Here is a 72,089-nt window from a genome sequence, read left to right on the forward strand (position 1 = left end):
TGGTACTAAGTTCAGGCAGGAGGTGGCTTTGCTGGTGAAACCGTGGCACAACAAAATCGTTAGCGCTCTAAAATATTGTAGAGATAAAGAGCAAGGAGGGTGAGTTGCTAATGACAACAGCGCCGTGTGCCTGCTGGAAGCCGCTCTGATCGTGGCTGCCTCCTCCATCACACAGGGAGAGACCAGTTTCGCACTCTGAGAAACTCATCCCGGCCCCTTCCCGGTTTGTCCCTGCGTTCCCACAGAATGTGCAGAACTTCCAAAATGCATTACCATGCAAACGTCTCGGGTGCTTTTTACCACACATTTATATTGCAAGGTAATCAATAAATTATTATTTCAATATTTATTGGAATCTCAGAATAAGAAAGGAGATGGATTACACAAATTCGTCTTCTGTGATTAATGGACGTTCCAGCAGAAGGCAGCGCTGATGGAGGAGGTCAGTATGCAGACTATATTACTGAATATTTCAGCCCAGGCTGTAAATACAGTGTCTGTTTCTCTTAGGGACTGTCACACTGAGTGCAGTATAAAATGTAATAAATTTCAACAGATTAATTAACTCTTTGGTTACTGGGGCTGTGTATCACCTACCCTGGCACCTAATAAAAATTCCTTAATGCCAGGACATAAAGAAGGGCCTCTTTGGAAATGAGTTATTAACAGCGTTTCGTGAATAGATGGAGAAATTGTAGCCGAGCCATTTAAGTGTCATAAAGAGCGGCAAAGGCTGCTGGAGGCCTCTGAGGGACGCCAGGCAATACCATAACAATCAAATCTGAGATGGAAGAGGGATTGAGCTGTCCACCCAGAATTTTTATATTGTCAAAGAGCGGCGAGGAAATAACGTGATCAAGAAGTGAATTAACCTTGTGTGTGAAAGGAAGGGGATGATCTGGAAGTGCAGTAAAGGAAAAATCACCCCATAATGCGACCCTGCTGGAGCACCGAGGGGCGCCCCTGATGTCTGCGCGCTGTCAGGGAATGGTCTCCACCCTCGAACATCACAATACCATTACCTGCTTGCACCTGTGACTGGAAAGCACGCGTGGATGCGATTTGACTTCTTCGGCTTCGTGTTGTATGCCTGCAGTGCGCTAACTCCTGTAGGCACCGTGTCTTTCCAGGGTCCTGCAGAGAGGGTCTTTCGGGAGGGACAAACACCCAGAAGATGTGTGCCAGACCCCTCTGCCCGCCACCATTACATTGTTCTTTTTAGCAGCTGGGCTGCGCTGCCCGCACATTCCTGATGGTTGTTTGGCTACCAAATTTTCATACTTTTTTTTTTTTAATTTCAGATCGAGAGTTTCTAGCAAGCAAAAAACAATAAATATCAAATACTGACCATGCTTAACTACTAATGCTTAGGTCCTTTTCATTTTCTCTCTTGAGGTTAGACTTCGATATGACACTTGGGAAGTCAAACACATAACAACCCATAACGAATATAAAAATCAGAATAAACTTTAAGCCAATAGTGTTTTTCTGAAAGCAGCACCTTTAGCCTAAGTTATTTAAGAAAATCAAAGCAAGCAACTACTAACAAATAGGTTCTTGGTACACAAAGCATCTACCATACACCAGCCACCACTGTGACCAAGTCACACAGATGAAGCCAGTCGCCTTAGATGACGATCCTATAAAGTAGCTGCTACTTATTAATTAGGGAGCTGCAGCACAGAGAGGTTAGACAAATTCATCAAGCCACACAGCTAATCTAAAACTCCCCAAAATATGTCTATGAGAGTGTGGGTCCTTAGCCATTTGGCAAAGTTTCCTCATCAAGCAATAGTTAATTAACAGGACTTGGGAAACACTCATTGGATAAAAGGCTTGCTGTAGGAGCTTGAGGAGCCCAGTAAAGCTGGAATGGATCTCTATGTGTCCCCATCTGCTGCAGGAGGAAGCTTCTCTGATGATAGCTGAGCAAGGCATTGGTCTATGAGGATAGCAGAATGTTACTAGGAATTATTTTTTCGATACACTTTCTTTCTTGCTCTCTTCTTTTTCTAAGAGCATTCTTATTTGGTTTTATCCTAGGTCCCATGGGTTACCTATCTAGTCCCTGGTTCTTAGTCACTCAAGCCGTGTCAGGTATGGGTTCCATCTCAAGGAGCGGGCCTGAAATCAAGTCAGTTATTGGTTACTCCCACAAGCTTTGTGCCACCATTGCCTTAGTGCATCTAGCAGGACTGAAGAGAAAGGGCCTGTGGCTGGCTTGGTGCTTACGTTTCTCTTTGGATAGTGTGCAGTGTGCCTTCCTATACCAAAGTCCCTGGAAGGTAGTGTTGAAGGCTCTCTGTAAACACTGGCTCGACATCTCAGTCTTCTATGAGTTTTACCGGCGTTGTCTTCAGCATCAGGGCCTTGCTGTCAGTTTGTAAAGAACAACAGATAGTCATGTCAACAGCCTGGGTTGTTTAGGGGTTTCCATGTTTAGGGAACCCATCTGGCCAACAACCCAACTAGATGCAACTAAACTCCAGCACTGGAAGCTTTGTTTGGTGACAAGTTCCGTTGGGACTCTGTCTCCCCCATTATTTGGTGATTTCATTTAGATTGCCTTCATGTATTTATATATTTTAGAAAGTTTTACTGCATTAAGCTTCCATACCACCCCTCAAATGTCCCTCATTTTAGCTGTCTCTCACCATATTCCCTCCCACAACACTCTCTCCCCCCTCTCTCTCTCGATATGGCCCTCTATTCCAGCCCCCATCCATCTATAAGTATTCTATTTCCTTTTCCTAATGAGATCAGTCTGTTCCCTGTAGCCCCCTTACTCTATATCCACCTACAGCCAGATGTTACACAGAGAGTGAGAGACCTTGGAACCCTCAGCCTTGAGGGAGGGGATCCATCAAATCCCTCCCCTCAGAGCTCAGGGAACTCCATGGATGAGGATGCAGAAAGAGTTTAAGAGTCAGAGAGGTTGGAGGAAACAAAGGAAATAAGACCCTCTAAATCAACAGGAGCAAATCTCATTTGAACTCCCAGAGACTGGAGCACTAAGCACAGGGCGTGCCTAGGTCTGAATCAGGTCTGCTGTGGATGTACTATGGCTTCCAGTTTAGTGTTGTTAATGGACTCCTGAGTGAGTGAACTTGGTTCTCTGATTCTTGTAACTCCTCAAGCTCTTTTCCTTCTGTTTGTTTGTCTTGTCCAACTTTGATGTGGTAGTTTTTGTTTTATTATTTTTTGGTATATTTTTAAAATGAATGAATGAAAACCTAGCCACCAAAATACAAAGTTAACAACTGAACTGTCACTTATACCTGCTGAGAGAGGGAAAATCAATTTTCTTCAATAGAGTGACACTGGATACCTAAATTACTCTAGAACAGCCTCATGTTAAAGAGTAGTTGACCAATATATAATGGGCCCCACAGATTTGGGGTTTTTATTTTGTTTTCTTCGTTGGGGGGATTTGATGTTGGGTTGGTCTTTTGTTTGTTTTTTTGAGAAAGAACTTAAAGTTGGGCAGGTAAGGATGGGGACATCTGGGAGAATTTGGAGGAGAGGAAGAATACCATCAAAATATATTTAAATTTAAAAATTCTCTTAAAAACAAAAAGGAAAAATAAGCTGGAGGTGGATGTGGTATTGCAGGTCAGCCTTCTTAGAGCACAGGAAGATGTGAGGTCAAGGCAGGAGAATTCCTGGACGTTCCCAGGCTAGTGAGCCTGTTGTATGCCCGCGGTGAACTAGACACCCTGTCTCAAAGGAGGATAGGGAGAAGGACTGGCACCTGAGGTTGCCCTAGGACTGCCACAGGAGTGAGGTGACGTGCACACACCTACGCTCACACACATGAACATGCACACGCGTTCAAGGACAGGCTCGCCAACTTAAACGACTCCCAGTGACTTTATCTCTACACTAAAACTCAGCTCAAAATTGTACTTGAAATGATACTTAGGCATTTTCTTAGGGAATTTTAACTCTCCCAGCTGTCCCCTACTCCTCTGCATGGTCAGGCATTCTTTTCTGTGTGGGAGCGTTGCCATTAGCATACCTTACCACCCTCTCCTTGAGCCCCCCTCCCTCCAGTCCTGCTCTCCCCTTCAGGGAGACTGTTGTGAGTTGTTCTCACTAGCTGGCTCCATTTCTCCTCTCCTCCCACCCCCCCTGTGAGGAACCTGCTCTTTCATGCCACCGCCCAGGAACTGTTGTGCTAAGTCCAAAGGTCACCTTTATCTCTTCATTTGGTTCAACTTTTGGCAAACAAGACACAATTACCCACCCCTGCTTCCTGGACAACCCCTCCCTGGCTACCTGCTTCCTGCTACCCTCCATGTCCCCTGGTTTTCCTTCCCTTTCTTTCTTCTCCTCTCCCCAGCTGTCAGTCACTGAAGCTCTACATCCTGCGTGGGCTTCGCTCTGTTACTGTCATCCACTCTCATAGTTACGTCATCAATTCAATAGATTCAAAAAACATATTTTTGAATATGTTGATCAATGCATACTAAAACAACTACAAACAAAAGAGGGTTTCATGTACACCCAGCTGGTCTTGAGCTCTTCATATAGCTGAAGATCTTCTGTGAGTTCTGGAATACAGGCATGCACCAATGTACCATGCATACAGAACCAAACCCTGGGCTTTAACCGTGTGAGGGAATTACTCTACAAACTGAGCTGCATCCCAGCCAGGGCCCACATTTTTATCTCTTGTCAGTCCATAGATGAATGTCTGCCTGCTCCCTATGATATGTCAATTTGGAAGTCTTGCAGGCCTCTCAGATTGAATGATACAAATGAAACTCTTGACTTCCCCACATGACTCCTGATCTTCCCCTCTCTATACATGCAGATATGTTCACACACACACACACACACACACACACACACACACACACACACACACCAAAAACCAAACAACAAACCATCTCCATCCATGACCTTCCATTCAACTGCTTCATCCCAAACTCCATCCTCCTCAATTCTGTTCCTCTCTCTCACATCATCTCCAGCCCATCGGCCTATGTCCCCAGTCCCTGCTCTGTCCATCTCACCTACCAGTGACTGGTAAGAGGAAAGACATTTCATCTAGCTCTGTTATTGTGACTGAGGAGATTTTTCTTTATCCATGAAAAGACATACAGGAGAAAATTCTTCTTCCATGCTAGGGAGGATTGAAACTTATGGTAGTTCTGTGGGGCTGTAAGGAAAACTTGGTAAGAATGCTGTGATGTTTCCATTTCCTTTTGCTAAAATAAAATGTTGTGCCCAGATCGTGACCCCCAGAGAGACCACCAAAGATGAGCATGCCGGAATGCAAAAGCAAGGTTTAATTCTGGATATCCAAAAGAAATACAAGCCTAGGCAGGGACTTCGTCCAATACACCCAACACAGTGGAGGCTGGAGGAAGCGCCCACCTGTCTGCAAGCTCAGTTTTTTTTTTTTTTTTTGTTTTTTGTTTTTTTTTTTTTTTGAGACAGGGTTTCTCTGTGTAGCTTTGCGCCTTTCCTGGAACTCGCTTTGGAGACCAGGCTGGCCTCGAACTCACAGAGATCCGCCTGCCTCTGCCTCCCGAGTGCTGGGATTAAAGGCGTGCGCCACCACCACCCGGCCTGCAAGCTCAGTTTTTAAAGGGAAAAGTCACAAGGTTACATCATTTAGGGGTGCTAGTATGGGTACAATTCTGATTGGCTCGCTTCTAGGGACTTCTAGAAATTACTTCTAAGGGAGTGGTTGCCCACCACCATTTCTCATTGGCTGCCCTCAGGTAGGGGCATTTCTGTGGTCAGTTACCCTGGAAACCAGGGAGAGGACATTCCATAGTCTGGCAGGCATTACCTCGTGACTGTCTTGTGACTCTGTACTTTTACACTTCCTGGTTTCTGGAATCTGAACTGACTGGTTTCAGTAACTAATGGCCTATTCCTAAAAGGAGAAATCTTAGGCCTTAGTTTTTGGGTGAAAGCATTTTGGTCTTATTTCTAAGATGGCTCATTTTGGTCTCACAAAAATACCATGACAAAAGCAACTTCTATTACTGAAGATTTCTTTAGCTTACCACTCCAGGTGACAGTTCATTGTAGCACGGAAGTCACAGAGGCAGGAGCTTGAGCAATCTGGTCACATTACATCCACATCAGGAACAATTAGAGCAATGAATGCATGCCAGTGTTCAGTTCACTTTCTACTGTTTATTCTTTCTAAGACTCCAAGCCCAGGGAACGGTGCTGCCCACAGTGGGCATGTTTTCCCAAACCAATTAACATACAGTCCCTCATAATACATATAGTCCCTCACAGACATTCCTACAGGTCAACCTAATCAAGACAATTCTTCATGGAGTCTCCCTTCCCAGATGACTCTAAACTAGGTCAAATTTCACAACTAACCATCAAATACCAAGCACAGCAATGGCTCACTGGATACATGTCCTGAGTGAGTGACTGGAACATAGGCTTGACCTCCAAAGTTTTTCCACCTATGGACTGTGTGTGTGTGTGTGTGTGTGTGTGTGTGTGTGTGTGTGTGTGTCCTTCCTCCTTAGGTGTCATCTGCCATGCTTTTTGAGACACAGTCTTTCACTAATCTGAGGCTTGCCAGATTTGGTGAGGCTGCCTGGCTGAGGATCCTCAGAGATTCACCTGCCTCTGATCTAGCACTGGTATTATTTTAAGTGTATACCATGCCAGTATTTTGTTTGTTTATTGTTTGGTTTGATTTTGGTTACTTGAGACAGGTTTCTCTCTTTAACAGACTTGGCTGTGCTGGAATTCTCTTTGTAGGCCAAGCTGGCCTCAAACTCATAGAGATCTGCCTGCCTCTGCCTCCCCAGTGCCGAGATTAAAGGCGTGTGCCACCACCAAACAGCAGCCACGCCTGTATTTTTATGTGAGTTCTGGTGTCAGACTTAGGTGTTTGTGCTTGCATAGAAAGCACTTAACAGACTGGGCCAGTTATCACATGGTGTGACAAGAGCCACACTGGCTTCAGATATTTGTAAATTGTTTGAGTCAGGCTTTCTTTGGACCACCAGCTCCTATATAATGACATGGAGACTTGTTATTAAGTATGAAAGCTTGGCCTTAGCTCAAGCTTGTGCCCAACTAGCTCTTGAAACTTAAATTAAGCCATTTATATTAATCTACATTATTCCTCGTGGCTTGTTACCCCTGCTCAGTACCATGCTTCCCACTTCCTCTGTGTCTGTCTGGCAAATCTCTCATGCCAGATTCTTTTTCCCCTGAGTTCCTCTCTCTCCCTGGAAGTCCCGTCTATCCTCTTCTGCCTAGTTAATGGCCACTCAGCTCTTTATTAAACCAATCAGAAGGTGCCTTTGCAAAGACACAGCTTCACAGTGTACAAAAAGATTATCCAACAACATTTCCCTCTAAATAAAAGGAAATGTTTTGACTCTACCATTGTAAAACTATATACAACAAGAACAATTATCAGATAATAATTACATTTGCAATGTCCAGTCCATCTGTATTTGACAACTTTGTAGAAATTACTCTATTACCTACTTTATCTTGGTGAGTCCAATTTTAGTGCCTAAATCACTTTCTATCATAATAAAATAAAAATATCCTTTTAAACCTTAGAACATCTCCTTAGATAAACAACTTAAGATTTTATGTTTTTCAGCCTTTATAAACTTTACATCTCTTTTATGTGTTTCTTTTTTGAATTTGGCAACAAGGAAAACTATAACTATCTAGTCTTCAACCATAGTAGAGACCTAAGAAAAATGAAATATTACCTGAGTAAAAAGAAAGTGCAGAACAAGCAACTTCCAAAACTATAAAAATGACAGAGACAGCTGGTGGCCTGGACAGTCACCAAAGGTTCCTCTACAACACTGGGGCATCCATCTTTGGCCTACATGCCCAGAATATCTGAAAGACTTTTCTGTGAAGCAAAAATTTTGAAGGACTGGCCTACCTTGTCTTGGCAAAGTTCAGCAGTCACCTTCTTTTGTGCCCTGTTTGTCCAATTTGGACAGCATGATGTAGTATGAATCTTAAAAGTTCTTATTAATAAAAATAAACCCAGAGCCAGATATTGGGGTGACAGCTGGAAGATCAGAAAAGCAGAACAAGCCACAGCCTCCTCACCTTGCCAATCCCTCAGCTGATCCTGGTTCCTCAGACTAGAAGCCTCTGAGTCCTCATCCAGAGTAAATCTCAGCTGAACTGTTGCTCAAAAGCCTAAAATCTTAATCAGGCTCTAGTTCCTGGTCCTCATGCCTTATATACCTTTCTGCTTCCTGCCATCACTTCCTAAGATTAAAGACATGAGTCACCATGCCTGGCTGTTTCCACTGTGGCTTTAAACTCACAGAGATCTAAGAGGATCTCTTTTTTCCCCCTTTCTATTTTAATAAAAAGAAAAAAGGAAAAAGTTATCACTAATATAAGAAAAACTATATACAAAATGTACAATAATTATATACAATATATACAAGCAATAAATACCTAAACAATGTCTAGTCCATTTGCATTTGACATATTCAGAGAAAATAATTCCATTATTTATCCTATTTTGATAAGTCCAAAATGTACCTGATTCACTTTCTATCCTAACTAGTCTTCAACTATAACTAAATACCAACACAATTCTTCACAGACCTGGAAAGAGTAATACTCAACTTCATATGGAAAAACAAAAAACCCAGGATAGCCAAAAGAATCCTGTACAATAAGACAACCTCTGGAGGCATCACGGTCCTTGACTTCAAGCTCTTCTATAGAGCTACAGTAATAAAAACAGCTTGGTACTGGCATAAAAACCAACATGTGGACCAATGGAATCGAATTGAAGACCCTGACATTAATCCGCACACCTAAGAACATAAATTTTTGACAAAGAAGCCAAAAGTGTACAATGGAAAAAAGAAAGCATCTTCAACAAATGGTGCTGGCATAACTGGATATCAACATGCAGAAGGCTGCAAATAGATCCATATCTATCACCGTGCACAAAACTTAAGTCCAAGTGGATCAAGGACCTCAACATAAATCCAGCTACTCTGAACCTGCTAGAAGAGAAAGTAGGAAGTAGTCTTGAACACATTGGCATAGGAGATCACTTCCTAAATATAACACCAGTAGCACTTCTTTTCTTTTCTTTCTTCACTGAGAGAAACAATCAATCAATGGGACCTCCTGAAACTGAGAAGCTTTTGTAGAGCAAAGGATACGGTCAACAAGGCAAAGCGACAGCCTATAGAATGGGAAAAGGTCTTCACCAACCCCACATCTGACAGAGGACTGATATCCAGAATATATAAGGAACTCAAGAAATTAGACATCAAAATGTCCAACAGTCCAATTAAGAAATGGGCTATAGAACTAAACAGAGAATTCTCAACAGAGGAAACTCAAATGGCTGAAAGACATTTAAGGAATTGCTCAACATCCCTAATTATCAGGGAAATGCAAATCAAAACAACTCTGAGATACCATCTCAAATCTGTCAGAATGGCTAAGGTCAAAAACACTGAAGACACTTTATGCTGGAGAGGATGTGGAGCTAGGGCAACTCTCCTCCACTGCTGGTGGGAATGCAAGCTTGTACAACCACTTTGGAAATCAATATGGCACTTTCTTAGAAAATTGGGAATCAATCTCCCGCAAGATCCAGCTATACCACTCTTGGGCATATATCCAAGGAATGCTCAATCATACCACAAGAGCACTTGCTCAGCTATGTTCATATCAGCATTGTTTATAATAGCCAGAACCTGGAAACAACCTAGATGCCCTTCAACTGAAGAATGGATAAATAAAATGTGGTACATATACACAATGGAATACTACTCAGCAGAGAAAAACAATGACATCATGAGTTTTGCAGGCAAATGGATGGATCTAGAAAAAATCATCCTGAGTGAGGTAACCCAGACTCAGAAAGACAAACATGGTATGTACTCACTCATAGAAGGATACTAGATGTAGAACAAGGATGACTGGACTGCTACTCACATCACCAGGGAGGCTACCTGGAAAATAGGACCCCAAGAAAGACACGGGGATCACCCAATGATGGAGAAATGGATGAGATCTACATGAACAGCCTGGTCATGAGTGGGAGTAATGAAGGGCATCCTTAAAATATATAGGCTGACTGAATTTAGTAATTTTTTCAATAATCCAACATTTCTCAGTAGCTGTTGTTTTTTTGGTTATTAGCATTTAAAAAATTTAAAATTAATAAAGTTAATATAGGTCCAGACTCTGTTTTATGGTATTTCCCATCCTTATGTGACTTATTCTTTTTATATTTCTTTACTATCTCTTTAAAGACTTTATTATTTTCAAACTATTTTTTTCTGTGACTGTCTATACTTCTTTTCTTTTCTTTCTTCAGCATCTAAGCACATTTTCAAGCATACTGCACCTGTTCAGAGGTTTTCTCAGTCTGGCTTTTTGCATGCCTGCAGCTTTTTTCTGACCCAGGGAGGCAAGCCTTAAAGGGCCAGGCTACTCACTACATGGCTCCACTTAACACATGTCACTAGTGGTTGGCTCTGCCCCTCCCTTGAGTCCGTGTGTGTGTGTGTGTGTGTGTGTGTGTGTGTGTGTGTGTGTGTGTGTCATATATAATCAGACTTTCTTTGGACTGCTAGCTCCCAAATAATGACATGGAAACTTTTATTAAGTATGAAAGCTTGACCTTAGCTTAGGCTTGTTCCCACTAGCTCTTAAAACTTAAATTAACATGTTTATTAATCTACATTCTGCACATAACTCATTAACTCGGTTCAGTACCATGCATCCCACTTCCTCCATGTCTGGCTGGCAAATCTCTCGTGCCAGATTCTTTTTCCCCAGTTCCTCTCTCTCCCAGAAGTCCCACCTATGCTCTCCCACCACTTTATTAAAACAATCAGAAGGTGCCTCGTCAGAGACACCTTCACAGTGTACAAAAAGATTATCCCACATTTGTTCTCATGTTCTTGGAGTTAAATGTCTTCTGACTGACACATCACCTCTGAAGGAGACCCCCACAGACAACAGAGCAGGGCCTCCCTCTCAGATCCCTGATTAGGCACAGACCAACACCAAACACCTGTTTTCACAGAGAAACTTTTATTAAGTGGGGAAGAAAAGTTAAAGTGGCTGCTTTCTGATTCAGGCAAAACAAACAAACAAACAAAACAGCAGCAAGTAACCTTGCAGGCATAATTTTTAAGAAAAGAAAAAAGGAACTCTGGGTTGGATTGGGCTAGAATGTGGTGGTAAAGGAGATATAGAAAATGAGGGAGAAGGGGAAGGGAACAGAGGAAAGGGGGCAGGAGGATTTGTCTCAGAAGGACTGCCTTTGGATAGAGAGGAGACAGATGTGGCCCATAGGCAAATGGCAGTTTATAAAGGTAAAATGGGAAACCCTGTGTTAGGATGAGGTGTTTACTTTTAACTGGGCATGTTAATTAGGTGAGCCAAAGGGGGCTTCTGATTGCTGGACTTCAATACTTTGATAGCTGGAACTTGGTAATCAGTCTCAATGGAGAAGTGGCCAAATAAGGGAACAGATCTTGGTGGCTAGCTTTAGGAATGCAATCTAATGGATTTTAGCAAGGCAGAGGGAATGGAAGAGAAGGGCAAGGCCTGCTGGAGCCACATGTGTCTCTTCAACCTTCCCTTCATTTATTTGCACAAAAAAAAAAAATTACCTCAAACTTAGGGACTTCAACAAGAAATTTAGTATGTCTCATAATTTACAGTTTGGTGTCTGCTGTTGGCAAAGGCCTCAGTTCCTGACTTTAGTTGCTGACAGGCCTCACACTACAGCAGGAGACTGCTCTGAATGGCCTTTCAAGGGTGAGAGAACTGAGGCTGAGCTGTTTCCTTCAAGAGCTAACCTCACCGGTCACGGAGCCTCACTTCTACCACATCCTGTTCACTTAGGGAGTCACTAACTCTCAGCCAGGCTTAAGCATTACTCCACCATTTAGATGGGAGTTTGTGGACATTTTAAACCACATGTGCCCTTACTTCTTTTTAGTCACTGGGACCTTCTTTTACTTCCTAAAGGTCACTAACCATTCTATCTCCAAGTACCTCCACACATGCACATGCCTGTCTGGAGGACATTCCCTGGCTGACTGTCCCTGAACACCTTTCCAACGTGACTTCCCTCACCGTACTGATCTTCTTCATTTCCCTTGTATATTTTATGTGGAGGACCCACTGTGGCTGGTTTATGATCACATCCTCATTCCTAAGTGTCTTGTAGAGAGACAAAAAAAATGTTGTGAATGAGTGGTATAAGGTGTGGGGTATACATTCACAAAATGTTTTTAAAGAGCTACAAAGCAAAACCACTCAGAGGAAGATGTCTAAGATGATGAGGTAGTTAATAAGTTTAATGTGCAAAGTGACATTACGGCTCTCTTTAAAATATTTAAGGGACTACTGTGAGGGAAAAGATTAAGTTTATACTTTATAATTCATGGGACTGAATTAGAATGGATGAGTAAAAATTATGGGAAAACAGAGCTTAGTTGAATAAAAGACAGAGCTTTGTAATGACTAGAGTTATCTGAAAAAGAAACCAGTTCACTTCCCAGAGCAATTTCCCTGTCATTCAAAATATTTAAACCTAAGTAAGCTATAACCAGCCTGCCTGCAATATAAGAGACAAATTTTCCGGTCCAGAGACTGGCTGACTAGATATAGTTTTACACTCTAAAACCAGTGGTTCTCAACCTATGGGTTGCGACACCTTTGGGGGTTAAATGACCCTTTCATGGGAGTCACATACCAGATATGTGCATATCAGATATTTACTTTAATTCATAACACTAGTAAAATTACAATTATGAGATAGCAATGAAAATAAGTTTATGGTTGGTGGTTACAACATGAAGAACTGCATTAAAAGATCATAGCATTAGGAAGGTTGAGAACCACTTTTCTAAGGCTCTGTGTGACTTTTCCTGGGGAGACACAACAAAATACACACACACACACACACACACACACACACACACACACACACACACCGAGTCTACTCACCCCAGATAAGGAGCCCATAATAGACAAAAGTACAGATACCATTAAAGTCCAATTTGATAAGCCAATGAGTTTTATTAGAGTTACTTTATAGGAATATAGATGAGGGGTTACTCAAGAGAAGCAAAAATGACTCAAAGACAATTGCATCACCAAAGCCCACCCCAGGCATGGGTAACAGCTCACAAAAGCTGGAAACCTGGAGCACACTGCACAGCCTGTGCACAGTTCAACAAGTTGAAAAGTAGCTAGCTCAACTAAACGGAGGCATTGTTTTTCTGTCCCAACCTCCAGGTCCCAAATAAACACAGAGAAGTTTATATTAATTATAAAAATGCTCAGCTGATAGCTCAGGCTTATTATTAACTAGATTTTATTTTTAAATTAACCCATTTCTATTAATCTATGTATTGCTGTGTGGCCCGTGGCTTTACTGGTCCTCTGGCATCTTGCTTCTTTTGCCGCTCTATCATGTCTCTCCTGACTCCACCCTCCTTCATCGGAGTCCTCAATTTGATTTTCCCACCTAACTTTATCCTGCCTTGCTATAGGCCAAACAGCTTTATTATACATTCACAGCATACAGAAGGATCATCCCGCAGCACTCAACAGGTTGGAGGGCATCCTTTCCAGTTGATTCAGTAAGTCTGGCCTCTTCCAGGCAGCTCAGCTGGTCTTTGTTTCTCCTGGGCAGTTCACCTGGTCTCTGCTTCTTCCAGGCTGCTTGGTTCATCTCAGAGCAATTAGTAGCAGTCTTGATTGATTATATACTCTTGATGAGGAAGGGTCCTAGTGAGACTGCTTAGTTTCAGGGACTTTCTGAAGCTATCTTGAGTTGTTTATTTCCTGTCTTAAAAACCTACCTCATAGGATGGAGTGTTTCACCTCCTCCTGGAACACTCTTGTTTCACCTCCTTGTGAACAACCTATCTTAAAATACCCTGTTGTTTCATGTTCCTGTTAGAGCTTATGTCTTAAAAGGTTTCCATCCAAGATGGAAGATTGGATCTGGGAGGAAACTGCTACAAAAGAGAAGTCTTAACAAAATGTGTGTTTAAAATATCTAATATTTGAGAGAGATGTAATATAGAGAAAATTAAAATCCATAGGAAAATATTTATTTCTACTTATGCTTAAAGAGAACTTGGTTATACAGGAAATTTTAGAAAAAAAATATGATTATAAAAACTATTTTTATTTTAGTGTCTAAACCCCCTCAAAGTTGATATAAAAGTACCAGACTTGGAAGCTCAAGAGTCTTTGACTGAATGCCTCTATGAAGCACATTTGAAAAATCTTTCTGGAAGTAAACAGACCACTTAACTTTTAATTTCTAACCAGGCATTTAATCAACCTTTTAAAATTAAGTAAGGGAGAATTAGTCCTTAAATAATAGTAGAAGTGCTCTTCGGTGGGTGAATAGACAAACCAGGGTACATCTATGCACTAGAATATTGTACAAGTGCAGAAACAAATAAGACACAGGCCTGGCAGCATGGACTTGTAACCTCAGCTGCTCAGGGTGTTGAGGCAGGAGTATTAATCACAAGTCCAGCCTTATATAGAGTAGTTAAAGGCCAGCCTGGGTAACTTAGTGAAGCCTCATCTCAAAGCAAAAATAAGAGTGACGGCTGAGAGATGGTCCAGTGGTAGAGTTTGTAAGCAAGTGTGAGGCCTTATGTTTAATCTGCAGAACAAGTCACAAAGTGCCGGAAAGTTTAAATGAGTATTTCCAAGAAAAAAAATAGAAACAAGATACAGAGTGCATGATTCTAATGGCATGGTCATCTAGGAAATGTAAAACTGTAGAGATAGCTAAAAATTCAGTTACTGCCCAGAGCTCAAGGCAGAGGCTAAGGGAGAGGAGGACAGAGGGCACGTAGGGGGAGAGGCTTATTCAGCACAACGCTCTCCTGTGGACACACACCATTGTACATTTCTCCAGACCCATAATGCACAACAGCAAGTAACACTTGTAAACTGTGGATCTGAGCAGGCATCAATGAACCACACTGGCGCAACAACCGTAACATCAGCAGCACACTAATGGAAGCTGCAAGGGAAACTGTCGAGGGTGGTTCATGTCTAAGCTTTAGTGTCTGCTCAGCTTTTGGTGAGCCGCACAGATGTAATGCAGTATATATAATCAAAGATTGTGGTACATATGTGTAAGCTGTTTGAAGCAAGTATTTATGTATTTGAATCAAAAAGAGAAATAAGTAATAATGAAGTATAAGAAACTAGATTCCAAATTTGCAGGATTGCAGAACTTAGAGAAAAATTGAAGATCATAACTGAAGCAAAATGAATGAAAACTCAAGAGAATAAATGCTACTGTTGACTTCCTTCCTACTACCAATGATGAATATTGTGTAGGACAATATATTAGCCTGCTTTCTGTTATTGTAACAGAACACCTGTGTATAAACACTCATACTGGTTAGAATCACAGGCTGCTGTGGGCCTCTAAAAGTATTCTTTTCCATAGGGATGGAATATCAAGTGGACTTGTACCTATCAGGTGCCCCCAAGACTTGGCATGGCCTTATAAAGAGTACTTGCTGGACAAGAGTATCTTAGGGTCAGAAATCCTGAGGGGATCTCCAATTGGTATCCACAGTCCAGGGTCCCATGTCCAGTGGCATCCTAGAGAATGCTCACTTGACACTTGGCTGTGAACCTCACGAGACAGCCCATTTGGCTTTGGAAAACTACTGTATACCCAGAAGAACAATTTCATATCTCAGTTTAGTTTTAGCTCTGCCTTAGGAGCCATATAAATCTATTTTGTGTGTGATGCCTACCTAATTATTTGAGGATAATAGCTGCACACTCCTTTCTTTCCATGATTGTTCTTTATGTATCCCTGGTCTTAGCATAACGTGATACCTTTCTTTACTACATTCATACAGTGGCTGAACACATTTGTCCTTTGGTTCTTTCTCCACCACCAGCTTCAAACAGTTGATAAAACTGAATGTCACAACTAAATGCATAATGACCAATTACACCAAAACTACACCTAATGTAAATATACGTGAAAATATAAAAGTAAGAACAAGTCTAAAGTATGTAAATGTATATAAATAGACCAAAATTTTAAGTTATTTCATGTTCCAGTGTCTAAACAGTTGTCTTACCTTTAACCTAAAAACAATCCAAAACATGTAATATCAGATAAGAGTAGATGCAGGTTTATGTATTATACTACCATCTTGAGCTTTAAAAAAGCTTTGAAAAAGGAAAAACATTGGGGGGGGGGTGCATTTCTTATGCATTGCTGGAAGAATACCAAGCTTCAAGTGCCATCAGATGCCATAGGACAGAAGAACTAAAAGAATTAAGTGTGTGATTAAATATTTACTACTTATGCTTTGGTGACTTAATTTTTAATTACGATAATGGTTTTTGTAATTATAAATAGCATGATAAACTAAGAAGATAATAAAACATAAACTCAATTACAAATCTCACAAGTGGCTAGAGCATGGCTGTGGCATCCTCTTTGGCCTTTAGTGTAATTCACAGCTTTTTCACTGACCACAAGGAAGATGAAATAATCTGTGTTTAATTCAGTCTTTAAATTGTTCTCTTCCATGACAGCCAGACCAAGACATATTTCTACATATGTACAGACACAGAAGTAAAATAAACCTCCTGTTCATCTATATTTAATATCATTGTCTTTAAATTTTCATCCCTTTGCATATTTCATCCATAATAACACTGTATGTTATGTCCTGAGTGGAGATTTCAAGAAAATGTAAAACTATGATATCATTGGTCATTTTAGCAATGACAGTAGTGAGCTTGTCTGATCGTCTGGTGAGATTAATAATCATAAATGGGTTAATGGTATAACAAATTAGACTTGCATCATTAATGTCTGTTTCATGAGTATTTACATTTTACACTTTCTTCCATTGTTTAGAATCAGAATATGACAACATGGAAAGGCTATCAAATAATTCAATAAGCCACAAAACAATGGAGTTACCTAGGCAAACCAAGGCATGCCAAGAATTTGTAATCTGGAAAAAGGCAATGATAGATTTAAAAATCATTCTTCTTCTGATGCACACCAATTGAATCAAGATACAGTCAAACATCATTAAGAACTGTCTGATGAAAAACTAATCACACAGCATGTGTGGTAAGTACTGTATTACACGGTCTACTAACAGATTTCCATTGCTGTCACAAAATACCTGAGAAAACCAACTTCTGAAAATGAAAGGTTTTTTTCTGGCACATGTTGTCAAAGGTTGCTTGACCCTGTTACTCTGGGCCTATACTAACACAGTACATCACTATCAGAGTACATGACAGAGGAGGCTGCTAGCCTCATGGCAGCCAGGAAACATACAAAGAGAATGAAGGGATCTTCATTCCTATGTCCTTGTCAATTCTGTCCCCTTAATGGCATAACTGCCTCCAATTAAGCCCCCGCCTCTTAGCAGTCTCTAATAATTTCCTCATTAACTGTAATACACACTACCAAAACTTGAAAACCAGTGATAAGGAATAATACCATCTTCTATGTCACAGCATTCTGAAGTGGAACAAACACAATGTTGCCATTCCTGTTTACTCCAAGCTATGTTGACCCTAACAGCCTTTATTTTTCTAGAGGAATTCAATAGGTTGATATTATAAGAAGATATGTGAAGTGACATTTTCATTTGATATTACCATATCACAGAACCTAAATACCTAATGAATACAAGTCAGCCATGGCATTTCTAACAGAAACAGTGCTTTGTATTGTCACTAAGGTCTAATGCATATCAAAATAATCAGAATGTGAAGAGAAAAAAGTACATACACATATACATACATATATATATATAAATGCATACACATATACAATCATACACATAAACACAAACACACATATATATACACACACACACATATACACACATGCATAATGGTTATTTTGTGAAAGGTTATTGTAGTGAAGTTCAACTCTAGACAAAGAATCTTGCAAATCATTACATTCTCTTTGAAGTCCTTCATGCATTTATTCATATCTTCTTTGAGATCATTAACCATAGTTTTTAAAACCATTCTCCATAGTTCTTTGGAATTTCATCTGTATCACTGTCACTGGAGGCCATTACTATGAGGTTAGTGATTTTGAAGGAGACAACCTTAGCTTTTCATGTTGGTGGCAGTATTTATGTTGGGATTTTGTTTATCCAGAGTTTATTGGTTAGGACTTTCTGGAAAACTCAGTTTCCGTGAGCAGTTGTTGGAGTGCTTGGTATTTCTTTGCTCTGGGGGGGTCTTAGCTTGACTAAGTATCACTGAAGAGACCTGGGGTTGATCCATGGATGGAGCAACTCTGGGTGATCTTGTCTTACTTAGGGAGACATGGCCTGTGATCACTAAGCCATGATCACTGCAGTGAGCATATGAGGTGTTGTGGGATACTTGATTGCACTGTGAAGCTCTGAGACTGTGTTAATAAAATTAACTTAGGATTATGGAGTGGAGCCTGCGACTAGTTGACAAGCATTAGCTATACAGAGTTCAGGAAGGTGGGTGGAGAGATGCACAGGAAGGAGTAGAAAGGGATTTAGAGATTCACGGGCTCTTTTGGTTTGGGACAGAGATGATCTCTTCCTGAGTCTCCAGCCATAAAAGAAGTTCAGCTGGTTGCTTCTTGGCTTCTCTGATCTAGCAGGTTTTCACCCCAACATCTGACTCCTGACTCTTTACTGGTAAATAGAACAACCTAGATAAAAACAACGGGGGGTGGGGGGTGGGGATGGGATGCATCCTCTGACCTCAAGGTGTGCAGTTCATAAGGTGTTGTAGGAATGTGTGTAGGGACTGGGGATCATACTTCCTCTAACTTTATGAGCAGGAAGAGTGTAGTGCATGTGAGCCAGTAGTGGATGGGTTTTGTGTCTCATTTGCTCAGTTGGGGCACACGCACAGTGGCAGTGGTGTGCTCTGGAAAGAGAGGAATTGTCTTTCTTCTGGCTTCCCCAGCCAGGATAGGCATGGGGTGAAGGAAACTGTGGTTGGGGCTGAAGACCCTGAAATCTCTAACATGCATGACCAGGATGAGGATGCTGAGAGGCGGAAATGCACAGAAGACAAGAGGGTTGGGAAAGTTTAACTCATCTAGTCAGGGCAAGCACAGAGTAGCAGAAGTGTGGATGGGAAGTGGGAGGTCCATGGTCTTTTAACCTGTTTGCCTGGGGCAAGTGGAGGGCAGTGGAATTGTGCAGAGGAAGGATAAAGAACTCTAGCCTGGCCACCTGCTGTGAACAGAGGTCAGCAGAATGTAGAGCAGAGATGTCTCACTTGTCCAGGTGGGATGCTCACAGGGAGAAAAGAGGGCTTGGGGTGAGTCTGGAGACCTCTAACCTATCCAGGTCAGGTGCTTGTGGGGCAGTATGATTCATTTCTAGCTCCATGGAGACCAGAACTTCTAATCTAGCAGAGAAATAGGAAACAAATTCTCTCACTGAGTCATTGGAACTCACAATGAGAAGGACCAATGTCTTTTCTGAGTTTTGGATCTCAGGGTCCAACTACTCTAGGTATTAGAGAGTACAAGCTATTGGTTCTGTAAGTATCTTTGGCAATAGCATCTGTAAGACCAATTGCTAAATGATCTTATTAACAAAAACCTGGAGCAGATATTTGGATAAAAGCTGAAAGATCAGAAAAGATCAGAGAGAAGACAGCCATGTTCTTACCACTTGGAAATCCTCAGCCAAAGAGACCTACTTCCTGTATACCCACATCTATATGCCTTTCTGTTCTGCATCTCACCTCCTCTCTCCACCTAGCTACATCACTTCCTGTCTATCTGTACAGACCTCTAGACTTCTGTTGTTAGTGGTGGGATTAAAGGCATGTGCCACCATGCCTGGCTGGTTCCCCACTTGTGGCCTTGAACTCACAGGATCCAGATGGATCTCTGCCTCCCAAATGCTAGAATTAAAGGAGTGTGCCTGATTTCTATGTTTAATAAAGCAGCTAGCTTTTCCTCTGATCCTCAGATAAGCTTTATTAGGGTGCACAATATTTGGGGAGACATAATATATCACCACATGCATCTCCATCCTGTTGAGGTCTTTCGTCCTGGTGAAGGAATGCTGCTGGTGCTCATAACGCTCTACGAGACCAATGACCAGGTGGTAATATATTGCAGAATCAGAGCATCCCTCAGTCATATGCCCCACCATGCCATCTTGCCGTGAGTATTTCCTGCAGTCAAAACAATCTGTCAGAAAACTGCATTTGCAAGACTGGAGTGCAGGCAGATGAACTGTGAACAGAGGAAATTCATCTCAAAAGTGTTATCAGTTCCTTTAAGGTAAACTACTGATCTTTACAGGAAGTCCATTCTTTGAAATTTCAGTCCTGGTGAAATTATACCCACTTCCAAGGACAAAAAAATTCCCTAATGAACTCTGGAATTGCATTCTTCTTTGTGTTGGTCTCTTTGTTATCTATCTTCTGCTACCCACACAGTTCTGTCTCAAATCATTGGTTGTGAAGAAACCAAAGTAAGACTATGTCACAAACGCTCTCCAAATCAGATTTCCACAATATTGGCAGATTCCAAACAGGTTTTCTCTCCCACCCTACTTCACATATACATCTTCCTCAGACACATAGCTCTTACCTTCTCTCTAGATCTGATTAGCATGTCAAGACTAGAGCAAAACAAGAAGGTAGCCTGCAACCCTTTACATCAATCACAATTCCCGCAAGACTGAATCATAACTGGAAGCAGGATAGTTTCTACAAGCCTGGAGAAAGTCGATGCATGGCACTCCAATTATTTTCATGAAGGAGCCAACTGATCTTGTTCCACTTTACTGATGGGGCATCTGCCATCTCAATAACTACATAAAAATTAGCATTCTAGTAAAACCTCACATATTTCACAGCAGCTGCTATTGGAGCTACTGCTTGGATAAGTTAACTAGAGTCCACCAAATGCACATCATGGCTTTACCTACTATGGCAGAGTACAAACACACACACACACACACACACACACACACACACACACACACACATCAACATCCCTATATTTTTAAAGTCTTTGTTGGCAATGCTATCTCTGAAATTCCTAAGTATAATTGGCATCTGATTCAGAGCCTCACCATGAAGAAGACTTTCTGTACATTTTTCAAGTCTGGCTAGTAATGAAATCTCTCAAATTCCCTGTAGGTGCAATAGTATCTAATTTCCTACCTTGGGCCCTAAGAAGTAGATAATTTCAAGAGCTTCCACCTGCCCCTCCCTATCATAATCAGTCAGCAAAGATCAGAGATTCTGTTGTTAAACAGATGAATATCACTCATTCCCTGGATGATTTCACAGAACTCAAGGACATCCTGTGAGACAGACTATGTATGGCCAGCATGCCTTTCACCACTTGGCCTCCACTTTGAGTCTTCAACATCAGTGTCAACTCAGGATCTGTGTCCGATGGTCCTTCATGACTTAGTAATTTGCTTTCCACAGCGTAAGACCGTGTGCAAATAGCTTCAAGTGCCTTGGGAGTTGAATGTTTACTGAAAGTACTTGCAGTGGTAACACAGTGTTCTTCATCAAGAGTCAAGGGACCTGCTTCTTCCTCAAGGGAAGAGTTGGCGCATGAGGTTATTTGGAGGGGGGAGTCATTCCTTGGTTCTTCTGTTTGTTTTGTGGTTAATCAAAGTAATCAACATGCTGAGACTGCACATCTGTCTTCACATTAAGAACATGCATTTTTCATGAGTCCACAGGCAACAGTAACTGGGTTTCTGCTCCAGCTTTGTGGCTGGTCATAACTGCATTCACCTTGCTCCTATTGGTGAACAGGGGTGCTCTTACCTGCAATCCTATCAGTAATATCATCCCTAACTCCACGGTAACATCTGGCACTGCTTCATTTCCATCCCCAGTGGACACATCTGAGGGCAGTGTACCATGCAAAAGGAACAGTAAATGCAAAGCACGAGGCATGTTGTGCTTGACAGGGGCTAGATGAACTCTGAAATGGTGTTTGGATATGACCCATCGAGACAAGTTGCAAGCCATGGAACAGCGTTGGATTTCAATGAGGTGGTAATGAGTGTTGGATTTCAATGAGATGATTAAAGTGGTGTGAGCACAACACATCAGATCCTAAAAGGCTAATTCCCACTGCTGAGCAGAAGTAGGCAGTAAAGAAATATGGAGGAAGTGGAGAACCAACCCTGTTAGGCTACTATGATTGCCCAGGCCAAGTGGATGGACCTTGACACCTCTTGTATTCTGGGTTTATATTACCATTTACCTTTTCACCTGTTCCCTGTAACTCCTTGAGGGTGGGGAACTCTACTTAGAAATTACACATATCACCTACCCATACGCCCATTCAACAGATGCTTGATAAATACGGTGCTTCAGTGGCTAACAGTACTAGGGCTTTCCTGCTTCTGTTTGCTATTGTTGAGTGACAGAATGGTATCACTAGATGGGCTTTGTTATTCTCTTTAGGAAAAAAAATTTTAAGTTTGAACATTCATAATCACTGGCCTAAGAAGGCTGGCATTTTCAAAATGACTTAACTGGATCTCCCCCACCACCACCACCACAACCAAGGCACAAATGCTTCTCTTTCTGCATAATTCTGGTGAAATTTTAAAACTGATTCGTAACTGAATGGATTCTAACGTTTCTGTTGACATTATTCACCCCTTTCCCTACTAAAGCAGGCTCTCAAATACTGCATCGGTTATGGTAGTCACAATAACCCCTGTCACCAAATCCGTCTTGGTATTTTCTTCATTGTATCTCAGTAATTATAGGTGTAGTTCTCAATGGGGGGATAGGGGGTAATTTCTGATATTTAGAAACCATAAATGTTTTTATATTTGTCAGACCCCAAAGTAGGAATTTACGTTCCAAGCAGTGAATGGCCTCTTCAATACAATCCTGGTAACGTTTACAATTACAAACCATCGTCACTGAAAGGGCATGTGACTTGGGCCCCCTGGGCATTTCTTCAGTCCATCTTGGCCAGAAGAGCAGAAATGGGTCCAGAGACTGGGACAAGGAAGGAGTTGAGAAGCGACCTCATTTCTTTGGATCAAAAGACGCGGGCTGAGGAGAGAGAGCCTCAGGCTGTTTCCGGTTCGAACATTCTGAATCTGGCCGCCTTCACACGTACCGGCTCACGGCCACGGATGTGAAGTCACCTGGGTCGTGGACCCCAAAAGACGTACAGAACCCAGGTCCTGGCTCAGCCTCCGAGCAATGGAGCATGCGCGAGAGGTAGCGGCCCAGAAGGCGGGCGAAGGGGCGGGGCCGCGTGCCTGTGCATGCGCACAAAGACCCATAGGCGGAAGTGGTGCCAGGGGTCTGGCGGTGTGAAGACCTTCCGGGGAGGTGGCGGCCGCGGTGGCCGGCGCAGGAGCAGGACAGGAGGCAGAGGAGGTGACAGCGGCGGAGCTGGGAGGGGTCTCGCCGCGCGGCCAGGTGCCGCCAGGCAGGACTGGGGTGGGCGCCCACACAGTGTCGCCAAAGAAGGTGATGGACGCCGCTGTCTGGGTGGCCGGGGCGCGCGCGGACCGGTTAGGGGTAACCGGGGCGAGCGCTTCCGGGAAGAGCATCCTCCCCTCCCGGCGTGAGACCACCGCCCGTCTCCCCTAGCCCGCTGTCAGGGTTTGGATGGTCTCCCGGATTCCCTAGACTGTTTTTGCAGTTCAGAGCTACTTCCGGGTCTGTGTCCGGTCCTCCGGTACCCCGCTCCTGTTTGCCTTGCCACGAAGTGACTGTCCTTAAAGAGCTATTAAGTTTATGTCCCTGAAACCTGTGTGTTCTTTCCGGCTTTGCAACTGAATTCTCTTCCTCGTATTTTTTTTTTTTCCTTCAATAAGAAAAAAAAAAAAAAAACAAACACTGAAAGATTTTGTTAGTATACTAACAAGAGTTTTTGTTTTTTTCTGTATTTAAAAAAAATACATCTTTATTTCTTCTACAGTAGATTATCAGAATCCTGAATTTTAGTTAATGTTTTCCTTATAAGTGAATTAAAATAGTTTGAGACTTGGGGAAAACACTCCTAGCATTTGAAAATATTTTAGATAGCAGCATTACTTCTGCTTAATGTATAGATTAAATCCTAATTTTAGCCCTTGAGGGGGAAAGAGTTTCAGAAATCACCAGTCTCTCACACTTTGTGAGATGAAGTATGGATGACATCAAAATCTTGTTTTCTGTTTTATGATCTTATTCCACACACTGTAATTTATCCAAAGTGTTACCGAGACATGAAGACAAGAGTGTCACCTGAGTGTGGCAAGTTATGGGCGGAGTTAGGTCTTTCCCACGCTATGCACCGGAGAGGCTTTCTTCACAGTCCACCTTTTGATAATAGAAAGCTTTTATCTTTCATGTTAGAAACAGAACTAGATTAAGAGCTAAGCTGGGACCAGTGAGATGAGTCAGCACACAAGAGCACTTGTCCGCAAGCCTGGTCCCCAGAACCCACAGAGCGAAAGGAGAGAACCAGTTTCCCACACGTGTCTTCTGACCGCCTCCTGCGAGCTGAGGCATATTCACACAGATTGGTTTTTGTTTTGTGTTGTGTTGTGTTGTGTTTTTTAAGAAGTAAGCTCAGATAATTTTTATTTCAGTATGTCATTGAAAGTCAACATCACCTGTTTCTGATTTTTTTTTTTAGAACTGGGAGGACTTCCTTTAATTCCATTTTAGCTGTTATTTCTACCTTCACTGTGCTGAAGTTAAATGTTTGTTGTGTTTAAGAAAAGACTTAAGGCAGAGATCCACTTTAATGATTTCTTTCTGTTTTAGTTTCAGAGGTTGTTTAGAATTTCTAAAGCAAAGCAAGTTATTAATTATTTGATTACTTTTAATTCTGTTCTTGAGCTTTTTGTTTGGAGTTTCGCCAGGGGGTGGGTGGAGGGGTGGGGGGGGTGAGGGGGGGTGGGGTGTTGATTTTGAGGCAAGATCTCTGTAGCCTAGGCTGATGTTAAATTCCATGTGTAGTTTAGGCGTTTCCCTGTAACATAAGGACTTTGTCCCAGGTTCTTTTTTTTTTTTAGATTTATGTGTGTGTGTGTGTGTGTGTGTGTGTGTGTGTGTGTGTGTGTGTGCATCTATGCATAAGTAGGTATGTGCATGAGAGGGGTCTGATTCCTGGAGGTCAAGCTGAAGGCAATTGCAAGCCTCCAAACATGGGTTCTGGGAACCCTCTGCAAGAACAATAAACATTCTTAACTACTGAGCCATCTCTCCAGCCATGGCTCTGATTCTTTAGATAACAATATCAATTATTAATGTTACAAACAAGTGAGGGGCAGATATCAGGGGTCACAGTTTGAGAGTAACCGAGGCCTTCATCAGTCATGCTTTCTGACTAGCACAGTGCCGATCAGGCATGCCAAGCTGCACACTAAGTGCCAGGCCTTTAAAGGGCAGGTTTTGTGGTGGTGAGGCATCGTTTACGCAGTGACAGTGAATCCATTTCCTTGTTCATCACAAGTGCTTCATGGGAAACTCTGGAGAGATGAGTAGTGTGTTGCACACATTTAAGAAAAGGTATTGCTGAGGGTATTTACCTGCACATGCAGCCTAGATCTGCAGCTCATGGGGCTGCTGGGAGTGTGTGGGAGTGATAAAGTGGTGGAAGAGATTAGAGTAGAATAATGTTGATCACATGTTTACAAGAGAAAAGAGTCCGTCCGTTCAGTGTCTTGGGGTTTTGTAGTGTGCTGTGGCATCTTATAGCGGGCAATGGAAGAGACATTTGTAGGGCAGGCTAGGTGGGACAGCCAGATCCCTGTTTCCTACTTCATGTCAGGAAGGTGAATCAGCTTCAGGCCACTTCAGCAATGTTTTTGAAAAGTTGAATAATGAAAGCTAATGTACATGGTTGTCATACTGTGTGCCGTGCACTTCACATTTATCTCATAGATTCCACAGAAAGTCTTTAATCAGCACATTTTACTTTTCCCTGTAGAGATAAAGAACCTGAAAACGCAGAGAGATTACTTTGCCCAAGACTTCTCAGGTTGTATCATAGCTCAGACCTCAAAGTTCCAAACCATGGGGTCTGGGGACTGCTTATTTGTACTGTTCACTGTAGTTGAATTGGTATTGTGTGCTTGACTTTTAACTATAAGCATTTCAGAAGAGAGCAATGTTGGGAAAGAGTTGCTTTCTGGAGAAATATCCCAACATCAGTAAAAGTAGGAAATGGATTTTATAAGACTCATTCTCTATGTGCGCATGTGTGCCTAAGTATATCTGCACTCTCCTCCCAGTTCTTACCTAGTGTAGATTTTCAGTTTTGCTGATCAAGTTTGCCAGCCCCATGCTCCTTTCAAAACTGTATCCAAGTGAGACAGACGTGAGCTGGAGTTGGAGGCATGTTTAGTAGGTATGGCAATTTGTTTGTTTTCTGGTGTGCATAAAAAGTCCATGCCAGATACCAAGATGCAGAGACTGGTAAGATTCTGAGAGGTGTCCCAAAGAAGTGGCCATCAACTCTGAACTTAAATATGACCCAAAGAAAGAAACCACCAAGCAGAAAGGACACCATGAACAGAACACGAGGCACTTGGAAGTCTTCTGTTCTCGGGAATGGCTGAGTGGTTAGGCCTTTTATTGAAATAAATCAGGGAAGAGAAGCTCAGAACCTATGTTTATTTAAATAGTGCCCTGGGCGCTGTTGCTGTGCCTAACATAGGAAATAGACCAGAGCATTTTTCCCCTCAGTGTTAAAACACAGGACAATGGGAGGAGGGCAGTTTAAACATGCTTATCATGAAAACTGTATGTCAAGGGTGTCCTACAACATGGCATAAAAAAATCTTAAGGACATAAGAGTGATTGAAACACAGCCAGGGAAGCCAGAATAAAGAAGAAAAGCATGAAGAAGGAACACAAACAAGAAAAGTACTTTTAAAGGTTTAGACATAAGGCGGGTGTCCCGTGGAATAGATGTTTTGGTGCCTACATATCTATTGCTGTGTACCCAGCACCTTGCCCCCATTGCTGTGACTAATGAGCTCTCTTGAATGTCTGCAGCTCAGCTAACTAGGAACAGTCACCCAAAGGTGACTCTAGTTCTTGTCATTTCAAATGCTCACAAGACAGTTTCTTCTCTGATTTTTTTTTTTTTTTAAGTGAATCCCCTGTCAGAATTGTTCTCTCCTGCCCTCTGAGTCAGGATTTATGTCGCTGGAGTGCCAACAGGGAGACAGTCTGGGAAGATAGTCCTTCCTTCTTGCGTGCTGTCAGGATTTCTGCACTTCCCTTAGTGTTTACAGGGAATTCATCATTTTCAGCTTATGGAAATGCAAGGAGAAACTTGACAGTTATCAGTGGTGCTTTCACAACTTTAAAAAAAAAAAAACACACACACACACACACATACACACATTTTTCTGTCTTTTACATTCCAAAGACTTTACATTTGAATCATTTTCTCCATGAGGAAAGAAAGGCTTTTCCGTCATGGTTGGTAGTTCATGCTCTGTAACTGTAGTACTCAAGACATTAAGGCAGGAGGCTTGTCCCTTCCTAGCCAGCCTGGGCTTCATACAGCTTTTTCTTTCAACCTAAGGAATTCTATTGCTAAATCTCATACCTGTTTGGCTTTAGTTTTAAAGCTTGACAAGCAATTAGATTGTATGGTTGTCAACCCTTAAGCATCTTGAAAATATTTTACATTTTGTTTTATTAGAGTTAGATATGTACTAGATGATAAAAGCATACTACCGTGTATAGTCCTAGTTTTGATTACTATGGAGATGAATATGATGCTATTCAATGGTGGATGGGGGAGTGAGGGGTCTTGTATTTGGTGTTTGGTGTGTGGGAGGTAATGCTGATATCCAGAGAGACTCAGCTGCGCCTATATTTTTTATGGTGTAATTTGGATTGTTATTTGAATATGATACTTCATAGACTGTATGATTTGCCATAACTGCTTATTCCCTTTTTTAGGCTGAGCCAGCAAAGGAAAGGCAGGACCTGACAGTGGAAACCAGCAAAGACAAGGTTGCAGGCCTTGAATGTGGCAAAGCAAAAACAATGGACCTCAAGTTCAACAACTCCAGGAAGTATGTCTCCATCACTGTGCCCTCCAAAACCCAGACAATGTCACCACACATCAAGTCAGTTGATGACATTGTGGTGCTGGGCATGAACCTCAGCAAGTTTAACAAGCTCACACAGTTTTTCATATGTGTTGCTGGAGTTTTTGTGTTTTACCTAATTTATGGATACTTACAGGTAAACAGTAGTCCTTTGTTTATAATAGTGTTAGTTACATGATGTCCATGTTGTTTGTTTATAATAGTGTTAGCACATGATGTCCATGTTGGTTTCAGCTACTTGTTTTCACCATGGTGTTTTTATTTACAGGCTAATAGTTGACTCAGAGCTTGAAATTTTTGTAGACCAATAGCCTCTTAAAAGGACTACTAAAAGTAAAGATCAGATTCTCCAAGTTCAATATTTTAAGTTGGAAAGAAAGGTGATCTTGAAAGTTAAAGTTATAAAAGTAAACTTGTAAATATTTAACAAAACATAGGTGATTGCAGCTGTGTGTCCATATCTTTAAAGACTTACTCATTTATTTTTATGTGTATAAGTGTTTTGCTTGAATATAGGTAAGCATACCACATGTGTGCCGGTTGCCTAAGGAAACTAGCATTGGATCCCCTGGAATTGGAGCTAATGGAGGTTGTGAGCTGCTGTGTAGATGCTAAGAAATGGACCTGGGCCATCTACAAGAGCAGCAGCCAGTGCTTTTAACCTCTGAGCCATCTAGTCACATACACACACATCCATGCTAATTTTTATGAGTCAAGCATTGGTTGATGTCTAGGAAGATCATTTTATAATAAAGTTGAAAATAGCACAGTTTATTCCCGATTCTTGGATTTCATTGATAAAAGGTTATTTTTATTTTCTTGCGTTTTGAACAAGTCTTTCTTTGTAGCCCAGACCAACCTCATGTTCAAAATCCTGCCTCATCCCTCCAATTCTTAGGATTATTACGCTCACCACATAGTGTAAAAGGCCATTTTTACAAAATAAGTCTGACCAAATATACACACACACACACACTCACACACACACACACACACATATATATGTGTATATATATATATATATACATATATATTTTTTTCTGCCTTTCCCCTCTCCACTACAAAGCAGTTTTATTTCCTTTAAACACAGCTTTCTAATCCTGAGATGGCTGAGTCATTCTTTATTTTCCCCTCCTTTCCTGGTGCCCGTGATGTTCTCATTCTTGTTTTGTTTCTCTTATCTATTTTTGCAGTAATCTTCCGTTTCTGTGAGTTTTGTTTCACTGTATCTAACATTGCAATAGTCTGTCCAGTGTTTGCTCTGTAGCTTGAGGTAGTTGTATGCCTTTGGCCACCAGCAAATTCCTACCCTTCAAAACCATTACTGGATGGGCGAAGGTTCAGTCCATTGTGAGCATTCGTGTTTGAATGGCACCCAGTGTTATTAGTGTGCATTGACTTGATACGTATTTTTAACTATTAGCAACTTAGTTTTTAATTCAACTACATCATATCTGAGAACCTTGGTAATTTAAGAGGGGACATAAACTATTGATGTTCATTAGCACCACATTTGGGTGACCTTACTTATGCGTAAAAATCTCATAAAACATCTTATTGTCCATTTATCTTATAGAGATGCATTACATCTTTTTATATATAAGTAAAATTTTGACTTTCTTTTTTTAGTTATCCTAAAGAATGTCCTGAAGAACATTATGTAAAAATACTGTAGAATATGATTTGTAATTTGAGTCCCAGCTGGAGGGTGATTAAAAAAGAAAAAGCAAGGTATCACATCACACAGCAGTTAGAAATAGGAGTAGAATCTTTCTTGTTATGAAGCATTATTTTCTTCCCTTCAAAATGCCTCTGTTACAAATCACTTGGGGCAGACGGGCGGTGGTGGCACACACCTTTAATCCCAGCACTCAGGAGGCAGAGCCTTCAAGGCCAGCCTGGTCTACAGAGTGAGATTCAGGACAGGCACTAAAACTACACAGAGAAACCCTGTCTCGAAAAATCAAAAAAACAAAAACAAAAACAAAACATACAAACAAAAAAAACCAAATAACTTGGGAGGCAGGTAGCCACTGCAAAGGAAAGTAATGCAGCCACCTTGCAATGCTTTGCAAGGCTCCAGGGACTTACCAACTGAGATAGTAAGGGAATGAAGAATGACAAACACATGGACACAGAAAAGCTGGGGTTAGGTGGACTGGGCTCTCAGATGAAGAAGCCGCAACCCCAGAAGTTCAGCGTGTTTATTATACACAGTTGAACAGGGAGGTGGGGTTATTACAGCCTGGACAAGGAGGCTGGGTTTACAATACACTGCCAGACAGGAAGGCAGGTTTAGCTAGTCTTGGTAGAAACATTCTCTGTAGGGAGGGGAGCAGGCTTCAGGCCATGATCATGTCGAGGGTGGGGAGAGAGCTATGGTGACATTGTCTGTATATACTGTCACCATTCGTACTTGGAGTTAAAGAAGGCTTTACCACTCCCCTGAGCCATCACCTGGGGAAGGCTTTGGCACTTCTATGCGGCTGAGGCATAGGGTATTTGACATGGCCATGTCTGTCTCAGCAATACACATTCATTTAGGACTTCATGCTCTTGCTACATAGTCTATAAATGTTATTCGCTGTGTTTTTTTATTTGAATAATTACCAGATTTCCAAACAAATCTGGTAATTAGTTGCATAAAACCTTCAGATTGTAGCTTTGACTTTGTGAATACTTACATGGCTTCTGATGAAGAAGCATAAGAAGATGTTGCATTTTGGTTACTTCTCACAATTTGACTTCAACAATTTAGTCTATTTTCATGCCTAAATTGTCTTAGGAAGTCTAGTGATTTGGCAGGAGTAGGGTGGAGTTGGATGGAGTATGGCTTTCTTGCTTTTAAGATGTGCTTAGAACAGTTGACTGAAAGTCAGTCTCCGCCTTGAATTTAACAGCATTCCTTGTCTTTTTACAGGAGTTGATATTTTCAATGGAAGGCTTTAAGCCCTATGGCTGGTACCTTACTTTAATGCAATTTGCATTTTACTCCATATTTGGCCTAATAGAACTTCAGCTCATTCAGGACAAAAGGAGAAGGTATGTGGTGTGGTTACTGCATCAGTTGGATATGAAAAAATAAAGTCAGCATGCTGACTGTGCATGCATGGTTTTACATTTCCTGCTAACATCTGATCATGAGTTTTTATCGGTGTGAACCTCTTGCTTAAAATAATAAATCTATTTATTTCCTTTTTGAGCTGGAAAAGTAGATTCCCCCTTTTAAATACAGTGTCACAAAAATGAAATAGATCATGGGTCAGTTCATGGTTAAGCACACTCCCTCAGAGAGCTCAGATACACATTTCCATGAGTTGACCAAGACATGCCTAGTGAGAGATTTAAAACGCGCCAACATCACAGTGGGTAAGCGAAGGGCTAGTGGCAAGTTTTCTAATAGTTTCTGAAGTGTCAAGTTAGTGTTTGCTGGGCTGTATCCCCTGACGTTGTTACAGAGTGTCTGGTAGTTGAGATCTGGATTCTTTTATTTCGTTAATGAGTTGATAGTAAGGGTTTTATTTTGACATTCTCATGTACGTGTCATCGTAGGATGTTCTAGTTCATCCCCTCCCACACTGCACCCCACATTTACCTGCCCCCACTCTTGCTGCTCCCTTCCCGTAGGTAGTCCCCTTCCCTGCTTTCATGTCACAGGAGTTTGATACCCTGTCCATTTCCTCCCTCTCTTCCTTCTTCCCTCTTGTCCCCTTTCTAATTTCAAGTACTTCCCTGTAAGTTTTATATATATATATAAGTTTAGGTACCTTATATAGAGGGAACATATGGCTGTGTCTCTGTTTCTCCCTTAGTGCATTTAACATAATGAATTCCAGCTCCATCCATTTCCTTGCAGGTGTCCTGATTGCATTTCTCTTCATGGCTAAATAAAGCTCCACACCTTGTTTTCTTCGTCTGTCGCAGGTTGTTAGATGTCTAGGCTAGCTCTCTTCCCTGGCTCTTGAGAACAGTAAAGCGGTAGACGCGGATGTGCAGACACTTCTGGGCATTTCATCCTTTCTAGATGAGGAGTGGCATAGCTGGGCCCTGTGCTGTGACATGTTCTTTAGTTTTTAGAAAGTCCCGGACTGGTTTCCATTGGGTGGCACCAGTTTATATTCCCACCAGCAGGGTTCATACATTCCTCTCTCCCCGCATCCTCTCCAGAAACAAGGTATTGCTGTAATTTGCATTTCCTTGATGGCTAAGGATGTTGCCCAGGTTTCCAAATATCTTCTGGCCATTTACATTTACTCTTGAGAATTGTGTATTTAGTTTCTTAGCCCATTTCTTGACTGCATGGTTTGTGATAGGGTGTTTAATTTGGGGGAGAGTAATATATTCTCAATATTAATCCCCATCTGGTGTATTGTTAGCACAGACTCTTTTGCCCCATTGTGTAGGCTGCCTCTTCATTCTGTTTTCTTTGCTGAACAAAAGGTTTTTGATTTTATGTGATACAGTTTGTCTGTTCTTGGGATTCTCCTGCACTTCTGGAGCACCTTTCATAACATCACTGCCTATGCTTGTATCTTGAAGTGCTTTCCCTCTAATAGTTTGAGAGCATTAAGTCTTATATTTTTACTCAGGGTGAGATACGGATCTGGTTCTAAATGAGTATTCAGTTTGCCAGCACTGTTTGTTGAGAGGGACTGTCTGTCTTTTCCCATTGTATGTTTTGACATCCTTGTCCAAAATGAGTTGTACGTAGCTGTGGGAGTTTCTCTCTAGATCTTCTATTCTGTTGGTCTCTATCTGTTGGGGCTCCACCGTCATATTTTTTTATCAATATGGCTCTATAGTAGAATTCACTGTGATACCTTCCAGCACTGTACTTTCTATTAGGAGTTCTTTGGGGTCCTTTGTGCTTATGATTTTTAGGATTGTCTCATCTAGTGTAAAAAACTGCATTAGAGTCATGATGGGATTGTGTTGAATCTGCAGATGACTTAATACAGCTATTTCACAGTGTTAATTCTGCCAACCCAGTGTCTCCAGTTTCTTTGTTGTCTGCAAGTGTTGTTAGAGCAGTCTTCCACTATCTCTTGGTTAAGTTTATTCCTTCGTTAGACGTGTTTTATTTTGGTTTTGTTTTAAACAGTTATAAGTGGGATTTTCCTCATTTCTTCCTTAGCAAACTTGGTTTTGGTATATAAAATTAATCACATGAATCTTCTGGTAGAGTTTTTAAGTTCTTTAATAGGATTGTTCTGTATACAAATAAGGATGATTTGACTTTTTTCTTTCCTATTTGTGTACCTTTTATTTCTTCCTCTTCTCTTTATGCTCTAACATAGAGAATGGGCTCTTTTAGTTTTTCAGATTGCATGTGTAAGTGAAACGGTGGGAGGGAGGAAGAGAAAGCTCGAGTTGTGTGTGTGGGCATGTGTGAGGGGTCTAAGAACACCTTTTAGGAGTCAGTTCTGTACCTACACTGTGAGCCCTGGCAGTCACTCTTTACTGCAGGCCGTCTTGCTGGCCCTCTAGCTAAGATTTTGAGCACTTTGAGTATAACATTTGCTATCTAGAGCCTTGAGTTTCTTGGTGTGGATGTCTTCTGCTCCTAGTTCCTTAAGAGTTTTAACCATGAAGGGGTATAGAAATTTGTCTGTGATCTTTTCTACACCTATTGAGACGACGTTGTGATTTCTGTCCTTAAGAGTACTGATGTGGTGCGTTGCATTGATTTTTGTATACGGAGTCACCTGAAGCTAGTATATCTGTTAAATCTGTTGACCAATGTTATAAAGTTTCCTTGTCGATTTTTAGTTTGAATGACCTGTCTAAAGGTGAGAATTGGCTATAAAGTCTTCCACTCTATTGGACTCAAACTGAAGTGACTTTTTATGTCTGTTAATATTCAGTGAAATCAGGAGCCACAGTGTCTGGTGCATATTTATTTACAGTAGTTACAGCTGCTGCTCAGGTGTTCCCTTCATTACTATATGCCGACCTTCTTTATTACCTAGGTCGTAATTTGATTTCAAGTTATCAGCTACCAAAAAGCTACACCAGTCTGTATTCGGTTTCCATTTGCTTGGTAGGTTCACTTCCATCCTGTGGCTCTCAGTCTGTGGGTATCTTCCAGAGAAATGTTTCTTGCAGACATCAACTAGATTTAGATTTTAATATGTCAGCCAATCTGCATCTCTTTATTGTTGGGTTGAAGTCATCTACATTTGAGGTCATTTATCTTTGGAAATTGTTTACTAATTACCATAATTCCCTTGCTTAGATTATTGTTTGTTCTTTCTCACTCCTGTTAAGGGTTTGCTGGCTTACTGCATTGGACCTGATGAATTCTTTCTGAGCTCTCCTTTGTTGTCTGTTCCTCTCATGAAAGTCGTGCTTTATTATTATCTTGTGATTGAGACAGTTTTTCTGTCTTTCTCTGTGTATAGTATTCCTTTAAGTGTCTCCTGGAATGCTAAATTGGTGATCATGAACTGCCTTAATTTGTGCTTATCTTCAAATATTTGCATTTTTAAATCATTTTTCAAAGATAATGCTACTGAATATAGCAACTTGGTCAGCAGGCTTGAACTGTATCATTCCATGATTTCCTGGATTAAAATTGCTGATGAGAGAGAGATCGGATGTTACTCTGAGGTGTGTATCTCTATAGGCGAGCTCGTGTTTTCCTCTTTCAGCTTTTCATCTTGTTTCTTTGTATTTCTGTATGCCATGGAGACATTCTTCTCTGGTCATGTCTGTTTGGGACTCTGCCCTTTTGTGTCTGGATGCCCATTTCTTTCTCTAGGTTTGTGAAATATGCTGCTGTGATTTTCCAGGCCGTGTGTCTGCCATTCTTAACTCAGCTTCTACCCTTGCTTGGCTCCCAGAGTTCTTGGGCTTTATGCCCCTTCATTGTTTTCTTTATCAGTTTTATGTCGCATTTGTCTCCTGTGCCCTCCATCCCTGAAACACTTTTCCTGCTGGGTCAAGTCTCTTGGCGATGCTTTCCATTGTGTTTTTATTTGATTCATTGAGTTTTTTGTTTCCAACTTTGTTTCCCCCAAATCTCAATTTCTTTGATGATTTCCCCCTCTTGCCAAACTTCTCATCCATATTGCAGAGTTCCTCTTTCCCCTTCCCCTATTTTTTTTTAATTTTAACTTTTTCTATGTTGCTGACTTTAAGTCCTGGATTTTGTCCTTCTGCTTGTATGGGTGCTCTCTAAGGTCATTTATCATTCTTACTAATACACACTGGATGTCTCTTTTCGGTTTTTTACCATTTCAGTAGTATCATTGAGTTCAGTAATTGAGTTAGGATCTTTTGAAGTCACGTTGCGCTCTCTCTCGCTCTCTCTCTCTCTCTCTCTCTCTCTCTCTCTCTCTCTCTCTCTCTGTGTGTGTGTGGGGGGGGTGTGTTTTCCTTGTAGCTATTTACACATCTCTTGGTTTGGGTATCCCTTCCAATTCCATCTGGAATTCAACTTATTGGGCAGCCTTTTCTTGAATGCTCAATCCCCAGTACAATTTAAAAAGGTTAAAACAAACAAACAAACAAAAACAACAAAAAACTATGACAGCAGCAATATCAAAGAGGATATAAAATACACTTAAAGGTAAATGCAGCTCACACATCACCAATGATATAACAAAAAATGGCAAAAGCTAATGTAGGATGACTGTGCTAGATTTGGAAATAGCGAATGAAATGTGATGGAAGTGGCGTGGGAAGGAGGAATGATAGAGAAGAGAAGAACAGATGAGAGTGTTACAAAGGGAAAGAAAAAAACCAAAAAAAAAAAATTAAGAGAAGAAATACCAATAAACAAAATTTTCCAGTAATGAGGAAGTTCAAAAACAAATTTAGACATATGTTAGGAGAGGGAATAAAAAAATAAAAGGGTGGGTTTGTTTGTTTTCTAAAATAAGGTCAAGCCATGCATGGTGGCACAGGCCTTTAATCCCAGCAGTCGAGATGCAGAGGCAGGTGGGTCTTTGTAAGTTCAAGGCCAGCCTCGGTCACAAAGCAAGTCCCAGAGCAGCCAGAACTGTTACACAGAGATACTCCGTCTCAAAACACCAAAAAAATAAAATAAGTTAGAGTGTTGCTAAAAGGAATGGGGGAAAGACACAAGAGGCATAAAGAGGAAAAAAAAAGAAAAGAAAAGAGAAATGCTTGCCTAGGAATGAAAAAACATGGGTAAGCAGCATTAGATGAATGTATGAAGGAGAAAAGTACAAACAGTGATAAGTTTTTAAAAAGTACAATAAAGTAAAAATACTACTAAATGTGCTCAAGAAAGAGAAGTTTGGGGGACGAAGGATGCAGCCCTGGCCATCTCCCTGTGAGCCCTGCCAGTTTCTTGCTAGCAGAGCCAAGTGGCCTTGTGGCCTCCTGTCTTTGCTGTGGTTTGTGTGGTAGTGAGCAAGTCTCTGTGTTTCAGTTTAGAAGCTTGTCTATGTAGCAGAATCTCTGCAATTGTGGGCTGGGCAGACCCTCCCCCTCCTGTTACTCCTTACATAGTGTCCCCTGCTGTCACTGAAATTCTGCTTGGAAGGGGCTAACACGTGTGCTGGGAGTGTGCACACACGGCACTGGGTCCTCTGCAGACAAAGCACCTGTCTGTCCTTTGTAGCCCCCCTGAGTGCTCCTCACCCTCTTGGAGGGATGCGGCTGTGCCTGTGAGGCGGCCTCCTGGGCCTTCAGAGTTCTCAGGTCCTACGGCAGACTCTCGGGTTCGTCATTGTTCCCTGTCTTCAGGCCACCCCAGGTAGATAAGTTTTAAACAGTCGGTTCCATCAGGTTGGTACCCAGCCACTGCCCTCAGAGTGGGATTCCTCTCCAGAACTAACCCATCTACCTGAGACATCAGTCTCACCGAAACCCACTGCTGAAGTGGAGGCTCTTTCTGGCCTTGTCCTGAGGGTAGAGCTGCCTGTGTCTACACTAGGACTGACTTCCCTTTTGGATGAGGCTTTTCCACCCCCACCAGACAGCACCCAGAGCTGTTTCACTTAGCTCCTTTCTTGCTGGTGTGTCCACTGTCTTAAAGCAAAGTCCTTTCATCCTTTCATACAGCTGTTTCTTCACCAAGGCATGTAGAGGCAGCTGCTTTACCTGGGAGTCCAAGGTTTCTCTCTTGTAATTGATACAGTTTGTTGTTTGGCAGTTACACACGTGTGTGTATACACATACACACACACACACACACACACACACACACACACACACACACACACACGTCTCACCCCACCCTTCCTCATCTCTCTTCCAGCCTGTGAGCTTCCCTTCTCGCTTACAAGTCCATCTCCCACATTCTAGTCTTGGTTTGGAAATCTGTGTTCCTAAATATTGGAGGTACAAATTTCTTTTTGTTAAATCCAGAACACTTATTTCAAAGTTTTTTAAATTAGTAACCATATAGATTTGAAAAAATACTTCGGTTTATCTTTAGTGGCATATAAAACAAAATACAGTAATGCTGTGACCATAAACAGAAGATAGGAACATGGGCATGCAGTGAGGGTAAATGAAACATGTTCATCCTTTCATCCCATCTAGGATGGCTATATTCATGTATCTGTGGGACAGTTAAAAGATAATAAAGACAATACTGACATTCTGTCTTTTGTATAAGTGTTTAATGCCTGAAAAATCACAGCTTGTTATTTTTCTACATAATTGTTTTGAAGTGTATAAATAGGTAACTATTCAATTTTAAACATTCAAATCCATTTACACAGATTTTTACTGGAAGAATCTAACAAATGTCTTTATAGATTTAATTTTATTTCCCAAATTCTATTGCTGATAATTTTTTTTTACAACAGTTATAGTTAAGTACTCAAGTGTGAGACTATCATCTCTATTGTTTTTTCATGCTCTGAAAATCCAAGATAAAACGTGGGTGATAGACTAGAAAGTAAGTAAATATCATTGCCAAGACTGATAGTGAGGGACTGACAATCCATTATCTCTTGGAAACCGCTGTTTCAGGGTAGAAGTCGGGGTTCTGCTCCTGAAGTTGAGTTTGAGGAGGAAGCATCTCCCTGTATCAGCCAGCCAGATGAGATGTGGTACCGGCTAGATTATCTCAGCTTTCTGACCATGTGACCATAAAATATTTGAAAATAAAATAACTTACATTTGATTTAAACATTTAATTTTGAAAGATAGATTTCTAGACTTAAAATGAGTAGCTGTGAACGGAAGCCTTTTCTTTACAAGGCACGTTGTCTTGAAGTGTTGAGAACTTCATCCAGCCCCAGGACTCCTTGTCTTGAGTGGACTTGACCTCTGAATCTCCTTGACTGCTACTCCTTTTAGCCTCTGCCTAGGTTTTTTTCTCTGCTTGGGTCTGTGTAAGTGATGCTGTGTTAGCACAAGCACCAGATTTAGAATGTAAAGATCATGGGTTTGGGCACTGGCCCTCACTGGCTCTGTCAAACCCTGGGGAGTCTCTGAACTCTGGGCTTGCTTGAGAGTGTGCTTGAGGAGTAAGATCACAGCTCCGATGCTTGAAACATGGTGCTACCATCCCTCACCGAGGAACAACTTTTTAGCCATTGTCAGTTTGGGGACAGGAAGTAGATGATTTTGCAGTTGAAGGATTCCTTTTCAGTTTCATTTCCCCCACCATCTTTAAGAAACTATTGGAGAATTAAATTAAATAGAAACACCAGGAATCCGGGAGGCAGGCTGATGAAATGCAGCTTCCTCGTCACCCATAAGGAAACAGGACCAGGAGGAGGTTTTATAAGGTAGCAAGTTCCTTTGGGGGTTGAACCTCAGGACAGTTCCTGCCTGCCTGTATCCTGCTGCCGGAACCATTCCTTGTAAGTTTGCTGGCTGGAATTTTTCCTTTCTGGCCACCATTGTTTACAGTTTATCTTTGAGGAAACTTGATGACTGGTTTTTATCCTAAGCCAGGAAAGTGATGTTACCTTCTTCGATGACAAGGGCAATGATTGGTCAGACTCCAGGCACACTGAGGAAATACATTGTGGTAATTGAAGGACACCCATGGGCAGGCCAGTTCTTGTCAGTGGGTTTTAAATGTTGACTCCTACATTAGTACTTAAGTAGGAAAACCTCAAAGTTGAAAGGGTAAATAATGCATTTCAATAGAATTTTTCCAACAAATTGTTTTAGTGTATAAAGACCCATTTAAAGATGTAGAGAGTTGGGGCTGTAGCTCAGATGGTAGAGTCTTTGCCGAGCATGCATAAGGCCATGGAGTCAATCACTAGTACCACATCCATCAGGCTTGGTGGCACAAGCTTGTCATCTCTGCACTCAGGTAGTATACTGATCAGAAAAAAACTTGAGGTTTTCCTCCGTTATGTAGGGACTTTGAGGCCAGCCTGGGCTAAAGATCCTGTCTCCAAAAGAAAAAGAAAAGAAAGAGGAAGGAAGAAAAGAAAAAATTGTAAGAATTGTGTGCCTTTTTGCCTGATTTAAATACCAATACAAATGCTTAAATATAGGTAGGTTACATCTAAATACAGAGCATAATCAAATTATGTGACAAACGTTTTTTTGTCTATCATACAGTATGCCAGATTATTATTTTAAACCATTAGTAACTACTCAGAGTGAGCATATACCCATACTGATGACTTTAAGTTAAAAGTTTAGAGGTTACAAAGACAGCATCAGAAACTTTACCTGAATCTGATTATTATTATAACATGGGAAATAGAGAGGTGATTTATAAAATATTATAGTAACAGTCATACCTGGAGTTGTAAAGCCCGTGAGCTTTCTCTAGAGAAGTTCTTTGCCTGTTCTGGTCGTTATGTTTTTTTTTCCTAATGCTGAATGGAAACATTAGGAAGCAAAAGCAATTTAAAAGTTAATTTCTAACATTAGTAATTGGGGCCTTTTTACCATTGTAGAGGCCCTTATTTTTTTAATCATCTCTTTTTATGAATTAAATCAAGATAGTTTTTAATCTATACCTAGAGCTACTGTAAGAAAATCTTAGATCACCATTTATATATCAGTTAGAATCTCAGTAAGTCTCTTACTGTTATAACACACAGTTGAGATTCCTCATTGAAGATTCAGTAAAAGTATATTGTGATTTTTATCAATGTACAAGTAAACAGTGTTACAACTTGAAGAGAATGATTTTTTAATGTATATTTCCAGAAACATTAACCAGAAATAGGGAAGCACATTGTAAGCCATCATCTTTAAAGTACTATGAAACTGGGTCCCACAATGAAGGTTTTAAAAATTGTCTCTTCCAGAATACCAGGAAAAACCTACATGATAATAGCTTTTCTAACTGTGGGTACTATGGGCTTATCAAACACTTCCTTGGGCTACCTGAATTACCCCACCCAAGTCATCTTCAAGTGCTGCAAACTGATTCCTGTTATGCTAGGAGGAGTTTTTATTCAAGGTACAGTAATGACATTTTATACTGTTTGAAGCGCGCAACTATGTTGTGGCATCTGGCATTAGGAAAAACAGTCAATGTCCACAACACTGTTCTTGAGCACTCTAGACATTGTGATAGTATAGTATCTGGTAACAATAGGGTATCATAAAAACACTGATATGCTCTAACATACGATAGTATTTGAGGTTCATAATTTGGACATAAGAGAGTAAAGCCAGTGTTTTGTATTATTATTGTATCTTGGAATTTAATGCACCCCACAGTGCCATATTCACATAGTGAAGCCCATCTGAGTGGACCCACTTTTTCCCTAACTGCACCGGCTCTGATGATTTAGAGCCAAGCTGCGTGGAGCTGATGGAAAGAGGATGCAGCTGGAGCAGCAAGCCTTGGAACAAGCTGTTCCTGTCTTGAGGCTGTTCCCATCACTGAAGGGCTTGTGCAGCCTGCTCTCAGTGTGTGCATCAAGATGCCTTCCTGGGGTTGACCTTTTACAGTGGAAAGGTGTCAGCCACCTCATTGGGCACTTCAGGATAGTCGTTCGTGTGGAAAAATTACCTCGGTCTCTATTAAAAATTCTGACTAGGCACATATATTTCCTTAGAATCTTTACCGAAAGTTAGAATACATTAGGCAGAGGAAAATGAGTGAATTCTCCCCTTCCTAATGGTCTTCACATAGTATTTATAAGCTGAAATGGTATTTATATAGCCAGAATCATTACTCTCTTCCCTTTGTAAACTTACAAGCTAAAGGAAAATCTGTAGCCTTTTATTATACATAAGATAAAAGACATACTCATTTTTACAAATAGTGAAAATTGGGGAGTATACCTTTTACTTTTGTCAGTTTTCACAAAAATTGTAGTCATGCATTGTGTAAGGAAGCTTCAGTCACCAGTAGACTGTGTATGCAAATGCTCCCATGAGATACTGTTACCCAGTGACATCATAGCCATCTCAGTCTGTGTATGTGTCCTGATGACGTCAGACAACAAGATCCCCCTCAGGTACATTTTCAGGGCATATCCTCACCATCAAGGAGTGCATGTGTGTGGTTTTGTGTTTTGTTTTGTTTTGTTTTTTTGTTATAATAGATAAAATAAGATCTCATTTCTGTCTAACAAGATCATGTGGTGCCTGCTTTAATCTTAAACCTCCTGGGATTGCTGTGTGCCTTGATCTGAGTGTTCTTCATGATTTGAGCATTGGACATGAACAGCACATCCCTGTTCTGCTTGGTGAAGCCCCATGATCTGACAGTAGGCTGGATAAATGTTTGCATAATGAGGCCAGCTTCCCTTTGTCTCACATAGGAAAGCGGTACAACCTTGCAGATGTGTCTGCAGCAGTGTGCATGAGCCTTGGCCTGATCTGGTTTACCCTGGCTGACAGTACAATTGCACCAAACTTTAACCTGACAGGTGAGGAATGTATTTGTATTCCTAAATTGTATAAGCATTTTATTTTGAATAAGAATTTGTAAGTTTTCATGAGGATTTTAAATGATGCTGTGATGTCGATGAGTCCCATACCTAACAAGGCTTTCAGACTTTCCAAACTGTAGAAAAGTGTCAGCGCTCTAGAGATGCCCCATTGTTGGAGTACATGACAAAAGGCTCCCGGTTAACTGTCCAAGACAAGAGTTAGCATGTGTATGCTGACCTGTCCATGCACACAGGAGATGTGGGGAAGTCACTGTGGTAACATGAATAGAGCTGCAACTCTGTGACTTACTTTCCTCCATTGTGCTCTATGCTTTTTGTCAATTAAATTTAGAGTTTTCAAAAGCCAAGTATTACAATGTGTCCAGGGATAAGAATAAGCATTAGAATCCTGTTTTTATTTTCATGACCATGCAGATGAATCAAGTTCTCAACTTGTGGGTCATGATCCCTTTAGGGGATCAAACGACCCTTTCGCAGAGGTCACATATCAGATATCTAGCATACTGTATTTACAATATGATTCATAACATTCGCAAAATTGCAGTAATGAAGTAGCAACAAAAATAATTTTACGGTTGCAGTTACCATGACATGAGGAACTGTATTTTTAAAGGGTCACAGCCTTAGGAAGGATGAGAACCACTGAGATAAATTGTTTTGGGGTATTTGGGGCATTTACTATATACATACAGTATTTTCCTTAAGCTACTAGAAGAATTTTACTAAGAACACTGTCATCCCATAATTTATCTTCACTAAAATAGCATTTAAAGTTTCTAAATCAGAAAAACAAAAACAAGAAAACACCTAAGAGAACAGGGAAAAGCAATATTGAAAACCAGCAAGCACAAGTGTAAAATAACCGTTTCTACAATGAAAATATTGGTTACATTAGCTTCACAGTGGTTCTCAAGAGTCAGACCAGTTATCAGCCAGTCTTACTGGCCCTAGTTAACCAGCCTGAATTAATGTGTTTAAATATAAGCAGTTGGACCTCTTGGGGCAGACCTCTTACAGCCACAGTCCTGAGGGAACTTGCTGCCTCGCTTCCGTGAAAACCTCACTGCATGTAGTACGAAATAGCAAGATGTTGAAAGCGGCACTCGGGTGTAGAATGATAACATCTGTGAGTGGCTGTGTGTGTGTGCTGCTCCAAGTCAGCAGGATCAGAAAAGCAGTTTCTCTTTTAGGAAACTCCTGGGAAAGAGTAAGACAAACCTCCTCACTCCTTTTCAGTGCCCTGTCTGTTGTGCTGCTTAATAAGTAGGGAAGGTGGTCTCTGTTGGAAAGAAGAGATCAGAACTCTCCAGAACGAGTCAGGCCCACTCTTGGGTAAAGGGCACCAAGGGTTAGTTGCTGTTTGTCTTGCTTTATGTGGTATCAGCTGAGGAAGAAGGGCTGAGAACACACACATGCAGCAGGGAGGGGACAAGAGAGAGAGGGGACAGCCAGGGAAGGTGTACGCCAGGGCACCTGGGGCTTCTCTCTTCCTGAGTTCGGTGGGCACATTTTGAAAGAATTAGAACCCAGACATTCTTCGTGAGAGAAACCGGTGAATAGCAGTCCCCACTTTGGTTTTAGAGCAGAGGTTCTCAACCTAGAGGTCATGACCCCTTTGTGAATCTAATGACCCTTTCAGAGTGGTCACATATCAGATATCCTGCATATTGGATATTTACATACAATTCATAACATTAGCAGAATTACAGTTATGAAGTAGCAATGAAATAATTTATGATTGGGAGTCACACATGAGGAACTGTATTAAAGGGTTGGAATATTGAGACTGTTGAGACAAGAAAGCCCGCAAGCCTGTGAAACCCACAGATGGAACCACGACCCCTTTCCCTCTGTATGTGAAGCTCAGAGGCAGCCAGGCCTGTTTCATGCACACCTGCCTGCTGCTTCCCAGGAATGAGTGGTATCACCCAGACCCGATGCGGTTGGACCTGTCACTACAGCATGTGACAACTTAATATTGTTCATGTTATCCTCATGGATGTGGAAGGGAGGCTTGCTTATGTGAACAGTCACTGAGACAGTTTGTCTGGCAAACTAACAGAATCACCATTGAATTAGGTGTGTCTGAGACAGTATGGAATTGAGGGTTGTAAAACTAGAAAAGGGTTGGGTATTCTAGTTGTTTCCCAGAATTCTCAGTTGTAGCTGTACTTCTCAACAGACACTACCTGGAAAGTGTCAGACTGAAAATGAGTGGTTGATAGAGGAGAATGTCTAGAGTTCCAGTCAGAAGCCGTGCCACAGAAATGACCTTGGCAATGCCCATGTGTTCCTTTCAAATTGAACCTTCTAGAAGACATTTTGTGTGTATGATTTTTCTCTAAATGTTTGTTTTTTGTTTTTCCTCTCAAATATTTTGTGCCACCACCAATCCCAATAGATCTTCTAGGAGTTTCTACACTTGTTCCTTCCATCATACGATCCAGGTTAGAAATAGAACCTTGTTTGACATGATGCTGAAGTACGATTCTGATGGTAGCATTTGTTTATTAGTGTCTGTCTTTTTTACATTAATATCATTACCTATGTGCTTACCAAAACAAGTTATAGATCAGCATATTCAGCATTCCAGCAAAATGGGATTGACAATCTGCTTTTGACTTTTAGCTCAGTTAAACTTCTGGTCAACCTTGCTTACAGTTAATATGCTTAAAGAGGATCATTCTCTTCTTCCTTGAAGGTGTGATGCTTATCTCCCTAGCCCTGTGTGCAGATGCCGTCATTGGGAATGTTCAGGAGAAAGCTATGAAACTGCACAATGCTTCCAACTCTGAGATGGTGAGCACCCAGTGCTTCCCTGGTATCTGTAAGATGCATGGCTGATTTCATGAAATAGCTACAGGCTTAAGACCAAATGTGCATTTTAATCCACTGTATCGTTTTCGTGAACACAGTGCTAACAATATTGTGGAAGGTTGGAAGGAGACCTGTCACTGCTAACAGCTTGTATAACTGATCAATATTTTCCTCATTGATTTCTGTAGTCTTTTATATGTTAAAAGAAGCCTCTTTGTGGCATTGTTTTCCTTCTGTTTGTATTTCTTTCTGTGTTACTCTCAATATGGAGATTTGTAATTCTTATTAATCCAACTTCTCTATTTGTTGATGGCTTCTAGCTGTGTCAAAAGGCTTTTCATCCATGTTGCCTAGTAGTTTTTTTTTTTTTTTTTTTTTTTTTTTTTTTGAGACAGGGTTTCTCTGTGTAGCTTTGCGCCTTTCCTGGAACTCACTTGGTAGTCCAGGCTGGCCTCGAACTCACAGAGATCCACCTGGCTCTGCCTCCCGAGTGCTGGGATTAAAGGCGTGCGCCACCACCGCCCGGCGCCTAGTAGTTTTATTATTTCCATTTTTATTAAATAAATCCTGCTAAACCCCACTTCTGCTTACTAAACACCTCTTCCTCCCCACTTATTTTAGATGCCTTCTGTATCTCCCATCCTCACACAGGGGTCAGAATTCTCTAGAATTGATTTCTGTCTCAGCCCACAGAAACTTGAAGAGCTGCACTCATTCCTCATCGTTAGCACTAGCCACCTTGTTCCTTCTCAAGGAACGCTTATACCCTCACATAAACTAGGGCGCTTATACCCTCACATAGACTAGAAACCCCCTGGGACTGGGACTGGGGTAGAGTTGAATTATAAGTTAGTTTAGGGGCATGGCATCTGTATATTGATTCTTTCAATCTAAGATCAAGGTATGACTTTCCTTTTCTTCAAGTGTCTTTTTATAATATTTTTATTTTATTTTTGATTGTATAAGTGTGTGTGTGTGTGTGTGTGTGTGTGTGTGCGCGCGCGCGCGTGTGTGCGCGCGCGTGCATGTATGTCTGAGTATATGAGTATAGGTACTAGTAGAGGCCAAGATTCCCCTGGAGCTGGAGTTACAGACAGTTGTGAGCCACCTACCATGAGTGCTGAGACCCTAACTTGTAATCCACCTTCTTAATTCCTGAGTTCTCTCCAGTCTCCCCAAGTTTTCCTTTTAAATGTCCACTAGATTTAAAAGTATTCTTCAGATAAAATATCTTTTGCTTTTGTTTTTATATAGGGGTGTGTGTGTGTGTGTGTGTGTGTGTGTGTGTGTGTGTGTGTGTGTGGCATTGAGAGCACACTTGCTTTGCTGTTCAGATAGAACACACTGCATTGAAGGTATAAAGGAGTATGTTTCCTGTTGCTGTCTGCCACAGCATGAGGCATTGACATCTCAGTAACAGGGACTTGAATTTTAGTAGATCTTTGCTGGGTCATTGTCGCTACTCTTCATGGCTGGGGTAAAGATGGCCTCAGAATTAAGACCGTGCAGGTCACCTAGAAACTCAAGGTAGCACACAGGACTGCAGGCTTTAAACTGAAGCCTCAGGTCGTATCCTAGGTTACTCTGTAGCTCTCCTTTGGGGCAAATTACACCCTCAAGCATCAGTGTTTTTGTTTGATAGCTGGGTAATGAACGTGGGATTAAGATTGGGTTAGCTGTGAGAGCCAGGGGAGTAGCCCGCATACTGGGTAGTGTAGCTAAGTGTAGCGAACCTGCAACAGGCATTTCTGTTAGAAGCTGGAGGTACCCTGGGTGAGGAGCTAATAAAATGGAGTCAAAAGTGAGCAGGGAAATTAAACAGTGGTGACTTTTGTATCTTTTGCAAACTCCAATGTTCAAGATGCTTTTCATGTTTTGTAAGTAGCTCTGTTTATGCTTTTAGAATGATAAAATTTAAATCTGCTTAAATTTAACAATTAATCAGTGAGTAAAATATAAACATATATGGAAGGTTCCATAAGCCTGTAATACCAATTGCTAAATGGTCTTTTAATTAAAAAAACTCTGAGCCAGATATTGGGGTAGATGCTGAAAGATCAGAAAAACAAAGGAACAAGCCACTGCCACATCTTACCTCTAGGACTTCTCAGCCTGAAAAGCCTCTAGTTCCTGTCTCTTCACACCTTATATACCTTTCTCCACCCATCCATATCATTTCCTGTCTCAACTTTTCTAATGCTGGGATTAAAGGCGTGTGACTCCCAAGTACTGGGATTAAAGGTGTGTGCCACCACTGCCTGGCGTCTATTTTAATCTAATGGCTTGTTCTGTCCTCTGATCTTCAGGCAAATTTATTGGGTTACACAGTATATCACCACATAGGCCATGGATTTTTGTTACGTAATACTGTATATATTCATAGGCCACTAGAATTGGCCATTATTTCTAGAAACATCAGCCATAGAGCAATGATAAAGTTGCTTTAAAAAGGTTTTGTTTTGCAGTACTGAATGAGTAGGTTAATTGCATGTATTCAAACCCTTCCGTTTCCCCTTTTGGTGTGACAGTCATTTTTCTGCTTTCCTTCTGCCTCCCCCAGGTTTTGTATTCCTACTCCATCGGTTTTGTGTACATCTTGTTGGGACTGTCGTGCACCAGTGGGCTGGGCCCTGCAGTGGCATTTTGTTCAAAGGTCAGCATTCATCACATTCTTAAAAAAAAAAACATCTTACGTTTGATAATTTTCTCTGTACAGCTTTTGCCAAGTTCAAAAAAGGCTATTGTTGGTATAGTTGGTAATTCTTCTAATACAGCATTACAGATTAGAAATGAAAGATCTCAGAAATGATTGATATTTAATTTTTTTATCCATTCTCGACTCTGCAAGTTAATTTTTGAGAAGTTCATAATGTACAAATCAAGGGTTTTTCATTTCATCAATATTTTCCCATTAATAAAAACTAAATATTGTTTGCTTGACTGCATTGTGGAGTGACGTATTATTGCTCAGGAGGCTGGTTCAGAGCTGTGGCTTGATTTCCTGGGCTACCTCAGGCTGGCTTTGTGTTTTCTAACAGGCCCTTTTACTCCTTGCAGAACCCTGTTCGTACCTATGGCTACGCCTTCCTCTTTTCCCTCACTGGATACTTTGGGATCTCCTTCGTTCTAGCCCTGATTAAAATCTTTGGTGCTCTGCTTGCTGTGACAGGTAGGAGACTTGCTCAGCATAGGAAGGAAGTGCTCACAGTGTTACCTTCCGATGCTGTTTTACAAACAGGAGAGTAGGGCCTCTTCTCTGAAAAGGTACTCGTCTCCAGCTTCACGCTTTGGTAGCTTGTTTTGTTTTGAGTTCTAAAGGAAATGGTGTTTGGTCTTAATTTCTTGTTTTGAAGATTTCCTGTTTTCCCTTTGTGCAGTGCTGAGGATAGACCTTGGCCCTCAGCATGCTGGGCACGCACTCTACCACTGAGCTGCATCCCCAGCCCTGAAGGCTTCATTTTGATGTCAAATATATACATTTTCATGAAAAACATTAAATACATTAGAAAAAAATTGCTGTAAAACTATGATGGAATGAAACCCCTTCAGGGAAGCACTACCTTTGTGTACTTTTAATTGATTACTGAAATTCCAATCTTCTTGCACTTAAAACATGGCAGGTGCATTTTATAGTTTGCAAACTTTTCACTTGGATATTTCTTAACACCAGCCCCAAAATGGTTTCTCTTTTCACCAGTGATGGGTGTGTCCATACCTGGCACTGTAGAGAACCGAAGGTTATATTTGATGTGTTTGGAGAAATGGCAGGAGAGTGAGGGGAGCCAGTGACTGTGTGCAGGGCATCGCTTTCCAGAGCTGTAAATGCAAACCTGCCTCCCTGATACAGGCAGAAATTTTTTCCCTGTCAAATAAAGGCAGAGGTAGCTAACACAGCCCCTCCTGTGTACTAGTCACAGGATATCTAGTCATTCTAGTCTCACCTCAATCCTAACCAGCTGGCACTGTTATTTTTTTTATTTATACTCAGATAGATAAACTTGGAAAGGTTATTGGCTTGGGTGACAACCTGCTATACTCAGGATTCCAGGCACAGTTGTCTGGCTCCACACCTGCTGTCTTCACTGTGCCTCCTTGGATGGCATGGTGAGAGAGAGACTCCAGGGTCCTCAGTACCCTCCCTACCATGGCATCCTCCTGCTGTGCTGGGCAGCAGGATGGAGTCTGAGAAGATGAAAGATGCAACATCCTCTGGTGGAAACTTCTCAGATGCTGCACTGCTCGAAACAACACATCAACCCACATTTTTCTGGCTGGATCCCGAGACATAGGACCACACCTACGTGTAGGGGAGGCAGGAGCATAGGCTCAACCCAAATAGGTATCCCAAAAGCAGTCGTTGCAGAGCAGGCCCCGACTTGTGTTTCCAGAGCAAGTTCTTGAGTTACTCACTCACACTTGAATGGTAAGTGCCATGAGGGCAGTCTGGTGAGACTCGGGAGACTAGTGAGAACTGAGAGAAGCTGTGTGAGGATGAAGACCCAAAAGGAGAAGTGTGTGGCTGTTCCTCTGCTTGGGCTGGGTTGGAACAGTCTCAGGCCTTACAATACAATGGAGGTCAGAGTCTAATACCCAGAGAGGGAGGAAGTGTTAAGACAAATGTGCAGAGAGCAGAGCTGTTGGAATTGCCATCTCGTTCCCAGAGGTCACCATGACTAAATACTGGGAGCCAGTGTAGGGTGCATGCCTGGGATCTCAGAGCAGGATGGGCAAGACATGGCAAGACCTGTCTCCAAACAGCCAACCAACCAGGACACTAGTGAACCTCTCACTATTTTTAAAGGCTCGCCTTGCTCTGCCTAATCATTTCTCTCACAAGAAAGCCTTTCATTGTGGCCCCAGCATGCCGTGACCGCTGATGGACACCGACTGCAGTTGTACTTAGACATGGAATTGGATCAGTGCCAGTTCTCTACAAAACCATGAGCAGCATGAACTTGGTTGGCTGTTGGGCGGTCGGTTGTGTTGTCGCTGGCACCTTAGAGGTTCTGGCGTCTACAGAGCTATAAATACTTGTGAAATAAATGATTTACAGATATTGCCAACATAGTAAGGTGCATCTAAATCTTTCCCCCCACAGTGACAACAGGAAGAAAAGCAATGACCATAGTCCTTTCATTTATATTCTTTGCCAAACCATTCACATTTCAGTAAGTACTTCTTAATTCAACAAGTTTCTCAAAATGTAGATACTCTATTTCATGTTTTGTCTTAAACAGCATTATTTTCTAACTTTTACTTTGTGTTAACTTACATGTTAATGTGTATTAGCCTATTGTCCTCTACATAGAATCCTTTTCATCCTAATCTCTTATCTATTAAATGTTTTCTGCTATTTTAAGGATCTTTATAATTTGTTACTTTGAATGTCATTTCATATATTTAAATTGCCCAGCTAAAGCCCAGTGGAAATGTGGTCTTGTTGTAGTGTGCCTGTGTGAGAAAGAAATATGAGACAAAATAACTGATTGTGAGGTAAGTGTACATGCCGTTGTGACTGACTGTTAGTGGAGTGTGTTCCAGTGTGACTGACTGTTAGTGGAGTGTGTTCCAGTGTGACTGGCTGTTAGTGGAGTATGTGTGCCAGTGTGACTGTTAGTGGAGTGTGTGTTCCAGTGTGACTGACTGTTAGTGATGTGTGTTTTCCAGTGTGACTGACTGTTAGTGGAGTGTGTTCCAGTGTGACTGTTAGTGGAGTGTGTGTGCCAGTGTGACTTTCTATTAGTGCCTGTTTCTGATGGGAGTGAGTACAAGTGGTGTGCATGTGTTAAGTAAAGGCTTTTTCTTTCTCACATACAAATATACAAATTATATGTTTAAAATTCATTCTTGTAAAACCTTTATTCATGGACTCTTTCCACAACAATAAACAATAGGAAAGTATTCTGTGAATTAGATCCTAATGATTTAGTTTGTGGCTTTTCGAGAAAGTGTTGAGCAGTCTTTTTGCTATCTTTTATGTGTCTGAAAGCAGTTTGTTTAAACATTATGGGCCAGTAATTAGGATTTCAAACCTAGTTTACAAATACATAATTTTAAATAAAATTTTAAATTTCCATCCATATATTACAGGTCATTTGTGTCTATAGGTTACTTTTCTTTATGTATGTGATAATATATTATAGCAGTTAAATTATAATGATCTGCCCCCTGCAGAATGTGTACCTGATTATCATCTGTGTTCTACTTACTGGGACAACCAGGTGGAGTGCTGGGTTGAATATATAATGTTGCCTTTAGTAAATAGGAATCCGGCATTTTAAGTATAATCTTAAGTCTTTTCCGTAAGGGTTAGACTTTGAATGTGCTGGTAGCCCTGAAGTTTAAATTACTGTCACTTTGTGTAACTTTCTTCTGTATATATTCAGCATAAATTTTTTGAGACTTTATACATGTAAACAATGTGTTTTGATCAAATACATCTCCTAGCCCCCTTCCCATTTTTATCCCAACTTCATGTACTCCCTTCTGTTAACCACTGAGTCTACTTGGTGCTGCTAGTATGTACGTGGGTATAGGGCCATCCATGGGGAACATAAGCAACCTCCCTGGGACTGTATCCCTGAAGAAAACAGACACTCCCTCCCTCAGGATCCTTCAGTAGCCAATATCTTAGCTAGGTGGGGCTTTTGACTGCTTATGTTGTTTGTCAAGTGGGCACAATCTGGAGTCAGCTTAAAAGAGGAAATTTAAATTGAGAAATACCTCCATCAGATTGGCCCATAGGGAAGCCTGTGGGGCATTTTCTTGACGGATGATTGATGTGTGAGGGCCCAGCTCACTGGGCAATGCCATCCCTGGACAGATGGTCCTGGGGTGTAGGAGAGAGCAAACTGCAAGCCAGGAGGAGCAAGCAGGTAAGCAGTGTTCCTCGATGGTCTCTGCTTCAGTCCTGCCTTGTGTGTTCCTGCCTTGGCTTCCCTCTGTGGAATGGGACTCAGGATGTATAAGCCAAAGAAAACCATTTCTACCTTAAGTTGCTTTTGATATGGTCTTTACCATAGCAATGAAAAGCAAACTGGAACAGGCTTTGTGAGCCCCTCTTCTCTCCAGTCAACATATGATTCTAGTGCTATTATTTTAGACCTCTAATAACAAGGGTTGGTTGGTTGGCTGGTTGGTTGGTTGGGGTTTTTTTGTTTTGTTTTCTGTTGTTGTTGTTTTTCCCCCCCGAGACAGGGCTTATCTGTGTAGCCCTGGATGTCCTGGAACTCACTCTGTAGAGCAGGCTTACCTCGAACTCAGAGATCCACCTGCCTGTGTCTCCCAAGGGCTGGGATTAAAGGCGTGCACCACCACTGCCCAGCTAACAGCAAGTTTTTATTTGGTTGAAGTTATTGTGGACTGACTACCACCACATGTCATAATTAATAGTGAAGTTTTAACTCGTGAATTTTAATATCCACTTTTTCATTTCTTTATTTTAGGTATGTATGGTCTGGCTTGCTAGTTGTCCTTGGCATATTTCTCAATGTTTACAGCAAAAATATGGATAAAGTAAGATTGCCATCAGTGTACAATCTGATGAACAAAGCCATGGACATGAAAAAGTCAAGGACGTTGGCAGAGACTGTGTAGGCACTGAGGTTGCCTATTTAAAATGGAACTCTAAGGGGACAATCATTAATCAGTCCACTTTCCAAAGGCTTGTGATCAAAACCAAAGGATCTGAAGGCTGCTGTTGTGTGAGCAGCAGTTTGTGGAGTCAGCCTCTGCAGAACACTTGCTTGACCAGCTCCGAAACAGTCAAGAGCCACACCTAGGACTTGGTTCAGTCCAGTCGGTATGAAGGAAGAAAGCACTTCCTAGCAGTGTCCTGAACATTTCACTGGAAATGGACCGTGTTGCAAGACTGATTGGAAATCCTTCCCACATGCAGCGCGGTGCTGTGTAGTAGCACACTGTTTCGTCTCCGTTCCGTTTTGGTGGTGTTATTTAAATTGCTTCTCTGTTATAAGAGTGAACCGATGATTTAAAGTCTAGAGAAAATAGAATTCATTTATAAATAAAATTATCCTGTGATTTTTTTTTAAATGATGTTTTAATAAAATTTGTTACTGAAGGAAATGGAGATGGGAAGGCTTAATGTGCACTTTAAAACTTGGATTTTTCACTCACAATGTAAAATATTTTAAAGCATTCTTGTCTGTATGCACAGGGTGAAGTGCTTAAGAGAACTATGCTAGAGTTCTAGTATGCCATGATGTTTGGCTTTAATTTGGATTTCTTAATTGAAGGGCAGAAGTTAACATCTTAAGTTAAAAAAAAAATCCTAATTCTTCCTATAATGATGAAATTTGATTTGAAGGGTTGAGATGAAGTGGGGTGCATTTAAGAAGCCTGGGTAGATTTGGAAGACCTGGACAGCATTGCTTCTCAGACTCTAGTAAAATCTCATAGTCTGGATAGTTTAGACATACTGAGGTTTCATCCCAGCAGTTCTGGATGCTACGAAGTCCACACTTAAGGTGCTAGCAAACCTGCAAGGCTGCCTCCTACTTTCTAGATGTCATCTCGCTGTGACCTCTGGTATTCCATTCTAATCTTATCATGGGGTCTTTTGTGACTCAATCCCCTAAGGCTGCCACTAGGGAGATAGGATTTTTTACAGGTGACTGTAGGGTACATAAACATTCAGACCATAGCCATATTACTTGGGTAGTTTTGAGTCAGATTTGGTGCCTTTCAACATTGATTTTTGTAATTGCTATGTGCATCTGCTCACTGTGTGTGTGTGTGTGTGTATGCATACACATTCACACGAGTGCATGTGTGTATAGAAGATGTTATTCTTCATTTTCAGCATAATCAATATAATTAAAACCCTTAGTGTTTATGCTATAGGTGACGTCATATTTTGTTAGGATTATTCTTGAATTCTATTTTATCCTAAGGGATACTTAACCTGTTCTTTGCTTGTGGGTCCGGCAGAACCTGCGAGCATGGGAGTGCCTCAGCTAAGGAGCTGTGCTTGGATTTTATTCATCAAATACTGTGGTGGTGGTTTTATAGTTCTCTCCTCCTGAATGTGAGTCTGTGCTTCATTGTGCTGTCCTGAGCTGCTGAGATGGTAGCATTTGTGCTTCAGGCTCGTTGGCTTTCCCAGTCCCTAGTAAACAGTCACCCTGGCTTATTCAAGTGTCCTTCTGCCCTCTGACTCCCCTTAGATAGTACCCTTTGCCTGCTGCCAGCTTAGCGTCCCAGCCTTGATTTTCAAAGTTCATCATTATTTAAAGTCACTACTTGTCACTTGCAGCCATTGCGCTGCCTCCCCTTCTTCCCCATCAGATGAAGATAAACTTAGCCTCATTTATATGAATGAACAGTCTAAAGTAACAGAACAAAGTTTCTTAAGAAGACGATATGGAATGTATATTTTGAGCCAAGTTTTCTAATATCTTTCATCATTTTATTCCAACCACTGAGATAAGGGAATTAAAAATAATATAATTGTAGATGTTTCCGTGTGTATCGGGTGCCAGGGACTATTGCATGTGATGGCTTGTTTGATCCTAACTGCGTCACTGAGGGTAAGTATCATCCTTCTACAAGTAAGGAAGCTGTGCAGGAGTGGTCGATGCTCCTGAGTGTGGCTAGCTCGTGTAACAGGAGCTGCCTTTGAAGCAGTCTGGTCCTAGACTCTGGTCAGTGTCTTGTGTCACCTTTCACAGCCACAAAGGCTGACCTAGTACTCAGTAGCTCTAGATCACACTACTGCAGTGCCTTGAGTGGGTTTCAGAGCCTGCTTTCATACTCCAGAGCAGTTTTCAGTCCATGGTGCTCCGCTATGAATATTTAAGTGCCCACATTGATATGATGAATGATATGGCTGAAGTTTGCCCTCTCCCAAATTAATATGTTGAATCCTGGCCTCTGAAGCAGTGGTCTAGGAGGTGGAACCTTTGAGAAAGGGTTAAACAATAGAGACAACACTGATGAATGGGACTGTTGTCCTTGTTCAGAGACCTCAGGAAACCTCTTATTTCATCCCATGAAGGTGCAGTAAACTGACCACCTGAAGCCCAGAAGAAGGCCTTCAGCAGACCTTAGACTTGAGCCTCCAGAAGTGAGAGAGATGTTTCGTGATAGCCCGACCTGATAAAGACAGTAACTGATGAAGTATTAAGTAAAAGATTTATGCAACAAATATGTCAGGATCATTTGGGACATTTCCATGTAGATCTATCTGTTTTACGCTAGATGTGGATAGACTATTTCTACAGCTGTGTTCACATTGTGCCTTTGTCTTATATAGGCAGTCAATAAATATGTTTCAGTTAACCAAAGACATACTGGGAAATTGAGACCTTGGCTGTTATATTCCTCTTCTTTTGGCTTAATACAGAAGAATAGCAGCAGAATCTTTCCAAGAGCTGTAAATCATGTTAGTAAGATTTAACAGGTCAGAATTCTCATTAAGGCCTTGTATAATAAGAAATTGGATTGGCCATTATCCTCAGTGCCTGGCAGGGAGCCTCTAAATCCTTGAGATTTCCTAAATAATAAGAGTGCCTCACAACCCTCCCAAATCTACTATAGGCTTTTTTGCAGGGGGGGCTGGTCTGAATGTGTGCCTTTTATAAGGAAATTGATGGGAAGTGCAATACTCTGGAGTTCTGGGAATTGTTTAGTGATTTGAACATCAGAAGCCCTGAACTTGTGAGGGGCCTGGGAAGGCTGAGGCTTGCCGGTGTCTGTGGAACTGTTCTCATGAAAGGGAGTGAGGTCAGATTTGTGCTACAGACTCCATACCAGTTAACAGCTGTGAAATCGCCGTTAGCATCCTTTGGGCAGTGATCTAATGCTTGTCATTTCTGTGGTCTATTTCTAGATTAAAGACTCTTACCCCCCCACCAGCCATCTCTTTACCTGTGTTAACACCACTGTAATGTCTCTTGACTAACTGCTTTATTTCAGGATATCATTTGTTCACCGATTTTTTTGACTGGGAAAAGATGAGCCAGGTATTGGTTCTTCTAGATTTTCAAGATGCAGGGTAAAGGGGTCAGGGGAGAACACCCCTACTCTGAAGAACCCCAGTCTTACCAGTCTTGGGAAGAATTGCTCTTATCATGGAAACTGGGTTGATGTCTTTGCAGTAGGAGATTGTCTTTTTTGTTTTGATTTGATTTTTCTTTTTCAAGACAGGGTTTCTCTGTGTAGCCCTGGCTGTCCTGGAACTCACTCTGTAGAACAGGCTGGCCTCAGACCACCTGAGATTGCAGGCCCCAGCTTCAGATGGTTTCCAGTGGCTGAATATCTTAAGTTATTTGAATAATTCTCACCTCATCTTTCTCTGTTTGCTTTCCAAACCTCCCCGTGGCTCAGTTCTATATAAATTCTTTCAGAATCTCTGTTGAAAGTAAAAATAAGTTAGCTTCTGGTGGGGGTAAAGGTTCCTTGATTATGGTAGATGTTTGAGAGGTTAATATTCATTACATCTCCGTGAAGATGACTGTTTTCCAATCTTTATCAGAGTAAGATAAATCCTTAATCCCCTCCCAGTTGTGGTATATTGCCTTACTTCCATGGCAGGCAGTTAAAATAAGTGTTTGTTGTGGTGACATAAAGAAAATGCTCACTTCGGTAGTTTGCTGCTCTTGCAGAGTGCACTGTGTGTTACAGGGACAAGGGAAGGAGACTTCTGAACGTCAGTCACAAAATATGTTTAATTAAACATCCCAATCCTAAAGTACTTCCAGTCCCTAAAACATTGTAGGTCATTTTAATTGGTTTTAACATAAGATTTAAATAAAGAAACAAGTGTGGATAATATCACAACAGATAATGACCATGAGACTGGAGTCCTGATTATCATAGATCACAGTCTGGATTTCTTCTTTCTCTCCTAATACAGTTACTGATCAAGACTATTTCCTTCCTGTCTGGGCAATATATAGTATGTAGAAATTTACTTAAGCATTTTGCAAATGAATTTTTTCATATTTTCTGGAAAAATTCATTGTTGATCTATCTATCTATATCCTAAGTATGAAATTTATTTTTGCATGTGATGAGAGAAATTCATAAGAGTAGGTAATCATCTTTGGCTTCTAATTGTGTTTTAACTGATCATGCTGGCCTACAACATCTGTGCTGAGCAATACAAGCCTATGAAGTCTCAGGACCACTTGGGTGTTTGGGCACCTGTCATGCAGCCATGGAAGACAATTCAGTGGTGTACACAGGTCTGTCTTGTTTAGTAGAAGTTATCGATGGATTCAAGAAAAGCATGAAGGGAATAGTGCTGCACAAGAGCCAAGCGAGTGTGGATCGGACCCAGCTAGGTCGGCATTAGTAAGGAGGGAAGGCGGTAAAAGCCACACACAGAAATTCTGCCTCTTAGCCTTCCTATCACCCGTGGAATTACACACCCATTTCTTAGTAGCTTGGCACTCAGAAATGAACATAGCTGTTGCTGTTGTTGTGTGTATTTGTTATGACTCCAAGGACTCATATATTTACAAAGTTTCTAAAAACATTTAAGTTTTCTCTCTATCTCTGCATCTTGGCAGCCCTGTCTTCTGATCCTGGGCTGTCTTTCAGCTGTTCCCACCCTGATGCTCCTTGGTGATGTGGAGAGAGTACTTTAGTCCGTTCTACCAGCCTACTTTGTTCTTCATCTGTGCAGCTCAGTGTGCATCCATTCCCCATGCAGCTGATTCTGACACCCCCACTCTGCACCCATTCCCATGCAGCTGATTCCGACACCCCCACTGTGCACCCATTCCCATGCATCTGATTCCGACACCTCTGCTATGCACCCATTCCCCATGCAGCTGATTCGACACCCCCACTCTGCTCCCATTCCCATGCAGCTGATTCTGACACCCCCACTGTGCACCCATTCCCCATGCAGCTGATCCCGACACCCCCACTGCTAAACATTCAGACCTCATATTTCCACGTGGACTTTTTAATTGATTTCCTCTACATGTTTCATGTCACCAGCATTTTTACCTAAGTCCTTGAGTTTAGGGTTATTTTAAATTCCTGGGTTTGCTTCAATCATTCTGCTTCCAGTGGCAGATTGTTTTTTTTCCAGTTAGTTGTGTTCTCTAGTAATTATCCACCTTAGCGTAACCATTGGCAGCTTCCCTCCAGTCTTTTTCTCAATTTCTCTGGCAGATGATGCAGGTCAGCCTGGTCTCTCCAGGACCTCTCAGTAGTATTGCCTTGGCTTGTCCCGGGATCTACAGACGTGTCTGTCTCTGAACTTGACTAGCCTTCTTCCTGTACTCCATTTCCCCCTGATTCCCTCTGTGCTGGTTGATCTTTGTCAACTTGACACCAATTAGTGTTACCTGAATGGGGAAACACCAACTGAGGAATTGGCTCCATCAGATTGGCCTGGGGCACATCTGGGGGGGGGGCATTTTCTTGAATGATATATGTAGGCATGCCCAGCCCACAGTGGTGCTGCCACCCCTGGACAGGTGGTCCTAGGTTGTATACAAAAGAAAGCTGAGCAAGCCATGAACAACAAACCAGGAAGGTCATTCCTGCTGCTTGAGTCCCTTCCTCGGCTTCTCTCAGTGCTGAACTGTGACCAGGATATGTAGGCCAGGTTAACCCTTTCCAGCTCAAGCTGCCCTTGAGTTTTCTCACAGCTACAGAAACTGAACTAAAACCGCCCCCCTCTCTACCACTCTGCCTCCCTCCCTGCTTCCTGTCTCCTGTCTCCATTTCTCACACTCCCTCTCCTCCTCTCCTCTCTCCCTCGGTCTTAGTTTCTCTGGGTGGTTCTTGGAACTAGAACTTCTCCTGAATCTTCCTTTCAAGGATTTACACTCGTGATTTTCAGGTTTCCCATCCTGCTACACACAAATGAGGGAGCTTCTTGGCTGCTCTCTTGCTTCAGTTTATTTCAGAGATGAGGATTCATTTGCCAATGTAATTTGGTAGGATTTAGATGTAAGCAGCGTTTTTAATGTTTGTGATTTAAGTAAGGATTTCAAAACTGAGAGAAAAATTGGGTGATAAAAATATGAGCTATTCTCCCCTAAAAGAAGTTGATGTTCATATTTTTAGCTAATTAGGAAGATTGTTTTAGTATAGATCCCTAATTGGTAGAGTTTAGAAAATGTTTCTTGTCATAAAGCTCTGATAATTTCAAATCCATAAGCTTGTGGGAGTCCACAAACCTGTTGTCATCCAGTGTAAATCGATGGAACAAGGTCTAGTTAAACAGGCAGCCGAGAAATCATCTGTGGTTTTCAGATCTTAGTAATGGGCCCCCGGCAGAGAATCACAAAAGACTCGCAGAAGCTGAGTGGCAGAAGAGAACTGAGGTACTCTGGAAATGTCCCTCATAGGCTCATGTATTTGAAAACTTGGTCCCCAGTTGGTGGCGCTGTTTGGAGAGGTTATGGAACCTTTAGAAGGTGGAGCCTTGCGGAAGGAAGTATGTCACTTGGGGGGGGGGCGTGGTTAAGGCTTTGTAGGTTTGAAATCTCACCTCACTTCCAGCTCCCACCGCTCCTTGTTTGTGATCTGTGATCTCTCAGCTTCCTGTTCCTACCATTTGCTGCCAGGACTTCTAATGCCGGACTCTTTTCCCTTTTCCCTTAAGCTAAAGTAAATGTTTTCATCTGAAAGTTGCTTTGGGTCATGCTAATTTTTCACAGCAACAGAAAGATAACTAATGCAGGGCCTGAATTTTTTGAACCGGGATCTGACAACCCTTGTAAACAGGAGCCCTTTCCCAACACTATACACAGGTTGGAACTGACACCTTCAATTTGCTTGTTCTCCCAGAGGCCTTAACACTGGGTGTCTTCTCTGGCTCACTTAAACTGGGTGAGACTCTTTCCAGGCACTTGTAGACAATTCCCAATCAAAAGAAGTGATCTCCTCAGCAAGCCCTGTGAGGTAGACACAACACTAATGGAGGGATGACCTCCTCCCATCTATCTTCAAACAGCCAGGTCCACCTGCATGAGAGGGGGTGGTCTGTGTTTCAGGCAGGCACCTTGAGAAGCCTAATGGTAGGTCAAGCTTGGAGAGGTGCGTAAGGATACTGGGAGAAGGGATGGAGTCAAAGGACCAGTCTATATCTGAACCTCCACATGACAGAAGGCACTGGCATGGTACCATGGCAGGTGTCAGGACAGGAGACACCACTGGAAATAAAGAGGCAGATGCATGATCACAGACAGAGAACACAGGCTCCACGGTCAGAGAAGATGAGGGAGTCGCCTGCTAAACTCAAAATTCCAAGACAAAAGGTATCCTCTCAGCAGGGAACCCCAGTGAGACTAAGGCTAACAAGAGGGCAGGAATAAAAGAACAGTTGGAACAAATTAAAGATTGGGGGTGAGAGAGGGGCTGGAAGTTACACTTAGTGATATCATGTGACTCTCCTGAAACCTACAAACGTTGTTACCATAACAAATCATGAATCTGATTTGTTGTCAGTAATGGAATAGGAGTTAACACAAACTGCCACATGTGGTTCGTCTACCATGTTGCAAAAGAGATGATTAAAGGCTTCGGGGCTAGAGATGGCTCAGAGGCTAAGGGCTCTTGCTTCTGTTCCAGGGCACCTGAGTTTGGTTCCTAGCACCTACACCAAAGCAACTAACAACCACCTGTAACTCCATCTCCAGAGGATCTGATGCCTTCTAGCCTCTATGGGCACCAGCATCCACATGCATATATGTGTGCACACACACAAACACACACACACAAACACACACATTTTAAAAAATTATAAATCATATATATATATATATATATATATATATATATATATATATATATATATATATTCCCATAAAACAATTTTCTTAAGTAGTCCTATTCATTTAAAATAATGATATTCAAAAGCCAAATTACATAATTCTCTTTCTAGGCAAAAAGTTTCAGCATTGTTATGGTTTGTCATCTTTCAGATCTGTATGACTATTTGGATGAAGTGGCTGTGAAGTCGAATGGCTTTATTTTAGCCCTGTGACACAAGTCCACTCAGAGGAGCGGTCCCATCTTAACTGACGACTGAGAACAGTGACAATCCAGGGACCTACGCTGCAGCAACAGTCAGCACTGAGAAAACCATCAGCACCCTCCTCATAGCACCCATCGATGTGACGTGTGGGAGAGAATTTGCAAGGCCCTTGGGAAGCCAATGGTGAGCCTAGAGAACTTGGTGTATGCTAAACCAGTTGTCCTTTGGTTAATGACAGCCGTGACTGGTTATGTAACCGCACAGAGATCTCCCTTTTAAACCCTCCCTTCACAGGCCGTGTGACTTCACCCGATGTGCAGCGCATCAGATACCCCGGCCTCATCGCGGGCTGCATTAAATGCTGTCCATTTAGAAGACAGATTGGAAGCGCCGGCCCTGCCATCCTCGGGTTTTAAATTTAAGTGTGAAATCTTGCCAGAGTGGCAATCCATTGAAACAAAACAGTCTTGGAAATTAAGCACTAATTTCCCTTCAAATGGCCATTTCTGGTTCTTTCCTTTCTAATTACCATTGTAATGAAGTGGCCGGTATTATGGGAGGAAGTGATTTCAAAGGCAGCAGTCTCTTATTATGAATCATACACTTGATTTTCCTACTCTAATGGGAATCAGCCTTAGTTATAGAAAATGCACGTGCAAACCCCCTCTCCACTGAGACTGAAATGGTCCCAGAACTACAAATCCTTTCACTAATTGTGGCTCAGAGAATGAGTAAGCTTTCAAGCATTGCACTGTAGTGGAGCCGGAGGAAGCCACCAAGGCATCTTTCCAATCTCTCAGGTCTGTTGCTCTCAACAACAGCTTCTCAGCACCTTAAAACACTGCTATATGAATGCCATCCTATAAGGACTTTTGTCTGACCATATCCACCCCAGCCACAGCCCTTGGCACCATTCACTGGAACACAGGCACCTCCCTTTTTTGTTACTGTCAAAGAGATATATCCTACTTTCATCAATTTAAATGGAATTTCTCTTTTTAGTTTAACTGTATGGACTTCCGATCCCATGTCCCCTTAAGTTTATTTTCCATTCAGTTGTTCTCAGTATGCCACTGCTCCTGGTCTGTGAGTTGTGGTGTGGTGACAGTTGTGGTCATCTGAGTCTTGGACACCTGGTTAAACTAATATTACAATGATTTATCCCAAACGAATAGTGATAAATATGCCGTATCAGTGATGTAATACATCACAAACAAGATAAGGCATTATTTTGTGCTGGGTCTGCAGTCTAAAATGCTGGAGAACTCCCAATAGCAAACACAGAAAGTTTGGGCCATGGAGATTTTATAATGTCCAGCTGTAGGAAATATAACACTATCTCAGCATTGCTACTATTTAGAACTGGTGATTGACAACAGGCTATATCTTCCCTGGGCATTTCTATGTCTGTCAGAACTTGAATGTGTTTTCCAAGGTCACTCATTGGCCCACACATCTCTTAATGAGAGATGCATTTACTGTGGGTTCCTGGAAGGAGAAAATGCAAAGTGCACCTTGTAAGAAAATGACCTCTTTTTGTTCTTATTTAAGCAAGGCAGAGGTTCTTGGAGTCTAAGTACAATCCCTGCTGCTTACTAGTTGTGGAAAAGTTGTTCAGTTTTTTCTTAGACCCTGCAGGAAGATGGAGAATTCTGAAATTAAACATAGTAAGTGTATATAAGTCTTTATAATTCAGTAATATTCTCAATGTTGTCTTGTAGTCACTGCAAACCTCCACACTGGGAAGTTTGTTGATAGTTGTGAGATTAGCTAATATATTACCCCAATGCCTGATGACAGGCAGCACACCGGCCTCTTCTTTCTTATCAAGGTTCTCACACAGATGTGTGCACAAGACAGTTGGCTGCGGACCTCACTTAAAGTGAAGTCGTTGGAATGTAGCTTGGTATTTTTTTTTTTCATTAACTTAAAATTTTACTTGATTTAAAGGTATGCTGGATGTTTTTCTTGAAGGATCCAAACTATAACAACTTCAAGAAGGTGCTTATAGACCTTGCATTTAAATTAAATGTAAAATTGTTACTATGATCTTTCCTCCTTTATTATTAGGTATATAAGTTTATGGCATGCATAAATAATTTGAAAACTTGACACATGTATACCCTATGCAATGATATAATCTGATTTTATATATTGTTCAGAAATCAGCAAAATATCTCTCAATGTTTGGTAAGAAAGCTTAATTATTATTTTTTTCTCCCAACTCATTTTAATTACTTCTATTTTTTGAGGTTATAATTAATTATGACATTTTCCCTTTCCCTTTCTTCCCTCAAAGCCCTCCCATATACTCTCTCCCAGCTCTCTTTCAAATCCATGACCTCCTTTACATTGTTACTAAATACGTATTTGGATATGAATATACATATCGTGGTGGTTTGCGTGATAATGGCTTCCATAGGCTCATATATTTGAATACTTGGTCTCTAGTTAATGGAACTATTTGGGAAGGATTAGGAGGTGTGGTCTTGTTGGAGGAGGTATGTAACCAGGGGTCAGCTTTGAGGTTTTGAAAGCCCATACCTGGCTCTCTCTCTCTCTCTCTCTCTCTCTCTCTCTCTCTCTCTCTCTCTCTCTCCTCCTCCCTCCCTCCCTCCCTCCCTCCCTCCCTCCCTCCCTCTCTCTCTCTCTCTCTCTCTCTCTCTCTCTCTCTCTCTCTCTCTCTCTCCCCATCTCTCTCCTCCCCCTCTGCCTGCTGCCTGCAGATTAGAATGTAAAGCTCTCAGCTTCTGCTGCAGTTCCATGCTGGTCTGCTTCTTCCCATGATAATCATGGACTAACCACCTATAACTATGAGCAAGCCCCCAATTAAAGTCTTTCTTTTTAACAGTTGCCTTGGTCATGGTGCCTCTTCACAGCGGAAGAAGAGTAACTAAGACATTGTAGTTCTCTTTTTAGACAGAGTTTGTGGAATACATTTTTTTATATAATTCCATAAATTGTGGCAAACAATAGTGTAATGTATAGCCTTAGCACAATTAACTTTCTCATCTATCAGGGTCCCTGGGAAAAATCCTGGACCAGCCTGGCCCCTACCAACTATAAAGGGATGGATCATGCATTATCCTGAGTCCTTTGCATTCAGCCCCTTTGTTTTGTCAGCTCCTGCAAAGGAACCGATACATTATTTTGCTTCTATAGTTTTATCTTTTCAAGAGTGTTATTATATAAATAGACATAATGCATTTGAAATTCACATACTGATGGTGTATACAACAGTGTCCCTTTCCAGTACTCAGTAACTTTCCATTGCTGTACCATAGTTTATTATCTCATGTCACATGTTGATAAACGTGAGAGGCATTTCTAATATTTGAAAGTGTGCACTAAGTTATTCTAAGTATCTCTCTGGACAATGTTTTATGTGAACATGTTTTATTTTTCTGAAATACTTAGTGTGTTGTTTTTTATATATTTTTACCTTACAATAATCTTCCAAACTGCTTTCCAAAATCCCATTCCCAGCCATAATGTGTGAGAATTCTAGTATCTCTGCATTCTCACCAACATTTGACAATGTAAGATTCATAAAATGTGCTTTTTCTAACGGGTGTGCGGGAGGGGGGGGGTGTCTCAGTGCAGTTTTAAATATACACTTCCCTAATAGTTGTGATGTTGAGTAACTTTGCATGAGGTTACTTTCCATCCATATATCTTCTTAGTGTTTGTTCAAATCTTTAATTTTTTTTATTTATATGTGTGAATGTTTTGTCTGCATATATGTCTGTGCCATGTGCATGCCTGAGGCTGGCAGAGGTTAGAAGAGGGCATTAGATCCCCAACATGTTGGTGTTGGGAATTGAACCCAGGCCCTCTTCAAGAGCAACAAGTTCTTTTCATTGCTGAGCCATCTCTCCAACCTGTGTGCAAATCTTCTGCTAAGTTTTCATTGAGTAGTTTCCTTCTTGAACAAATGTGTATTTGTTTTGTAAATATTTTATCCCTGTATGTGGCCTGTGTTTGTGTTTGTGTTTGTGTTTGTGGTGTGTGTGTGTGTGTGTGTGTGTGTGTGTGTGTGTGTGTGTGTGTGTATTTGTACATTGTAAATTCCAGACAAGGGTTCTCCCGCCATTGAGTTATATCTCTGGCCACTGATTTCATTTTCTTAGTGCCTTTCAAATCGCAGGAGCCTTTCATGTTTATGAAATCTGATTTACCTTCTTTTTCTTTTGTGAAACTTGGTTTGGTGAGTTCTAAAACATACCGCCCTTATTTTTGGTCACCCAATTTTTTTCCATGAATTTTAGAATTTTGTTTTAGTTTTAGGCTTTGGGATTAGTTCTATTATATTTGGGCAGTTAATAATTCCATATGACATAAAGTATGGCTCAAACTTCATTGATGTTCACATCCATATTCAAATGTTCCAGCATCATTTGCTGGAAAGATATACTTTTCTCTATTAAACTTTTCAGTGCACTATGCATGGATCTACCTCTGTACTGTTTCTCTTCCATCCATGTGTCTATGTGTAAATCAGTGCTGTCACATAGCTTTGTAAGTCCTAAAATAACCTGGTAGATCCTGTACATTTGCTCTGCTTCTCCTGAGGTTTTCAGGGTATTTGAGTTTGTCTTTCTATATGGATTGTAGAATTATCTCTTCAGTTTCTATCCTAAAAAAAATGCTGCTTTGATTTCGATTGGGATTGAGTGGAAATTTTAAGGAACATAGTCCCCTTAACACAATTGAATTTTCTTTTATTCGCCATTGTCTGTCTCTACATATTTGTGCCTCCTTCAATTTCGTGAGGATTTCTTTGCTTTCATGGTGTGTGTATTGTGTGTCATTAGATTTAGACCCAGCTGTGGCTTTGGAAGCTGTTGTAGTTATACTTCCTACTAACTTCAGTTTCTCGGTGTGCACTGTGGGTCTATGGAAATACAATTTTTCCTATACTCATTAGACTCATTTTCAATTATAAAATTTCCACTGGATATTATATGAATTCTAAAAATAATGGTCTTCAAAGCTGATCTTCAGCATTACCTGAAGAATAATTTACTGATTTTCAGACCTCATCTCAAGCAGGTTCTTCACCCACAGCTCTGGAATGGGCCTAGGAATCTGTGTTTACAAAGCTTCCCTGATCCTCAGTGAGGTTTGGGAATCACTGTTAGGCATTTGTGGGTATAAATTATTCAACAGATGTGACAAATAACCGATTCACTCCCCCCACAGACACGACCAGCCGGTACTCACTCAGCATTTTAATTAGATTTCTGGTGATGGATTTGCAGTGAAATGTGTGTTCTGAACCAGCCCTTCGTTTCTAACCAACCACACATGTTGGAAATTGAGCCAGATCATTTGCTGAGGTTAGACATTCATTGAAGTTCAATCTATAGTCAGACTTGGCCAGATTTGCACATATTGCTAATTATTTGAGTGAATTATATAAATTTGCTTTGGACAGGGAGCAGATGAAGGGATGCTGGCTGGAGAAACAAACAAACAAGCAAACACCTAAAACGTTAAAACTGACTAAATTTCAGAATGGTTGGCTGAGCTAAAATATGCAGATAAGGAATTGTGGCGCCAAAGTCACATTTAAGTAGCTTAGTTTTAAGTGGCTTTGAGAGGTGGAGGGCAGATTTGTTACCAGAACACTGATTTCTACAGAAGAGCCCAAGACCAAGAATTTCAAACTTGCTTCCCAGGGGAGCAGGGAGAAAAAAGCCTTGGGGACAGTAGGCAGTCCCTGTGTCCCTTCTATCTACATGGCTACTTCTTTCTTTCCTGGTCCTTCTTAGTCAGGAATTGCCCTAAATGAGATTATGCTGGATGGCCCTAGAAGTCATAGGAATGTCCAAGTATCCAAGAAGATCTCTGTAAGCTTAGACTGGCTTAACTATCATTAAGTGGGCCACTGTGGTGGTACCATCCAGTGGACTAGGATCTCGTGTTGATTAAAAAGGAGAAAATGAACTGAGTGGCAGAAGTCACCTCTCTGCTCCCTGACTGCAGATGTGGTGGGACCTGCCGCCTCACGTTCCTTCTCCACCACAATGAAGTGTCTCTTTAAACTGTAAGCTAAAATAAACTCTGTTCCCTTAAGTTGTTTTGGTCAGGTATTTCCTCACAGTAAATGATAAATAAATAAATAATAAATAAATGATTTTAAAAAAAAAAATGAGAACTGGTATGAGCCCGGCATGCTGGTGCACACCTTTAATCCCAGTACTCAGGAGGCAGAGGCAGGCGGATCTCTGTGAGTTCGAGGCCAGCCTGGTCTACAGAGTGTGTTCCAGGACAGTCTGAACTACATAGAGAGACTCTATCTCAAAATAAATAAATCAGAGAAAGAAGAGTGAGAGACGAAGTGAAAGAGAGAGTTGGTATGTGGGCTAGCAAAAGAAACAGAAAGCAGAGACTGTCTCCTGAGGTTTCAGGGGAGGCCACTAGTGGGAGCCGGGCTGGAGGTCATCCCTGTGATAATTTGACCAAAGGTCTGGCTGTATTCTGCTAGTGTCTTGAGAACATGAGTGAGGATGACTTCAAAAAAATAGACTAAGTTGTTTGTTGGGAATTTTCAAGACGGCACAGCTTTCAGGCTCTGATATGGCTATTGTTCGCTGCTCTCCTTTGGGTCTTCTGTAAGAGAGGAAAGACATAGCATGAATAAGTTAAAGTTACAGACAAGACTGTGGAAAGGCAGCTGTAATTGTTAAATAGATTATCCCCATTAAAGGGAAACCTAGTGTTCTGTGCTGGAACAATAGGAAAGGTGCCCTCGGGGCGAGATCCATCCATCAAAGGCTCCAACCAGTGAAAATGCAAATTCATTTGAAAGAGGGGAGTCACTGTGGAGAAGGCTGCTGCAGGGATACCCCACTGGAAAAACTACCCCCTGGGGACTTGTTTTCCCAGGGTTGGCCTCAAAGCCTCACAAAGACAACTGTGACAGTGACCCAAAAGGGCAAGGCTACCTCTCAAAGTGACAAGAGAATTGGCAGTGTCCTTCATGTAGACTGGTTTTGTAGGCATGAAAGATGTAGAAGAGTGAGGCAGGTGCTCACAGGAACTTCCAGCGAGGCTCCAGAAAGGTCCTGAAGCCAGACAATAGGTAACAGAGCTGTACTCCTTACAAGCCGGTCCTGAGAGACCATCGTATGCCACTGAGGATGTGCAGCCCACGTTACAGTAAAAACACCAGGACGTTGGAGATGACAGGACCATAGTACACCCAGAAAGGCAAGCTGCAGACATGGAGGTGAGTCAGCCTAAGAGAGAGGCTCAATGTGCTAGCCACTGGAAAACTAGAAGGATGGGGCTTCCCAAAACTGCTGAAGCCCAGATGATTCCATCATGATGCCCAGATTTCACATATGGACCCGTAGGAGTTACTGTCTTTTTTTGCTGGGTTTTAGTCTTGCTTTTGATCCTATTTTTCCTTAACAGCTTAGTAAGTCTTAGTCTGGGTTTCTGTTGCAGTGAAGAGACACCATGACCACAGTAGCTCTTATAAAGGAAATTAATTGTGGCTGGCTTACAATTTCAGAGGGTCAGTCCATTATTATCATGGCAAGAAGCATGGTGGCATGCAGGCAGACCTGGTGCTGGAGAAGGAGCTGAGAGCTCTACATCTTGATCTGCAGGCAGCAGAAGGACACTGTGTGCCACACTGGATTTAGCTTGAGTATATGAAACCTCAAAGCCTACCCTCACAGTGACAAGGCCACACCTCCTAATAATGCCACTCCCTGTGGGTCAAACATTCAAACACATAAGTCTATGGGGGCGAGGGCAATCATATTCAAACCACCACATTCTACTCCCTGGCCCCCATAGGCTTATAGACATAACATGATGCAAAAATGCATTCAGTCCAACTTGGAAAGTCCCTATAGTCCATCACAGTCTCAACTCTGTTTAAAAGTACAAAGTCTCTTCTGAGATTCATGCAATCTCTTAACTGTAATCCCCTATAAAATCAAAATCAAAAAGTAGATCACATACTTCCTCCAATCAATGGCACAGGATATACATTACCATTCCAAAATGGAGGAAAGGGGGGCATAGTGAGGAATAACTGGATCAAAGCAAGACTGAAAACCAGCTGGGCCAACTCCAAACTCTGCATCCCCATTATTGGTGAAATTATTAAGGCTACTCCACGTAGTTAAAAGGATATTTATTTAATGGCGTAACTCACAAATTAAGGCATAGGTAGGTTGCAGGGTCTGGGGAAGGTGTATCACAATCCAGCGGTGTTCTCTGGAGCTCTGCTCGATCCACCTCCACCATTCAGAGACAGCACTCACCCATCCAGCTCTTGGGTCTCCAGGTGCCTCCCCTGGCCCCGCCTCATAAGCGTGACAGTTGCCAGAGTCTCAATGGGGGTTGGAACTTCCAGATCCAAGCTGGAATGGCTACCCACTACACCCCATGTCTGATGTCAAATCGCTCTTCAGATTTTCAGCTCCCTTTATCTTTGTTGACTGCAGCACACTTCTTTTTCTTGGGCAGGTTCCTAAGCTTAACTGTCCGGGAACTTGCTCTGTAGACCAGGCTGGCCTTGAACTCAGGGATCCTCCTGCCTCTGCCTTTAGAGTACTGAGATTAAAGGTATGCACTCTCACACATGGCTCTGAGCTTTTCTTTAATCCCTTTTCACAAATTGGAAGCTTAGCTGGTGGAATCTTGCCCTGAGGTCACCAGTCTCAGAAACCTCCTGTTAGCTGCCCTTTTCTTGGCAGGTATCCCATAACTCTGGCATCTCCAAAATTTTGTGATCGCCAAGGTAATCCAAGTTTCACCTTCATAGCTTCACACAATGTTCTCTATGAGCCTCCATGCAGGGACACCCCTGCCACACACCTGGCCTCAGCAGCTTTCCTTGGTCATGGAAGGAAATTCCATAACCCATTCTTTCTGTCCTTGACTCTAAAACCAGTATCATGTGTCTGAAGCTGCCAAGTTCTACTGTTTGCTGGAGCTGAAACATGGCCCCCTTGCTCAGTTACATCTTCACCAGTTTTCTGTTTTCAATGGTTTCCTTCACTTTCTAAGGTTGGCTGTCTGGGAACTTGCTCTGTAGGCCAGGCTGGCCTTGAACTCAGAGATCCTCCTGCCTCTGCCTCTAGAGAACTGGGATTAAAGGTGTGCACTATCACACGTGGCTCTTTAATCCCTTTTCACAAATTGGAAGCTTAGCTGGTGGAATCTTGCCCTGAGGTCACCACTCCCTTTATTCTATTTAACATCAGACATTTCTTTAATCTATCTATCTCCTTGAATACAGGACTTAGCTCCATTTCACTTCCTGGTGCCCCTTTTCTCCTCAAATTAGACATTTTGTATTCTTCCTCCTTCTCATTATAGATCTTCATAAGAATGAACACTAATAGCCACACAAGAGTCAATACTAGGCTATTTTGAGATTTCCTCTGCCAAGGAAATTAATCCCAAACTCTTCAGTTTAGTCTCAGGCAAACTTTTTGCACAAAGGCAAAAAGCAGCCACATTCTTTGCCAAAATATCACAAGAACACTCTCTAGGTCACATACTAACATTCTTCTGCCACAAAACCTCTTGAGCCAGGCCCCCACAGTTCAAATTACCCTTAGCACCACGGTCTTCCATATTCCTACTAGGATGGTCCATTAAGCCCCTCTTAAAGTGTTCAACTGCTTTTCTAATCCAAAGTCCAAATTCTTCCAAGCACAAGCAAGGTCAGGCCTATCACAACAATAACTCAGTCCCTGGTATCAGCTTCTGTCTTAGCTACAGATTTACTGCTCTGAGGAGACACCATGACCTAGGCAACTCTTATAAGGAAAACATTTAATTGGGGCTGGCTTACAATTTCAGAGGTTTAGTTCATTATTGTCATGGTGGGAAACATGGCGGCATGCCGACAGACACGCTGCTGGAGAAGGAGCTGAGAGCTCTACATCTTGATCTGCAGGCAGCAGAAGGACACTGTGTGCCACACTGGGTGTAGCTTGAGCACAGGAGACCTCAAAGCCCACCCCCACAGTGACACACTTTCTTCAACAAGGCCACACCTCCTAGTGCCACTCCCTGTGGACCAAGCAGTCAAACACAAATCCATTTCTATTGAAACTACCACCCCTGCCCCACTCTTCTCTTTTGGAATGGGAATGTTTACTTACTGTTTTGTCACTGAATATTGGATGCAACTTGTTGTTGTTTATTTGTTTATCTTACTTATGAGACTCAAAGTTGGGAACTTAATATGGTGTCTCAGAAGGGACTTTGGATTTGGGACTTTTGAACATTATTGGGACTGTTAAAGACTACAGGGACTTCTAGAGACAGATTAAATGTGTTTTGCATTATGAAGTGAAAATGAGACTTTAGTGACCAAAAGTATAAAATTATGATTTAAAGTGGTATATTTGAAATGTTAGGTTGACAAGAGGTGGATTTGTGATGGCTAATCTTCATTGTTAACTTGATTGACTTTAGAATCCCCATGGAAACACATCCCTGGAAGGTATTCCCAGACAGGCTTTACTGAAAAGGGAAGATCCATCTTGAACATTGGTGGCACCATCCTATGGTCTACGGTCCTGGATTTAAAAAAGGAGAAAGCCAGCTGAGAGCCAGGATTTATCTCCACTTCCTGACTGTGGATGCAGGGTGACCATCACACATTCCTGGTGTATACCCTCCCTGCCACAGTGGACTATACCCTCAAACTGTGATCCGAAACAAATCATTTCTTTCTTAAGTTGCTTTTATCAGGTATTTGGTCATAACAATAAGAAAAGTAACTTTCTTATACATAATAGAGCACCCTTTATAATATTTATAATGCTGACTGACAGAGGTTATGGGAAATCCTAAGAGGAAAGAAGGGATTCTTCAAGAAAGAGGTGGAGTAAGTTGTATAACTTGATGAATTTAGTCCATAAGCATCATCTCCTTTCTTAAACATGCATGATGGCTGAATGTTGGTATAACATGTTCCTGTCCCTCAGTTTTGTGAGTGCACCAATGTCTTTTTTACATGTAAATGCACATATTTTGAATTATCTAATAAGCTAAAAGCAGCATTTCCTTAAAAAAAAAAAAAAGTCTGAGCTAGTGAAGAAAACATTTTGTCTTAAACACATAGAACTTAGATTTGGTCCACTCTTTTAACATAAGCTTTACATAAACCACATTAGGGCAATTAAAACTAAATGACTTCTAAATAAATGAGCTAACTACTTGATGGCATTGTGGAATAAGGCCATTTGCTGGGTTTTGTATGATGTTTTTCTTCCTTACTACTTCTCAAATTATATTAGCTTCCAGATTCTACTTACTTCAGAATTTAATGATGTTGGGGGTGGGGTTTGGCATTATATACACCCTGACATCTGAGAGGGGAAGGGAAGTGTTCCTGTGTTA

At 41.5% G+C, this 72,089-nt stretch overlaps 1 protein-coding gene across 4 annotated transcripts; it reads left to right on the top strand.

Moving 5' to 3' along the window:
- The first annotated feature begins 23,309 nt into the window (after positions 1 to 23,309).
- Positions 23,310 to 52,825, top strand: Slc35b3 (solute carrier family 35 member B3). 4 transcript variants are annotated; one of them, XM_028894719.2, is made up of 10 exons: positions 23,310 to 23,421; positions 27,961 to 28,248; positions 31,033 to 31,154; positions 40,322 to 40,476; positions 41,792 to 41,899; positions 44,625 to 44,722; positions 47,301 to 47,393; positions 47,798 to 47,909; positions 49,839 to 49,908; positions 52,186 to 52,825. In XM_028894719.2, exons 2-10 carry the CDS (start codon positions 28,048 to 28,050, stop codon positions 52,334 to 52,336), a joined length of 1,110 nt encoding a protein of 369 aa, XP_028750552.1. In that variant the 5' UTR covers positions 23,310 to 23,421; positions 27,961 to 28,047; the 3' UTR covers positions 52,337 to 52,825. The 4 variants fall into 4 exon arrangements, with proteins under 4 accessions (XP_028750552.1, XP_037061682.1, XP_037061683.1 ...); XM_037205787.1 differs by having other exon boundaries at positions 27,961 to 28,076; XM_037205788.1 differs by lacking the exon at positions 23,310 to 23,421 and adding an exon at positions 23,435 to 23,514 and having other exon boundaries at positions 27,961 to 28,076.
- Positions 52,826 to 72,089: the final 19,264 nt, after the last annotated feature.

The sequence above is a fragment of the Peromyscus leucopus genome, chromosome 5 (assembly GCF_004664715.2).
Source record: "Peromyscus leucopus breed LL Stock chromosome 5, UCI_PerLeu_2.1, whole genome shotgun sequence".
Classification (NCBI taxonomy): domain Eukaryota; kingdom Metazoa; phylum Chordata; class Mammalia; order Rodentia; family Cricetidae; genus Peromyscus; species Peromyscus leucopus.

Coding starts and splice junctions, on each gene's coding strand:
- Slc35b3 (XM_028894719.2), top strand. CDS start 28,048: ATGGACCTCAAGTTCAACAACTCCAGGAAGTATGTCTCCATCACTGTG. Junction 44,723..47,300: donor ATGCTTCCAACTCTGAGATG/GTGAGCACCCAG, acceptor TGCCTCCCCCAG/GTTTTGTATTCCTACTCCAT. Junction 49,909..52,185: donor GCCAAACCATTCACATTTCA/GTAAGTACTTCT, acceptor TCTTTATTTTAG/GTATGTATGGTCTGGCTTGC.